The sequence below is a fragment of the Aythya fuligula genome, chromosome 9 (genome assembly GCF_009819795.1).
Source record: "Aythya fuligula isolate bAytFul2 chromosome 9, bAytFul2.pri, whole genome shotgun sequence".
NCBI lineage: Eukaryota > Metazoa > Chordata > Aves > Anseriformes > Anatidae > Aythya > Aythya fuligula.
Window position 1 is genome coordinate 1,113,608 of NC_045567.1, and position 72,089 is coordinate 1,185,696.

General features: G+C 38.9%; 1 protein-coding gene across 2 annotated transcripts; it reads left to right on the forward strand.

The window, feature by feature from the left end:
* Positions 1-7,974: 7,974 nt before the first annotated feature.
* On the forward strand, positions 7,975-58,108 carry PLOD2 (procollagen-lysine,2-oxoglutarate 5-dioxygenase 2). Of its 2 annotated transcripts, XM_032193121.1 has the most exons (20): positions 7,975-8,237; positions 22,175-22,266; positions 23,658-23,794; positions 29,232-29,395; positions 30,525-30,637; positions 32,231-32,294; positions 33,054-33,151; positions 35,495-35,596; positions 39,517-39,642; positions 40,224-40,345; positions 47,567-47,671; positions 48,870-48,995; positions 50,229-50,367; positions 51,532-51,594; positions 52,815-52,928; positions 53,347-53,412; positions 54,379-54,483; positions 55,402-55,548; positions 55,788-55,913; positions 56,961-58,108. In XM_032193121.1, exons 1-20 carry the CDS (start codon positions 8,123-8,125, stop codon positions 57,114-57,116), a joined length of 2,280 nt encoding a protein of 759 aa, XP_032049012.1. In that variant the 5' UTR covers positions 7,975-8,122; the 3' UTR covers positions 57,117-58,108. The 2 variants fall into 2 exon arrangements, with proteins under 2 accessions (XP_032049012.1, XP_032049011.1); XM_032193120.1 differs by lacking the exon at positions 51,532-51,594 and having other exon boundaries at positions 8,039-8,237.
* The last annotated feature ends 13,981 nt before the right edge of the window (positions 58,109-72,089 follow it).

Below are 72,089 nucleotides of genomic sequence, written 5' to 3' on the forward strand. Positions count from 1 at the left end.
GGGTTTTGCGGAGGTTATAATTTGCTAGGTAGCTGCGTGCCAGAGTCAGGTATAGAGGCTATAAGGTTTTCCGTATTTCTTTGTGGCTATATTAAGTACTTTGTTAAAGTGTAAATATCTCAAAGGCAAGACTATTCCTACATTGATACAAGCAAAGGGTTCTTGTATACCACTTTTCTGTGCTATGACAACAGGATTGCTTTTACCTGGCCACTTCCAAGGAGTGTGCTGGGGATGTGTGTTCTGTGCCTACCAACTTTCTCTCCTTCTTTAGGCACCCACAGATGCAGTCTGCCTGCACAGTGTACCTGTGGACACTATTAGCTTGAGTATTGTGAGTTCTACACTTATAAACTCCATGAAAGTGATGTTGGCTGCAGCCTTCTATACTACACATTTAATAGTCCCCTATTAATGGCCTCTTTAATGGCCTAAAGAGTAGTCCTCTTTAATGGCCTAAGGAAGAAGGACCAGCAAGACAATGACCCAGGCTTATTGGCTTGTGATTCTCCGGCTATGTGCAGTTTTGGCTTCATTCTTAATCCTGCTTGTGATTTTATGAACAGCCATTCACAGCACTGGAGCACTGCTGGGCTATTTGTGACTCCTGCTATTGATCACAACCTTCTCCCCATTCTGGAGGAGATTGCTGCCTTTGTCCAGTACATAATAGAAGTTTGTTTGTTTTTCTTTAAATAGGAAGGAATTTCATTCCATCACATTCCCTAATGTAGAATCAATCTGTAGGTTGTCTTGAGCAATACAGGCTCAAGGATTATCTGGAAGCGAAGCTGCCAGATCACCTCTGAAAATACCCTCATACAGCCCAGACTACAGGAGCAAAAATGACAGGTTTTGCCAACCTGACATGTCATCAGAATTATCATTGTCTTCCTGAGCATCCAAACTAAAGCAGCAAAACTGCAGTCTCTGAGAAACTATTTCAAAGACCCAAAGTAGCCATCGTTCTGCTTCTGTTGAGTGGTATGCTAAAAATATATATAAATTAAATTACCAAATCATTCGAAAAGAACCTTCCTGAGGCTCTACTGGAAGTTCTTAATTTATTCCAGTCCATCATTCCCTGAACAGCAGATAGGCAAGCACTAAACTGCATATTATTTGTCTTGAATGCAGAGTGGATTGCATTTACCATAAGCACACTGCTGCTCACAACTTTCCTGGTAATGGTATTTAACTGTTCATTTAAAGATAGAATTCTTATTTTCCACACTTTGTTTTTATTGGCTGCCACCTCTATTTCCCTTTAAAAGGTTTTCTTTTGAAGACCAAAACAGTTAGGCACTGCAAAGCCATATGATTTTTTTGACCAACCAGAGAGGCACTAAATTAAGTAAGATCTGTGACTCTCAGCTTTTCCTCTCCTTTCCTGTGGTCAGCCCGTCACACAATGACTCCTGAAAACTGGAATGCTGAAGGCTTTCTGTAAGGGGACTGTAGCAGGAGCAAAATCATCGCCAGCCTATCTCCTGTCTTTCTTTCTCAAATCCAATGCCAAAAGTCATTCTGAGGCCATCTGTGATTCCTCATTTAGGTCACACCGGAAGTAGGAAATAGGACTACTAAGTCAATTGTAATTTTGTTTAAATCAACTTAATTTACTAAAAAATTACCTACCTGTCAAAATTAGGTTTTGTCAGGCAGCAGTTTCTATTTACCTTAAATAAGTCAGCTGGAGAGAATGAGATCATTGCAAACAGGCGGAACAGTCATAAAACTACCAGAGAAGGGTCAGGAAAAGAAAATTAGACCAAAAACATTCCAGTAACAGAGAATATGAATTGCTATGTCTTCCCTTAGGGGAATACTTGTGGGACAAGCTTCCCTGCTCCTGCAGTTTTCCCAAATTGCTGCTCTAGGAGCCTCGACCATGCTTCTGAAATCACAGAGAAACCAGAGTAGGCTTTAGGGTAACTTTTGTAAAACGCACACTGACTGTCCCTCCTCTATTGGCTGAACACATGGGACACTCTTCAGTCTGTTTAATACCACAGACTTACTCAGAGGAACATTTTTTACAGTATGATGGTTTGTTGACAGAGACACAAACACTCACATAGACTCCCAGTTTTAGATGATTTCATAAATGTATTTTTTTTTCCCACCAGTTTCTATTCATTCCACAGTAAATGTTTTTTTCTCTTTCAGCCAGTTTTCTTGAATGTCAGTTCCTTTCCATTATATTCTTTTCTGCATCTCTAAACTATAACAAAAGCAAGACTAACTTGCTCATTATGATTAATTGTCCATTTCAACACCACTCATTTGAGGCTCTGCAAAGAGTTTTATAGTTTATGGGGTGACGGGAATGAAATTTTTACAAGATCAACCCCGATCAGCAGGGTTTACAAGATACACTCTGCAGGGTTTAATTCTCATCTTTTTGTGCCTATATAAATCATGCACAAATGAATGCAATGAAAGCAAAAAATGGGGATCAGACCTGGCCTTAAACCAGACCTCCCTCACTGGGCATCTGGTTTAAGGTCAGGTCAGCAGGATTTATTCACTTATGATGCATGCTGACTTCAGTAGTGCAGGACTGGAACTCGAGGCTGGAGCAATCATGTCGTAAATGCCAAAGGATGGACCACAGACAAGAACTTAGCACAGCTTTTCATTGGCACTCATGTCTTGCTGCTCAGTCTCAGTAAAGGAATGTAACTCTCCTTGTAATTTCAAAGCCACTCCGTCAATCTTTTGAGTAATTATGGGATGACAGCTGATTATACCCTGGAAATGCTTGCTAACACTATTAATCTTTTGCTCATTTGGGCTGTTTATGGCTATAATTATAAATTAGTGAATGAAACAAAGTAATTTCTGATTGGGTGGTTTGGGAAAGAAACGATGAATTTAGCTCGAGTGATTCACTTCATGCTCAGGAGTGCAAGGTGCTGAGCATCCCCTGAACTCAGCGGCTCTGAGTGCTCCCAAGGAGTGCTGAGCCTCTTGGTCACAGGCTGGATCACACCCATAATAACAAGACTGGGGCAGCAGCTCCCAGGACGGTTCTGATTGAGGTTGAGGATAAATTAAAGGGAAGCAACCAAAGAGAAACTATTTTCATACAGTGACAGTGGAATTTTGGTAACATTAAGTCTGATTCTTTGAAAATAAATTGTCTATGGAAGATTTATTATGGTTTAACTGCTAATGCAGCTGTTATTAAAGAGTAGGTCAGGCAATGTGATGCATATTTTAATGCTATAGTATTGCAAGATGGGCCTTTAAGCTCATTTTGATCTTTTCTTCTTAAAAAAAAAAATCATGTATTGCTGTTTTTTCATTTTTGTTTAGTTCTAGTATTTCACAGACTTATGATCAAGTTAAACAGACAAAAGCATTTAAATGATATATACCTATAGAACATTTTTTTTTTTTCTGTAACTGAAAAGGGTTTTTTAAGCTTTCTATTTCTTTGGAATATTTTTTTTAGTATTATTTTATAATAGAAGCCTGCTATTTTCAGCTACCTCTGACTCATGTAAAATATTGATATGTGTGTTGAATTTATCATTCAAAACCAGTATTTTCAGAAATTACATGAAGTAAATAATTTAACTGGGAAAATAGGTGTGATTTACTAATCTAAGCTCAAAGATAAACTCAGGTTACCGAATGTTTATTACAGGACAATAATAAAATATTATCTTAAATTAGAACAGTGATATAACCACATGAAGCCAAAACCTTCCATTTAATTCTGTCGTTTACATGTACTTGAGCCAGGCAGTGGAGAGATATGGAATTACCTCTGTGACACACGAAGAGGACAAATGTTATAAAACTAGAAAGACATTTGAGGGGACAAGGTGGAACAGAATGGAAGAGGAATGAACTTGTTCTTCATAACAAATAAGTTATGACTACTGCAATTGAAAATATGTGAGGAGTGGCTGGCATTTGCCCAGAAAAATAGACTGGATTATTACTTGTCAAATTTGCTATTTGTTAGAAAACCCTTTATGATCTTTATTGAGGTATAGGACTTAGGGTTCTTGCATTAAATTTCTTTTTTATTCTCAAAGTATTGCTGATAGTGAATTGTTGACAATTCTATTACAGTCTATTGAACAACTTCAGTGTTGCAATATTGCATATGAGCACTGCTGCCTCGCTTCAGCACCTGTGGAAAAGGAATGATAGTGGGGCTCCTGAATGAAGGAAGAGGTTTGAAGGCCTAAACTTGTGGAGTGAGATGAGTCTAAGAACAGGAAAAGCCCAGCAGGAGCACAGTCTGTGATTTTCTGTTTTTCTTACAGAGTGAAATAAAGAGTAGTTGGAAGATATGAAAAAGATCTCTTAGAAAAAGATGCAAGTAATCTCTGCAAGTAATGGCTTGTTCTACATGTTAATTTTTACAGTTTCTCTGCAAAAAGTTTGTAGAAGATGCACCATGTCTGAGTGCAGGGGCGCTGGAGAACTTGCTTTGGAGAGAAAGAGAGCTGCTGTTCCTTTCTAAGTGCGATGTAAAAGCTTTGCCACCTTTGTCTTTGATTTCACAAGCCTTTCACCTTTCCTCTTAACTGCACTATAGGTGCTAGCTGTTTAGCACATCTCAAGCAACCAACAAAGCTCTGACTACCACTGATTTACATGGGCCAAGTAAGATCTTTCCTTCCCTGCTGCAATTTGGTCCTTAGAAAGCACAGCTACAGCTTTCAAAACTCAGAGGGCAGCTTCCTATGATGGGACCTACCTCCATCTGGCTGCGATGATGGGCTTGCATTGTGATGAACGTCTGTTTCCATTCCACGTTGCACCAGTTATGCATATGTTGAAATGTTAAATTGTTGGTGGTTTAGAGAAGAGGGAAGTTGCCAGCCCTATGATTTCATACAGTTAGAAAACAGATGGGGAGAAGGAGATAGGGATATGCAAATACAGTCAGGGAGTCACTGAGACTGTAGAAGAGGTATCTGGACATCTGAGGAAAAAGTCACTGAAGGAATGGAGATTTCTAAAAAAATCAGGAAGCTGTTGTCTCCTGCAAAGGTCCCATTGAATTTTGCCCAAATATCTGCCAGCTGAATCCTAGATGTTATTGCTAATCTGTTGAAAATGCACTGTGCCTGCAAAAAAAAACAAAAAAAAAAACAAAAAAAACCAAAAAAAACAGCTTGGCAACCGACTGTGTGGTTACAGAAAATTACTTGTCACAGTGACTATCTGAAAAGAGGACTGCTTGCAGTTTCTCCCTTTTCTGGTTTTGCTCACTGCTGCTGTAGTTTTGGAACAAGAAAATCCTTTGGGCTCCCATGTTCAGAACTCCACAACTAACAGGAATGAATTAACTCCTCTCCTCCATGCCTGCTTAACCAAATTAATTAATTTCTCATGAAGAAATTGCCTTACTGCAAAGGAAAAAGTTTTTATTTATGAAAAAAAAAGGTTGATAAGGTCAAAAGTCAAAGAAGCAAATGATGACAATGTGAGACTATTTCTTGGGACACTTCTAGAAATTGTTTCTGGAGTTAACTTTTGTAGTACAACATGCATATTTGCACAGCACGTTGCACACTGTGTTATTTTTTAAATAATAAGATAAATTACTACTCAGTTCAGAGATTTAAGTGTCGAGTGAACACTTAATGTGTGAACACTTAACATGTGAACACTTAATGATTGAACATGGTAACAGTACTGGAGCTACTTGCAATAGTATCAGGAGAGTCCCAGACCCTGCTAACCACCATCTGCCAGCTACGCCTTGAAGTTGGTGTTTGTGGACAACAGTGGCATTTCTAACCCGAGTGTCTGCAGAGGCAGGGCGAGACAGAGCTCCTGGACATTCCGTAGCTGCTTGAGCTCAGCACTGGAGTTTCACAGGCATTTTTCCTTCCATCAGGCAGTGTCTGAGTGAAGCCTCTGGGGGTAGGAGATGTCTTGGCCACATCTAGCACTTTTAAAGCACCGCTTTCAACTCTGCATTGTCCTGGGGGAAAAGCTTGAATTTTCTAAGAAGTCTAAAATAGAATTAGCTTATAAGAGACCAGGGACAATAAGAAAATGTAGAAGTTTCTAGTCAAATTCCGGCTTTGAACTTGTACATATGGCTTGTGTTTGTTTCTATCACTGTTCTCTTCTCCCATTTTTGTTATGCATTAGAAATCTGTCCTTGCCAGCTATCTCCTGTTCTTTCAATATTGTATATTTACATCCTTCTTTCACTTTTCATTCTCCCCTTCTACTGTCTACCTGCACTTTTGATAACAAAATACCTCCTAGGCTTTCTCTCGGATGCTGCCTCCTGTTTTGTTCAGTGGTGTCCAGGTAATGGTGTTGTTTTGGGACCTGTGTATCAATCTCTATTGAAACTAGCTGGTGCTACTGCTGCTAGAGGTGAGCTGCTGGGCTGTGGCTCCTCAGAACACTGAGTGTGGACGTGACACTCAGCTGATGATTTTACCCTCAACCCTGAAGGCTGAAGCTTTGCCTGCTTTCTGTCCCATCCCATCCATGGAAGCTGTGACCTCAGCTACATGGTATTCTGAAATGGTGACCAACTGTCCTTTTTCCCCTCAGGCATTATAGAAGTCTGTCATTTCTTTCATGGTTGGTAGTATTAAGTGTTCTACATGTCTCCTTTGATTTAACTTCTTCTCGATGACTTCTTATTTATCAGCTTGATAATGACACACTCTGTATATCTCTCTGTACAAGTGTTACTGTTAAGCTGTTCTGGATCTGAGGTGAGGTTTGATCTGTTGAGGACCTCTTTCTAAAAGTTGCTTACCCATTTTCTACCTTAAGACTGTAGCTGTAGCATACTAACTACTTTTTTGCATCTTCACTTTTCATAGGCCCAATTTCTTACTTGATATTTTGATTTTTTTTCTTTAAACAAACAAACAAACAACAACAACAACAACAACAACAAAACAACCAAGAGAGAAGTGCTTGCAATGCCATCCCAGCCACGGCACTGCTCACCAGCAGCCAGCGCAGCCTGTGTAGTGCTGGGGAGCACTCAGCAGCAGCAGAGCTGTTCCTTGGAAGAGTGAGCAGAGGCTGCACGTGGGTGAGTGCAGAGCTGTGCTCATGCTGTCTGCAGTCAGAAGATGTTTGTTCTCTGGTGAATCTCTGCCTGCCTGACAGAGGTGGCAGGAGAAAGTAGGTCACAAGTAATTGCCCAAGAACGTGAGGGGCTTTGCTGTTTTTCCCAAAGTTACCAACTGCACCTTCACCATTGTGTTACTTGGTTTTCAGCATTTCCCCATCCCCACTGCCATGGGGCCTTCTCTGCACCAGGAGCTGGTGGGACCGAGGACCTGCCCTCTTCCTTCACTCTCCCCCTGAGCTGTGTGTGCTGCTTGGGCCGGACAGAGCGAGTCCTGCCAAAGAACTGTGAAAGCATCTGGGCACGGAGTGCTGGGCTTCGTTTCTGCTCTGGCTTCCAGACAAAAGCATGCTGTTCTTATTGCTGCAGGAGCCAGGGTCAAGCTTTCCCTTCTTTCACCCTTGTTTTTTTCTTTAATTTTTACTCCGTGGGTCCAAAAAAAGCCCATCTGCTAGGCCCATAGAACCATTCAGGATAAAAAATGAGGTGTCTCCCTGACTGTTATACAAGTGGGTCTTAAATACATGAATCCTGCGTTCAGCACTTATTTTTCGTTTGGATTTAGTCCTCAGCGCTTGAACATTTCCCAGGCGCCATCCACGCCCGCCAGCTGCTGCTGCACTCAACGCACCGCCTCACACGCGGGGCACCGCTGCGCGGGGACGGGTACTCCTAGCCAGGGGTCGGGGCCTAGCGACCCCTGAGGAGGCGGGGCTTAGCGCAGAGGGAAGGGCTTGTCGGTAAAGGGGCGTGACTTAGCGGGCAAAGGGGCGTGGTTTATGGGACAGCCCCGCCCCCGGCGGCGGCGGTGGCGGCGGCAGCGTGCGGCCGGGCGCGGCAGCGGCTGGCGTTACGCTCCCGGTCGCCCTATAAAGGCTGGGGCGGACAGCAGCGCCCCGCGCTCCTGCCTGCTGCGGAGGAGGAGCGGCGCTGCGGGGTTCCCAGCACCGTTTCCCCCCCCACCTTTTTAAAATATTTATTCTTACCCCGCCCCAGCTTTGGGGAGCGGCGGCAGCCCGGCGGGTGCGGAGGGGGAAGATGGCGAGGAGCGGAGCACGGCCCCCGCGCCTCCTCCTGTTGCTGCTGCTCACCCTGGTGTTGCCAGCGGCGGCGGAGCGCAGCCCCGGGCCCGGCCCCAGCCCCGGCCCCGCAGGTGAGGCGCGGAGTGGTGCGGGAGGGAGAGCTCTGGGCTGCGCTGCCCAGGCTGGAAGCTGCCTCGGTTATGGGTTAATTGTTTAATTCGTGTCTGTGCTTCATGGGGTCGGCAGCGCCCCAGTTTGCTGTCGGAAGGAGCGCCGGAACCCGCAGAGGGATGCAGGGCTCAGCCTAGGCACGAGGGTAAAAATAGATCCCCTGCTGGGAAGCCAGAGGCTATGCCTTTCTCCCGCCCCCTCGCTTTCTTCCCTTTTCACCGACAAGGTGGTGATGGAAACGGGTTTTTCCGCTGCTAGGGAGAGCACAGCCTGTTTGCCTCTGCCCTAAACTAGAAGCTCCTAGAGAAGTGCACTTTTTCAGGCAAAAAGTAAGCCGACCCTCAGAGTCTTGTTCTCTCATTGCTCCTTGTGCTTTGTAGTCTCTTTAGCTTCGAGGAGCCAGAAGGTAGAAAGCAATTTTATCTTCAGCATGTAAAATAAAAGAATGTATACAGGAAATTCCCTCAAAGAGAGGTGTCCAAACACATGTGCATCAGACTATATGCCAGAACATATGTCTTGTGCCAGTGCTGCTTTAGAGTCTGTATTTCTGTTCTAGAAATAGAAAGGTATTCCATCCTACTAAACTGTTACCACATGAAATCTGAAGTAATTTTATTTCCTGCCTTGTTTACTCAAGAGTGTAATCCAGTTATTTTTATTATCTGGCTTAATTTTCATTTTGGTGTGCTGAAAGAAGCTCTGCTTTCTACGATCTCGTTTTCAGCAAGTTCTGATTTTTGACTGGAAATCTGCTGCCTTGGCTGATAACCAGTGTAAGAAAAAACTTGGTGTGGATGGATATCAAGCACTGCTCATGCCCAGCTTTTTTCTTTTGCTACTTTTGGTCATTCTGTGGGGTTCTCTGAAGGCTGCAGTGTGTGCTGTTGCTCATGCTCTGAGTGCCCTGAGCACTGCTGTCTGGGCCAGGGCAGGCTCGCAGAGCTGCAGCCTCCTAGGGTGTGTTTTGGGCAAAACACTGAGCTCCTGTGTCTGTGGTCAGCGCAGTCTGTGGTCAGGGCAGGCTCCCTTGGCAGTTGGTTGTAGCAATCACAGTTACATTTGTTCTCTGCAATATCTATTCAATGTATTTTTAAGCTAGGTGTTTTAGCTGTGGGATCTCAGGCCGATGTAAGTTAACGGCTGGCCTAGTAACCAGTTCTGGTTTTAAATCCTGTTGGTGTTCAAAGGTGTGAAAATCAGACTGTAGTTCAGAGTGGTGGATGTTACACTGTGATTCAGCAAACTATAAACAAATTGCTACATCTAGATAAATAATAAAAAATGTTACACAAAAACAGTCTGTATTCTACTGTAGCAAACTGCTGAGTAGAAGCTACTCAAGGAGTGGTTTCTTGACCCCAGCTGCTGCCTGCTGCATTGCTCGTTTTCATTCTAGTTTTAACCATTAAATGTTATCCCCAAGTCTGTCGTGTTTGCTTGAAGAGGAACAGCCCTTAGTGTGCTTTCAGTTCTAAGAATCTGACTTTACTTTCTAGTCTAGTCTACTTCTCTTTATTCTTTGTGTGTGAATGTGGACTCTGACTCCTGGGTGGTGAAGACGTAGAAGTTTTAGTGTAGAACAATGGCATCAGTGTATTCCTGTTGCTTACCTTGCAGTGCTGCAGGAGACGTGGAAAGGGAGTGATAAAGACATTTTTCATTCTCACTTCCCACTGAGAATATGGATTTCCCTGCTGTTATTGGGTCTGTTCCCCAGAGGCAGTGGGCTTGGTCACTTGGCTGCGTGGTCCAGTTGCTGCTACAGGTTGTAAAAGCAGTGAACTGGCAAGTGTTGAGCTGACTGGGTGTTGCTGCCATCTGTGTGTGCTTCCCCAAATGCAGGGGTGAGGATTTAGGGTTTGTTGTGGAGAGCAGAGGTGGCTTCCAGTGCTGACGTGGCTAGGCAGTGTGGCTTCTTGTGCTGGCTGCAAGCACTTTGGGCAATAGCAGGTAATGGGTGTAGCTACGGGGGGGTTTGCCCGGAGATGCAGCATGTACTATTGCCATTACTCTTGTTGTATTTTGAGGTCAGCCAAACTGATCATTGTGATTTACGATTATAGCCCTTTCACTGAGGCTCTCTAGTAAAGAAGCAAGGGGATTTGATCACTTCAGCATCTAAACACATACTGAAAAAACTGAAAGACTATTTGGTGGAGGCCATAAGTACAGCACTCCCCATCTTCCTCTTGCAAAGTTTTCTATTTTGTGCTTCTATGCTGATACTGCTTTTGTCCCAGCTTGTCACCACAGTATCTGAAACTGCTGCAAGAGCTTGTGAAGCTATGCTGGTGCTGTCCCTAAGGAGGTCTGTGCCTCTGTACAGGATGTGCCTGTGAGGACAGGAGGAGAGTGCTGCCACCTGCTTCCAACAGGTGAGGGGTAAAGGCATGGCTGTGCCCAGGGCCCTAGCTGTGCTGGTTTACCTGTGTGCCAGACATGTTCATCACAATTTTCTGGGGAGTATTTGGGATCAGGGTACAAAGTCATCCTTCTATCACATGTTTTTCCCCTTGAATATATTGCTGTGTGTGAAGGCAGACTGTGTAGGCAATCTGAGGTCCTTGTAGTACCTGTTTGAGAGGCTGCATAATGGAAGCCTCTGATGAAGAAGAATGAACTTGAGCTTTTTGGTCAGGTTTTTACTTTCCTGTGGTGGATATGATATTGCTCTTGCTGAGATATGCGGTGCAATCAAGTAAGATCACCGGATCTTTAACCAGAAAATGCATTTCTAATTAAAACAGGAAAAAGTAACATAGCTGTAAGTAACAGTGGTGCTGTAAGTTACTGTGTAAAAGTGCAGTGGAATGACCACCATGTTATGCTAGCCAGGAAGGCTTTGCCTGAAATGTTTCTGTCAAGGATCTAAACTAAGATTATTTCTCAAACATTTTTGCACTGGCTGAATATTCTGGAGAGTCATAATTTGTCTGAGTTCTTGTCTTTTTTTCACCATCACTCCTACTTATTTAAGTGACTCAGCCTTTTCATAGGGAGCTGTTTAGTTTGTTGAGCTACTGCTATTACACTGCATGATCAGAAGGAACACCTTTGCATTTCTGTTGAGCTGCTAATCTGTTTAAAACTTAATTCACTGGAGCAGTGTGTCAAGTAATTTCTCTTGGCATGAGGAGCAGGTATGGTCACAATCAGGGCATTTTTATTTTAATTTATAATATTTGTTTTTATAGTTCTTGAGGGACCAGCAAGGAGAGAGATTTTGAAAATGAAGAATATTTTTATTCTCTCTTAATTTAAACACAGCTTAGTTCCCTTCAGCACGGAGCACAACTTGACCAAACAGATCCGTAACAAGAATGTGTCTGTGTGCGTAGGAATGTCGTGAATGTTGTAGAATAAGTGACACTTAATCATCGAGGAATACGTGCTTGCAAGCACAGTCTGACACCACTGTGGTGTATATGCTGTAAGTTCTGTGGTAGAACTGCTTTTTGGTATTTCTTTATGATGAATTCAGTTTTAAAAGTAGAGACTATACTGGCCATGAGGAGACTATGTAAATAAAATCAACAGATTATAACATGAACTCTAGCTTCTCAAAAGAAATAATTTGTAGTGGGGGGGGAGGGGTGCAAACACAAAGAAATAGAATAAATCTTTAATTTGATATCTTGACAGTAATCTGCCTTTTCCACGTTCTCATTGTCTACTTGCATGTCTTTATTTTTAATTAAGAGTTTCATAGTGCTTCAAAACAAGCACTACAGAAATTCAGGTATCTACTAATTGTTGAACTATTTAGATTATTGGCAGATAAATTATGCAGTTAACATATGATCATTTCAATATGTTCCTACTCAAATCAAAATCAAAAATACTGTAGATTACTGTGGATTGCTTAAATTTATTTTCAAACAACTATTTTTGTGATGTAATACAAAGTAATTACATATCAACTTCTTTAATAGTTTAAGGCTAATCAATAGAACTCTGCCATAGTTAAAACATCCTAATTTATAGGAAAACTGTAAAGAAAATCACTTTTAGTGGTTGGCCCACCAGTTCTTTCAGGCTATCCTTTGAAAGTGTTCTAACATTTTTTTTTCCTTGTAATAAGTTGCAACTCAATTGGTCCACTGTGGATTTTCTTAGAAAACAGATGTAGGACATGGGTGTGTGTCCATTTTAATGGTAGTAGTGATCCTTGAAATGTAACTGCGAATGTCTTTTAAAGCTGACATATGCAGTATTTATAAGTAATGCAGACATTTGATTAGGGAAAAACATACAAACAAACTAAGAAAAAAGACAGGAAAGTGCTAAACAAAAATAGATCTGGTGTTTAAGTGCTGTTCCTTTGAGAGTTATTTTTGTACCTGGGGGGGTCTAAGTAGCAGATTAAGTACATTGACCACCAGAGGGTCTCACTGAAATCAACTGTGCAGAAGATAAAATGTATCTTGTTTAGCAACTGAAGTTCTCTGCCATTTAAAAAGAAGTGAAACTGGATTGTGTAGTTTTGAATCTAGCATGAAAGTTTAATACAACAAAGTATTTCTTTAGGCTTTCATAAGCAGTTCACTAATTCTGTTTTATATCACTGTAAAACATGTTTGTGTAAGATCAGGACTGGGTCCATAAACCTAGTAACTGAAGTTGCTAGTCTTGGCTGTTTGTTATGAGTGCCTTGAAATACACATCATTCATACTGTGTCCTGGTGTTTGGTGTCAGAAGCAGGGCAGAAGTCCTGGGTGCTGTTCTGTCGGTGCTGGGGCCGGTCCTCTTTAATATCTTCATCGATGATCTGGACGAGGGCATCGAGTGCACCCTCAGTAAGTTCGCAGATGACACCAAGTTAGGTGCGTGTGTCGATCTGCTTGAGGGTAGGAAAGCTCTGCAGGAGGATCTGGATAGGCTGCACCGATGGGCTGAGGTCAACTGCATGAAGTTTAACAAGGCCAAGTGCCGGGTCCTGCACCTGGGGCGCAATAACCCCAAGCAGAGCTACAGACTGGGAGAGGAATGGTTGGAAAGCTGCCAGGCAGAGAAGGACCTGGGAGTGATGGTGGATAGTCGGCTGAATATGAGCCAGCAGTGTGCTCAGGTGGCCAAGAAGGCCAACGGCATCCTGGCTTGTATTAGGAACAGCGTGACCAGCAGGGCTAGGGAGGTGATCGTCCCCCTGTACTCAGCTCTGGTGAGGCCGCACCTCGAGTACTGTGTTCAGTTTTGGGCCCCTCGCTACAAGAAGGACATCGAGGTGCTTGAGCGGGTGCAGAGAAGGGCGACGAAGCTGGTGAGGGGCCTGGAGAACAAGTCCTATGAGGAGCGGCTGAGGGAGCTGGGCTTGTTCAGCCTGGAGAAGAGGAGGCTCAGGGGTGACCTTATCGCTCTCTATAGGTACCTCAAGGGAGGCTGTAGCGAGGTGGGGGTTGGCCTGTTCTCCCACGTGCCTGGTGACAGGACGAGGGGGAATGGGCTTAAGTTGAGCCAGGGGAGTTTTAGGTTAGATGTTAGGAAGAACTTCTTCACTGAAAGGGTTGTGAGGCACTGGAACAGGCTGCCCAGGGAAGTGGTGGAGTCACCATCCCTGGAAGTCTTCAAAAGATGTTTAGATGTAAAGCTTAGGGATATGGTTTAGTGGAGGGCTGTTAGCGTTAGGTTGGAGGTTGGACTCGATGACCTTGAGGTCTCTTCCAACCTAGGAAATTCTGTGATTCTGTGATTCAAGGAATGGCTTGCTTGGGACAGACGCTACCTTTCTGTTGCAAATGTGGAGTTGTAGTCCCTCTTTCACATAGAAAAGGCCTCCAAAAAGTGTGGTTTTCTCCTCCCAGAGCTGTGGGGCCTGCATTTCTGTTCAGTTACTGAAACAGTCCAAGCTGGGCTGTGGAGATCAGAGGTTGTGTTTTGCATGTCCAGTGTCTGGAAGCAGGCTGGACAGAGTGCAGGCATCCAGGTTGGTTATGCCTCTTCAAGACAGCTCCAGCTCCACTCTGTTAAACAAATACTAGTCAAAGGAAAAATCATTATTGCAAATCTTAATTGCAGAGTTTCACTGATGGCTTGATTAGCTGTCCACAAACAAGATTTAATGATGCCTGGTGTTGTGTGTCACCGCTTGTTTAAACAGCTGGACTTGCTGAATAACAGCTTAGCCTTGCTCTTCTACAGCATGCTCTTCTACAGACACACATTTATGAGAGAGACAAAGGGCAAGGCTATTAAAAGGTGGAAGCTGAGTAACCTTTCTCACTCAAGCAGCTGATGTTAGTTGTCCCCTGGCCCCAGCTGTGCAGCCTGTGGCAGATCACAGTCAGACTGTCCATCAGGCATGAACACACCCAGCCCAGCTGCTGTTGTGGCTCTATCCCTGCCTCTCTCAGAGGGACTTCTGTGTCTAACTGCCATCTGGGCACTCATAAACTGCTGTAACCCCATCACCCAATCTGTTTGCTGCATATCAGGAAGCTGGGCAGCTCTCCTTGGAGGAGTTGCTTCATGCTTTGCAAAGATACCATGTGCAAACATTCATTAATAATTCTTTTCCTTGTCTGGAGACTAAGAAATAGGTCTTGTCTTTGTTCTACTACAGACTGATTCAGTAAACAGGGTCTCACCCAAGTCTCCTGCAGCTGGTGGAAAAACCCTGTAAGTGCTGCAGCTTGTGTCTGGGTTTGTTCAGGAAGTCTCACATTAGGAGTGCGGGCCTGAGCAGTGGCCAGTGCTGGGGTGATTGATGAGCGCACACACAGGTCTTAATGAGCCTGTGTTGACTGCAGTACCACTGAATTGAAAATAATTTTTTAAAAATTAATATATATGTGTAATAGCTGAGGTGGAGCCAACTTGCAAATGTTTTTTAAAAATGGTTGTGTATTAATATTGGGAGTAGTTGCTGATCTTTATCTGAGTGTGTATGTGCCTCACCTGGAGTTGATCACCAGGTGGTGTTTTTTATTATTATTTTTCAAACCAGCTATATTCAACAGTTAGTCACTTCCATATAAACATTTCAGATGCTTTATTAAGGTGACACCAGAAATAATGTGGTAGAAGGCAGGCAGTAAGCGGCAGAACCGCAGGCTTGCTGTGGAGCTGGGATGTATGGAGGAATGAACTGCCTGTCTGCACCTTGTGGGCTGCAACTTAAAGGGAGAGGATTTCTTTGCATGAGGAATCTTTACTATTTTTATAGCAGACTTTAGATGCTGAAATACACTGTTTGCCTCTTATAGATTGATTTAGATTGTGGATGTTTTTAATAATAAGGGGACTCTTGAATGTTAAATCTTTTTATTTTTTTTCTGAGTTTTCTAAGTAGAGAGCATCAATTTCACATAGCATGAAAAATAAACCTACTACCCTGTTCAGGGACTGTGTATTAGTATGTGCCAATCTAGTATAAGTTCTGTATTATGAGAAAATTTCAGAGCAACTTTTGCTTACTGTAAGCACTAATTTCTGCTAGTGCAGCTTCTTTGTTCCTTTAAAAAAACAAACAAAAAAACACATGAGAAGCAGCAGAAGCAGGCAAAGTGTATTGTTACTGAGGAAATTGTAACAGTACCAGCTGTTTGAAACTAACAAACTGGGCAATTATACATTCTATACATTTTATATTTTTTCCCTAGACTGTTTCTGAAGGCTTTCTGCCTTCACTAGTCCTGTAGCCTGGCTAGGGACAGCTTTCTTACGAAAGACCATGCTGGCTATTCAGTACATCCAGTGCTATTCAGAAAATCTGGGGTGAAATAAACAGCTTTATGTGACTCTTCCACCTTGTTTTGCTAGCAGCTTTATTTGACCAGAAACTCTTACCAGAATTGCTTACTGCTTTCTTTGACTGGAAGTCATGTAAAGTACCATGGGATAGATGTATGTGTTAAAGTTCGTGTTTTTTCACATTGTGTACTGAAGATCTTATTTGTTTGCTGCTGGATTACATTAGCCAGGTATATATATGTAGGTATAATTTGTAATTATGGCTACATTACATGTGATGAGTTTATTGTTTCCAACTCATCTTTTTAGAGTATGTGGATTTTCAAAAGTTTATTTGGCTTAAGATTCAAGGTTAAGGCTATAACTTTTAAGGCTATAACTTTTTTTTGTTTAGAGGAAAAAGTTTTCCTTTTGAGAAGTTTAATACTGTCTTCCTGAAAGACAAGTAAAAGCTTTTGTGCTAAAAGTCTGAGTTTTGAAAGTGGTCTTTAGCATTCTGACTTCTTAGTTGGCATAGTAGTTTTGAGTTGTTTGGATCTATGTAAGTTTTGTCTTGTTCAGAAGATATTGGACAGGATTTCACATTTTTCTGGGATAACTTCCAGAAATATCTCTCATCTGTTAGAGAAATTACAGGAGGTTAGTTGTAGTCTATTACTAAGTATCCTTTACTTATTCCAAAACTTACTGTTCTATCATGAAATTATAAGAATCTATAATGATGTGTGGATCATGCTTTCACAGCGTACTAGCTGACCTGCATACAGCTCAGCCTGTACTATTGTCCTTCTTTAACTCCACTTGCTTTTTGGGGCAATGATGTTAAAATGGCTTACTCTACAAACCACCTGGGCTGGTGACATGCTGGGAGGTATTCCCAGGAGCTGCTGGTTTGCAAGTTTCTATGCTGTGTGCATGGCTGCTGATGGTGATTTCTCCTCTAGACACAAATCTTCCCTTTTCAGAAGAGCAGGGAGGATGGAAAGAATGAGTAAACTGCTAATTATCTGTTCATTTGGTTTCTAATTCAGACTACTGAAAGTCTCAGAACATATTTTGTTGATCACTATGTGCTTTATGTGAGGTGCATGAGGAAGGAAAATAGTGTGAGGACAAGTCCTCAGGTTCCACTTGGGCCACTGGCTGCATTCTCATTCCCTTCTGGATGCAGACGTTGGATGGCATTGCTCAGTTTCTGGTGACTGGCTGTGGGGTAGGTTGTCTGCTGTGGGAATAAGCAGGCACATTGAAAGCTGTAATCAAAAACCAAACAAACTTTTCGTTATTTTTTTCTTATTAACAGTTAATCTGTGGAAATAATAAATATTAGCAGAAGTTCAATCAGAAGTCTGTGGTTAGCTGGGACTGTTTAGTGTCATTCTGACAGCTACTTCTCAGTTTACCATGCTTTTAAACATTTCTTATGACTGTTCTCTTGCTGTGTGGCAGAGGAGGAATCCAGACTGAAAACACTTTCAGCTGTGGTACATTTTAGTTCATCTCTCCAGTGATGAAGCATACTCCAGTGTGGTTTAAAGGCAAGCTAAATCCAGTCTTTTTAAATTGTATCCTGTTTATCTCCCCCATTTCTAGAGGTCTGGGAGAAATAACAGATACAACTACATAGCTTCTTTATTGCACTTGAATGTGTCCATGTGCCTTCTCCCCTCCAGGCATCTGCCCAAGCCTATGCCTTGGATTAAGGTCACACAGACAACTGCCAAGGTTACCAGGCTTTCCCTAGAAAACTGTAATATGTGTATTTTACAGTGTGTATATATTTGTCTTTAAAATCCATGGAGGTGTTCCTATTAGATTTCCAGTTCCCAAAGCCTTTCCATAGCCTCTAGCAATTTGTCCATTTGTTTGCTGGAAACCTTTGGTGGATTACTTTGCAATAAGACTGTTTCCTATAGACACTAGGACATGGATCAAACCATTTTTGAAGAACCAGTCATTTATTTACCATTATAAGCCACTAGTTTTACAGATAGGCATAGGATTCAATGGCATAACATGGTGCTGTGTGCAGATATTGTTTGATTTTTCACAGCTTATGCCTACCCCAGAGAAGTCCCTGGCAGTTGAATCCGAGGGCTAAATGTCAGCTCCCTTGTGGCTGTAAGCAACAGCCTCATTCTTGGCTGCTCTAAAGGTACTGTGCTAGTGCCCATAATCCCTGGTAGGAATTATGTAGTAATCTGTCAGTGTTCACTCACAATAAATAAGAACCATGTAGGTGTGTGAGGACTGCAGCACTTGGCCTGTTCCTTTGCCAAGGTATGAGCAGAGAGGTCACCACAACTTAGCGCAGTCCTGCCATGGCAGCACAGGCTGAGACCTCACCATGCAAATCATTGCAAACAAAGGCTCTGTCTTATGGCTCTTATTTCTAAAAATAAATATTTGTGATACAGTCAGATCCATGATAGTAGCAGCACAAAAGGAGTGAAGTGTTTTGATAAACATTCATTGGGTTTCTTAATGTGTTGCCTGAGCTCTACTGTTGTCTTTCACAACTTGAGAACTAAAAGGTTTCCTAGTTCGCATGTAAAAATGAATTCTGCTTGTCACTGGATATACTTCTCTTGGCCGAACGTGTGCTCTCAGGCTTGTTTTCAAAACAGAACAGCTGTTTTGTGAATGTAACTATCTGAAAGCTGTCTGGAATAATTGCACTGTAGTAACTTCAGCACCCTCATATCTGGCATGAAGCTCTGAAGAGATTCTTTTTCTTCCCATGCCTTCCTGTTGAACCTCAGTATAGGGTTTGTGTTCCATTTTCACACAGACTGTCTCCGCTCGCAGGAGCGGGTGCCAGGCATGGTGACCCCTGCAGTGACAGCTGTGGTGGGCTGCAGGCCCTGCTGGGCAGCCTGTGTGGGCAGGGCAGTGGCTGCCTGCTGTGTTTGTGGGTTTGCCTGTATTTTTGTATTTTGGGGATGCTGTTATAGTTGGAGAGAACTGCCATGTGCACATCTGTCCCTCCTTATGGGGGCCAATCAGACAGAAGCTAGATAGCTCAAGTCTCGGGTGTAAGACTGTGCAGCAGAGCTCCTGTGGGAAGGCCTCTGGGTGGAGGGCCGGGTGGGGGGTTGTGTCCAAGCTCAGTGGCAAAGCAGAGCTGTATTGCTTCAGCTGGAGGCTATCACAGTGTTTCTGTGGAGGCTGAGAATTTTGTAGCTCACCTACTGGGGAGTACTTGGCCACAGTGGTTGCTGGGGGGTCTGAGAAACTGGCTAGCAGTGCACAGATATACTCTGCCATGTCTTCTCTGTGCCCACTTTTTACAGGATAAAAGCATGTCTTTTCTGCTCCTTTATTTGAAACAGGCCAGTCTGTGTGCACAAAACCAACCAACCAAGAACCAAAACAAACAACCACTAAGACTAATTAGTCTACTTAGAGTTTGAGATTATTTACAGGCTCTAAATAAAAATTCTAAATACTCTAATGATGTAATTACAATTCTGCTGCACATAAAAAAATATTTAAGTACCACATGCAGGTAAAGGTCTGTGGCAGTACAGCATAGACATTGAAATAATGCATTTTAAATCTCTTCATCTGTTTTTTAAAAAAAAAAAACAAACACACGAACATCAACAAAAAACATTGGCAAGTATAATGAAAAGAAAGCATTTCCAAAGTAAACAGAACCTTTATAAAAATAGCTTCCTGTTTATTTTGTGAATGTTTGTAGAACTGTCACAGGCAGTCTATTTATATGGCTTCATTCACTATGAGCGTCATACTGATTCTTTCATTTTCATGTCAATGTAACTCAAGTAACATACCAGACTGCACAGTGAGTCTTGAAATGCATGAACAGTGTGTAGGTGGAATTACTGTGGGTCTCATTTAAAATAGAGTAACAGTATCACATAGAATGCTAAATTATTTTGTACTTGCCAGACAGTACTTGTATATTTAATACTGTCTCTATTAGACTTAGCTACTGTGGGGGATAAAATAAGATTGATCTGATGCAGTCCACATCTTATCACTTATATCATGTAGTCAAGTTCTGGTTTTGAGATCCTTGCTCTTTGCATTACTCAGGAAGTTCCACTGAAGACTAGGACTAGATGGAAAAATGTCTACCCCTACCAAATTTTGCAGTTACAGTTAGTGCTTTTCTGTTCATCTAGGAAACTGTCAGTAATGGATTCACTTGGCTTGGTGGTGCAGTCTGGTATGATCAGATTTTCCTTTATCTGTTCCACAGTGAAAAATCCTACCTTCAGTAATCATTTCTGTTTTAGCCATAATCTAAGATATCATGTTCTTCCACTATTCTGTGGTGATTCCTGTAGAATTACTTTAGATTGTGACCTTTAAAAGAACGTAATGAACTATTATTGCTGTGCTTATGTCTGCCTGTGAGTCAGTGTGAGTGTATTGTGCTGGAATCCTCTGTGAGGGTTCTGCTGCCCTTCTGAGGTGTACTCATGGGATTTTGTTCTGATTCTTGCTTACAAAAGGCTCCTAGCTCTCATGGAAAAAAGATGGTGTAATACACCTTTTAAAACTGTCTTCTCCAATTTTTTGGGTGTCCAGGTTGAGTTGATTGAAGCATTTTAAGTATTGCCAGTTTCTTTGCTGTGTACTCTGTTACAGGAGTATCAGTCTGGTTGGCAGAGCCAGCACGTAAAATCTTCTCTAGGACCAGTCAGTGAGTGGTGTGTCCCCACAAAAGCTGGGTGGGAAGGATATGAGAGAAGTCCCCAAAATCATGAATGAGGGTAGGGCAGGTAGCGCTGTCTGCAGCTGAACTTGGGCAGTGCCAGTGCAAAGCTGCAAAAGGTCTATTCTGAACAAGCAAAATTGTGTTTTTCATGGAGTAGGTACTGGGCATGTGTGGCTGTCATTGTTTAAAGATTACATCAGTTTGGTGAATGACTAGGTAAGAGCAAGGTGAAGAAATGGATCAAGTGGTTCAGGGTATAGAGAAACCACATCCAGGTCACAAAAACCTACAAACTGAGACTGGTAGAGAAAGCATCATATATACATACCATATATTTACTGAAAGGGTTGTGCAGCATTGGAATAAGTTGACCAGGGAAGTAGTTGACCACCATCACTGGAGGGCTTCAAGAAACGTGCATGTAGAACTTCGTGGCATGGTTTAGTTGTGATGAGCTCTCGTGTATCTGAGGGCTGCAAAGTCTGCAAGAGTGGAAGAGACCGAAGGGTTAATACAAATGTTTTTCACAGCAGCCACCTCTAGCAAGTATTACTGTGCTAGTGAGGATCAACCCAGAGGATGTTTTATAGGAAAGTGAGGCAACAACAGGCACTGTGTCTAGAATACCCATTAGAGGTGATTAATTTCATGTTCTGTATGGACTGATCCCCTGGGCTGTGTTCAGAGGGCATCTGTTACTTGAACTCGGGCCAAATGGGAGAGCTACAATGTGCTCTGGGATTCAGGCAGGTCTGATTAAAAACTTGATGTTGGATAGGGGTCCTGTATCTTTGATAGTTTCCAATTATGCACCTTGATTATGCAGTATATTGCATAAGGTATGGAACATTGTCCAGTCATTTCATTGGGAAAATATCAAACTGTTCTGTGGGAATTCATGGCCTCACTTGAACTATGTCAAAAGCCCTAGGATATGTAAAAGCCCTAGGATATGAAAAGGAAGTTGGTTGCATGGCCACTTGCTTGCATGCAGTTAAGAGGTCAAAATTACACCTGGTATAACCTGCAGACATCAGATTCTGAATAAAACAAATAATAAAAAAAAAAAACAACACACATGCTCTTGTCTCTGATCAAGGACTTAAAAGCACTGCATGCAACCTGCTAGGGGACTGGTTTCCTCTGCTCACTGCTGGGTGAAGTCCTCTGGTACCATTTGGTACCATTTAGTCCTGTGACAGGATTTGCTCAGATGGAGAAGTAATAAACTACTTTTGTTTCAAAGATTCCTTCCTGTCCAGCGGTCATACTAGCTTTGTTTTTATCTCTTGAGCCAGTTGTTTACAGAGCAGATGTTACTTTGCTTCCTCTTCCTGAGGATAATTTTAAATGCAGTGTTCTTGTCTGTCCTGCCTGTAATATGACAGCATGTTTGCCTCATCTCTTTGAATCAGATGCAGGTGAGTTGTAAAGCCCCTTGATCCGGTGCTGTACAGCATCCTTTTGTTATAACTGTGGCCTGAAAACTTATGTTCCTTCCTTTTGTCTTACAGATAAACTCCTAGTTTTTACTGTAGCAACTAAAGAAACTGATGGCTTTCACCGCTTCATGCAAACTGCAAGGCACTTCAACTACACAGTGAAGGTACTGTATGTGCTCATGCCAGTTATTCATACTGCACAGCCTTTAAGATGGCACAGTAGTAGATGAAGGTGTATTGGCTTGGGCATGCTCTGGGATAAGGTAAGACAGTCACAGAGCCCTGCTGGTGGCCCTGCTGCCTGTGCTCTGGGGGGTGCTTCTTCTACTGCCTTAAGAACTTTTTTTGCAGGTTAGTAAATACCATGGCCAGTGTCTACAGTTGCTTGTAGGCTCTGTTGTGATTTATCATGTAGCCTTGCTTTTCAGTGCTCCTTGTTTTGTTTGAGCAGGTGCATGACTGCTTCTGGAAGCTGCAGTGGCAGCACAAAAGGCTTTGGGTGTCCCTGTACTCCTTAACCAAGGCTGGGGCCCTGCTGTGGGGAAGGAGGGAGGGTCACAACTGCAAGACTGCAAGTTTCCTTGTGCTTCCTGAGAACTTGTAGTTCTCAGAGAGCACAAAATGTTTGTCATTCTTCCCAGCCCTTTATGCCTTGTTCTGCATTTCCGTATGTCACATATTGAGGTTGGCCTTGACGTGACCTTGGGGGCAAAAAGGAAAGCACTAACCTCCTTGTAAACTTCTATACAAATTGGTTCTGCAAGAGAAAATTCAGGAATTCAGATCATGTTGTGATAACTTTCCACTTGCTTACCACAGTGTCTAAACTATAATTAAGACGTAATTTGGGTCTCTGAAGTTTAATATCAGATGCTGAACTTGGAAGACTGAGAGAACCTTTCCTAATATGTTAATGCAGTGCTGAAGCAGCTGGGATGCCTGGGCTCTGGGTATGCCGATTAGTTTTGCAGGTCGTCTGAAACACTATGCAGTGCAGTTCTTGCATATACTAGGAGTTCAAAAAAATCTTCTGTTCTTTATGCTGAAAACCCACAAAAGGTTTAAGGTGTAATAGGTTATAAGACCTAGCTAGGGGATAATTTTGTTTACCAGATTTTAGCAGCACTCTGTAAATTGAGAAATCCATACTTTTTATAGAAGTGTTCTGGAGGGATTTTGGGAAGACTGGAGCTTGGGTTTTTATTAATAATATCCTGATCCAACATCTCTTATGCTTCCTGTTTCTAAAACAATTAAATTGTCTTTTAAAGGTCTCATTCAGAATGTTTTTTCTAATACAAATTTTGAAACAGTTATTTTTTTCTGAAGAAGGCATGCTCATTTCTTATTTGGTTAAGAAATGTGTCTCATGTTTTTGCAGTGATGTCATTGTGCTGAATGCTGCTTCAGACATGAAAAACTTATGATGCTGGAAATGCTGGCTTGATGTGCTTTAATGTGTTGCTTCTGCTTTAACATCTGTTTTCAATAAGGATCTACTTTAAAAAGCCTCTTGTTTTTGGTACCAGCAAAAAGCACTTTTTCCTTATTCCAGGTACTTGGAAAAGGTGAAGAGTGGAGAGGTGGTGAGCTGGCTAACTCTATTGGTGGAGGGCAGAAAGTTCGACTGCTGAAAGAAGGCATAGAAAGCTATGCTGATCAAGAGGACTTGATTGTCATGTTTGTCGAATGGTGAGCAAACCTGGTGTGTTGCCTTTACATTTTAGTCTGGGTAGTCACTCAAAAGTATCTGATGTGGCATGCTGAAAGTTGCATGCTGCTTCTCCCTCTCTCTGTTTATTTGAGTTTGCTTCTATTTTTCTCCATTAATAAAAAATAGTAGATTGTGCTTGGAGCAGTCATTGATTTTTTTTTTGGTATTTTTAAAGGATTTACAGATGTAAGAGTTGCTCATAGTTCTGCTGCCTTGAGGCAGTGGAAAATGTTGTTGGAGCTGACAGGCTTTCAGGCAACCATGTATCCTTTCCCTGTTCCCCTGTTGTAATGCAGGATGTGGCTGTGAACTATGAGTGAGGGGTGGCAAAAGCAGCTCCAGAAATCAAGTGCTCAGCAGCAGAGCGTGATCTTGTTCCGTGAAGTATCAATGATGTGGAGGAAAACGGAAAATGGGCTCTTGAGGAAAGCACTTATGGAGACATCTCCTTCAATGCTAGAGAACTGAAACAGGAGACTCCGTGCCAGATAGGTCCCCGGTGCCTGTGCTGCCTGTGTGGTGGAAGCATGGATGGAGAGTGCTGCAGGGCTATGCCTGAACATCCTCACTAGAGGCCTGATAGGTTTCTTTCTGCCTCAGAAAACAGGGAGCACAAACGTGTTCAAAACCAGATTTTTTTTTTTCCATAGCTTCTCTGCCTTTTTTCCCCCATCCTGTTCTCTTGCTTCTGTGACAAGAGCATGATTTGAGGAGCTAAGAACTCAGCTCAGGCCATCACCAAGGTCTTCCATGCCAGAGTGGGCTCGTAGCACTGAAGGAATCCTACAGGAGGCTGCAGGACCAGGCCCTGAATGAGAGGCATGCAACCCTGAGCACAGCCAGCCAGCTCTTTGGGAGCAGCTGAGTGCAAGCCTAGAGCTCTGTGCATGGTTGGTGCTCTGTTACTGACTTGTTTTGGGGTGTCTGCTTCTGGATTTCTCTTCAGCACTTAACTTGCCTCTCCATTTGGTAGCTCAAGAATTTGAGGGACCCTTTTGCAATTCAGAAGCTGGTCAGGATCTGTTCAGCAAACCTCATCACAAGGAAAAAGTGGTCAGACAGTAGTATTTAATGAAAAGTTCACTTGTCGCTTAGCCGAAGTTAAAGTTGGAGTAGCCTATTAAACTGGCAGCAGTTTTAAAGATGCAATTCATTTTTTCTTTTTAAACTTAGCGTCTTGTGATAAGTAGGAGGTAGTTAGAAAGCTTATGTCTAAGTCATCTTAATCACTTTATGAACAAGCTTTATATGGGAAATGGTTTAAATATCTTTATTTTTAAAAGTGACTTTAAAAATAGCATACAGTTTAGAGCTATACATTCATTTTCTTCAATTATTTTCTTTGACTTGATTAGCAGTTTTGCATTCAATACGTGAAAATCAAGTATCTTTCATAAAGTAAATATTACATGTTTATACTGTTCTACTGATCTTCTAAAACTTGACACGCATTTAAGTGTAATCTTGGTGATTTTGTTCTTTACGAGACTCAGATGAATCAAATGTTTCCAGAATGATTGCTATGTACTCTGACTTTTGTTTTGAAATTTTTATCATGATGCCTCAATATTTTCTTGCTATATGGCAAAATATGCAAATTTATCAGTTTCTGTATAGCTGAAATTCTTCTCCAACATAATTTATTCTCTTTGGGGTGGGCTGTTAGATAGGGATGGATGAGAGTGTACAGAGGACTACGTGTGTTGAAGTACAGATGCCATAATCTTTCTTTCCATGAAAATTTGCAATTTCAGGCTTCCACATTCTTGAAGACAATAATCCCAAGCATATATTGACTTAAAGCTAGTGGAACAGCCTCCAAATAAGGGGGAAAGAGTTTTCTTTCTGATTCTAGCCTTATGTTTTAATTGTAATGAGTGTTTTCATTTTTAGGAATCCTGGTTTGTAATTTAAATATTGGGAAACAGCACTAAATTTGGAAATGTCAAATATAATGAACTCCCTTTCTTTTTCAAGTATTTTCATTATATTAATTCTCAGGCATCTGAAATATTAAACTGAGGGGTGGGAAGGAAACATCTGGTTTACTTACTGTAACTAAGCAAGTCCTTTCTAGTGAGCTGTTTATTTAAATGTAGCTTCTTGCCATTTTCTGAGCTTTTTTTTTTTTTACATGGCTTGCAAATCTGAAAATAGTTTGAACTTACTCAGTTCCTTAGTGAATGGTTTATGTCTAGGTGCAGATAGCAAAACACTCTGCCTGCAGATGGAATAATATTTAAATTAGGCTTGTTTTGGCACGAGCTAACTGCTGGTTTACTTTAGAGCATTTCAGATTGAACTGGCTAAAGGCCAGTATAACTGGACTGAAATGGTTGGTGCTGTGGCTGCTCACTCAGAACTCCCACAGCAATTGGCTTGGGTCATGGAAGATTTCTGAAATCTCAATCACTTTTTCAAACATTCCTTAGGAAGTGAAGGGTAACCATTTGGAGATGTGCAGAAAATGCTAGTCAGGTGTGGTTCTGGTGGAGATACTTTGCACACAGCAAGGTGGCTGTGGGGCCTAATAGTCCATGTAAGTAATATAAAATGTGAGACAGGAATTGCCAATGCGCATGGTTATCAGCAAGCCCCCTCTTGCTTGTAGTTTGAGCTCTTACCTTGCAGCTCAAATAGTAACAAATCCTTACTGTTGTAAAAGCTGTAGGTGCAAAAGTCACATGTTCAGTTCTGGTTGTGGCTGCAAAACAGGAAGAAAGGATGAAGGATTCCAGCCCTGAACATCTGCCATCTGGGAGCTTCAGGAAATGGGGCTGGAGTTCTGGAAACTCTTTCCTCTCTGCGTCCCCCTCCCTCGCCTTCTAGTTAATCAGGATTTATGAAGAATAAATAAGAGTATGTGAGCTCTTCCAGCTTGCCAGGACAGCCTGCTTCTTCCTGGATATAACTCTCTCCTTTGGCCAATTCTGATCTGCTCAAAATTAAACCACAAGTCATGTGCACACTCCTCCTTCCCTAGAAAGAGTATCAGCTCTCCTGGGACCCATTTTGCAAAGATCTTAGTGGCCTAAACTTTGCCTTAGTGGCAAAGATCTTAGTGGGTCCTCCCTTATGGTAGGAATTAAGTGCTGGATACACTGAACATAATCTGATGTAGCAGATAAACAAGACAAATGGTTGCTATATCAGTTTTAGCTTGGTTCTAGAAGTTCTCTTGTTGCCTGGAGAGAAAATGCTGTAAAGCAGCTGGTGAGGGATTGGCAGCAAGGGGCAGGAGGTGGAGGCACTGCCTGGGGAGGGAGTGTGGAATAAGCCTGCAGGTTACAGCTTTACTTGCCCTCCTTGCCAAACAGAAGGCCATGATCCTTGTGCGTCCCTTCCAACCTGGGACATTCTATGATTCTATGATCTTAAAATTATTGGAAAACATAAGTACGTGGTGGATTCATGCTCTTGCATAATATCCCTTAGTTTGTAAAGTTTACAATAATGGCTGATATAGTTTATCTGTTCTGAGCTGAACTCTGTGCTGTGCTTTGTATTATAAACTGTGCTGTATTAAGTAGCACATCCCCTTCCCAAGCAGACACTGTGGCTAGCCCAGCGTGTTGCACAGCTTTGGCTCTTTTCCAGAATGACACAACTTGGGAAGCAATGTTCTAGGGATATTTCGTGCCTGCCTGCAGTTCCTCTAACCTGATCAAAGAGGAGAAGCACAGCCTGCCACAAGCTATTAAGTTAAAGCCTCAGACAAATCTGTGTTATTGTCTGTCGTCTTCAAATTGTCTCCTGTTTCTTCCTTGATCTTTGTGCTCATTCTGGTTTTGATTGGGCTACACCAATTGAATGGGAAAGGGAGGGAAGTATTTTTCTATATATTTTGGGCTGAAATAGGCATTTTTGTAAAACTGGGGAAGCTCCAAAATGTACATTATACTTTTTTCATACATTCTTCTGCCAAAGTTACAAAAAAACAAAAGTTTGCAGAAAACCACTTGCTTTATATAGACTACATAATACACTTTCTCTCCAGGGCTCATGCTTTGCTCTGTGGTGGAGATCTGTTGCATTTGTAATCCAGCTGTTCAGTTTTCTTAGTCCAATTGTATAAAATCCCCTTTGAAGAAAGGGCTTTTAAAAATTCAGAACTGTAATAGCCAAGTACTAGAAGGCAGGAAGGGTTGGTCTCTTGGCACTATTGCTGAGTAATACATTGCAATGCAAAAAGTTTTTTGTTTACTGCTGGAGTGGGTACTACTGCCCTTCCTTTCAACCCAGCTCAAATACTTAGAACAAGATCTTGATCAAGGTCAGACCTGTACCTTTCTTCTGCTCTATTCCAGGATTGCTGACTTTTGGTGACTAAGATTGTGGAGTAAGAACATGCCCACATGTTGCTGCTGAGACAGTAACATTAAATCCAAATACTTTTTTCTGCCAGAGATTAGTCTGCTATGATCAGGTTCCAATATTTGTCATTGAATGCTATGTGAAATGAATCTTGAAGCGGTTTGTGCATTCATGCTTTTATATGTACTATCAAGTACAAAGGAGAGTTATACTCTAATCATTTACACTCATCTTGATTTTTTTCAGTGGCATTAATCTAGATTTGATTCAACAACATGTAACTGCTAGGTTTGTGGTACTACATGACCTTTTGCTAAACCTGTGTGTATCTTTTATTTTGGTTTAGTGCTGATCTCTGGATATGGATAACTACTGTTTTTAGGCATGAATTCTCCACCAGTAGATCTCATTGAGAGTTAGGAGTCAAATCTGACTAATGCATAAAAGCAGGTGATGTTTTTTTATAAATAGATACTCTGAAGTTTAGAGTCTTCTGAAGTATTCAGTGCATCAAAACCATTAAAGCAGAAATCTGTATACTGTCAGGATGCAGCACAGTTGAAGTTTGTGGATAACTAGATTGTGTTGAGAAACAAGAGTACATGCTCAAAAAGACTTCCTAGAAGAGAGTCTGTGTCATTGTATTTTGGAACAAAATCATCTTGTATTTCCTGGGAAGTCACCTAAATCATTTTTCAGTCCTACTCTTTCATGTGTAAATATTTTGTTCTTTTAAACATAAGTTTTCTAAGGGGACAATATACTTAAACATTACTCAATACGTGAAATCTAAAAGCCAGTTTCAGGTAGACAAACTCTGAAGGAAGAACATCCAAAATGTAGAAGGCTCAGAAAAATGAGTGTAAATAGAAGAGGAAACTGTTAGATAAATAGTATTGAGGATTATTTTCTTAGAAGTGTATAGGATTTTTACATAATACTTGCTGAGTATCATCATGTAGTTATTTCCTGAGTCACTTTTCAGAATAAAATGGCTGTCTATATGATTTTAAAAAGTTAAATAATCCAATCCTTTTTATTTTAATGTTTCTGTGTTTAAAAAACACATGAATCTAATGGACATCTTTTCTGCATTTTCAGCTACAACGTTATCTTTGCAGGGGGGCCTGAAGAACTGCTAAGGAAATTTCAGGAGACAAATCATAAAGTGGTGTTTGCAGCAGATGGACTAATATGGCCAGATAAAAAGCTAGCTGACAAGTATCCTGTTGTCAGGAGTGGAAAACAATTCCTGAACTCTGGAGGCAAGTGTGATTTTTTTTTGAACACATTGAACTCTTGAACTTGATGTTGATTCTCTTTGGCTGTCTGTTCTATGTATTTTTTTTGTGTAGTTGTTCCTGAACTCCCCAAGAACAACTTGGAGATTGGATTTGCTGTTTACCACTTCCTGCCCCTTGGATGTCTGCTCATCTGTGCTCAGGAAAAGATTTCCTTCAAACTTTTAGGGTGTTTTTGGCAATACTGTTGTGAAAAGCACATAAATCAAGTACAGTCTAGGGTGTAACTCTGCCTTGCAGTGAAATGCTATGCAGGGATCACCCAGTTGCAACCAACTGGATCTACTTCAGAAACAATTTAGGGGTACAAGCCAAAGTAGTACATGCTATCTGCAGGGGCATGTCATGAGCTGTATCACAGAACTCCCTGCTCTTGTTCTGAAGGATCTCCATACCCTGGTGATGGTGCTGCCTGATGGTGCAGCACAGCTTGAGCCATTCATTCAAAGAGAAGTGTGGGTTACTCCCAGTTTATCTCAATGCAGTTTTAATTTTGCAGTCACTTTTTTTTTAAATGCCAGCTTTTTTAATTTTGCAGCTGATTAGCAGATGCATACATTGATGCTGACATTTACCTGCTACAGAGCATAGTAAATCACTCTGGATATGTGGTGCTGGGCACTGTGCAGATCTGGTTGTCCCCACATCTTTCTCCCTTTACCTCACCTATCATCTGTATCTTTCTGTTTTCACTTAAATGTAATGCATTTCATGTTTGAATTGTATTCCACTTGTACTTCTGTCAGGATTAGATTCAGGCTTCTCTGCCAGAAGGAAGTGATAAAAACAAAGCTTTTTTCCTACAGATGGGCTTCTTTCTTGGGAGCAGTAGTAGCCCAGTCTTATGCTGTGGAGCTCACAGGACCATCTAAGGCACATCTCTATTTCCTATTTTTCCCCTTAAAATAGTGTTAGTATAAAAATAACCCTTAATTATGAACTCACAAACATAAAACAAAACTAATGCATGTTGCTGAGCCAAGTTGTGTAAACTTCTTTTCATTTGGTGGCACCAGAAGTCTGAATGAAGTCTCTGCTGGATAACATTGGCAGAGTAGTGCTTTTTATGAAAATAATTTGTGTGATATTGCAGGATTTATTGGTTATGCTCCATATATAAATCGTATTGTGCAGCAATGGAATCTGCAGGATAATGATGACGACCAGTTGTTTTACACCAAAATCTATGTTGACCCATTGACACGGGTAAGTAGTGATTGGCTTTCTCACTTTCTGTTTGAAATAGCATGCTGCTCCTCACAAAACATCAGGAGATAAAAATCAAAGGAGCACTGTCTCCTTTTTTCTGAATGCCATGTTGCCAGTCTTGTTTGTTCACTGGAGGCTCCTACTGTCAGAGTGATGAACAGGCTTCTGAAGGGTCATGACTTGAAATATTTCAGGCTGCCAGCAGATCCAGGCGGGCTGTACTTTGTTGTTAGAGCTAATAGTTCTGAGGTATGTGATCAGGAACATTCATCTGAATGAAGGTACCATGTACTCTGCAGTTTGACAGGTGGAGAATGTGGCATTTTTCCAGAGTGTTACTAAACTACTTGCTGATTTAGTGTTGTTTGAATTTTGGCTTGCTGCCATTTCAGGTTCTGCCTGCAACTGCCTCTGGCTCCTCAGCTTTTTATGCAGATACATTCTATAAGACTGCATTATAAATTGTGGGGTGATACCCCTTTGAGCCATAGCTTAGCAAAGGTCTTTGCCACGTGGCATAGCATTACAGTATGGCAGGTTAGAAACATGGCCCTGATACTGGAAAAAGAGTTAAGTCTCTTTAATGATGTTTGATGCAAAAGGACTTTTACAAGCTGATATTGCAGTATTTTGAGAATGTCTTAAGCACACAATTGCTCAAAATCAGATGTCAAGTCTTCGAAATACATGTGTTAAGTTCTATAAAGTTGTTCCTGCAGTGTAGAGCACGTGTACGTGCAGGTACAGAAGTGTTTGAACTGTCTTTATGCAAGTTAAGTCAGATGCTAGACGTACAATTGAAAAGACGGAGTAGAGACACTAGAGCTGACTCTGCACTGAAGTCAGAAGTAATAACAATTAGTTGTCTGAACAGAGTATTGTAGACAAAGTGTGTTCCTCTGCACAGAGCACCACTACACTGTGCTTCAAAACACCTCTGTAGTTCTGGCTTGGGATGCAATGCCCTGCATTAGCACTGATTCTCTGTATGATTATGTCCAGAGCAGTAGAATATATAAGGAAATCTTGGACGATTCAAAGCGGTCATATCTAAATAAGTGCCTTAAAATCTATTTTAAAGGCTATGTATTTTTATCAACATCTTGAAACTTTAGAACAAGGTACACTAAATAGGAATGCAGGTAGATATAATAACTTGTTACTAGGAGTGTGTTTTAAAGTCAATGGTATTTTCTGTTCTGATATGATACTTATGTTTGATTCTTCTATTTTTTTAAACTGAAATGCAATGATTTTGATAAGAAGTGCCAGTAAGTTTTGTTGCTTGTCCAAGAATTGTAAATATCCTTTAAGATAAGATGCAGATTTTCTTTGGCTTATATTGCCGAATTGTAGGTTCTTTGGAGAGTTATCTTTATTGTTCAAGTCTAGATAAAGCTTTTGTGTATATAAAACTTATTGCTATAGAACTGCAAAACTTAACAGTAGAAAATCAAGAATTAAATCTGAGAGCTAAGTATGCAAAGTAGTTTAACACAATTACTTGCTGTCACTGTAATGTGCCTGTAGTGTGACAGTAAAAGTGTTGACTTCTAGAATACCTCAGCATCTTTGCTACTTTTATTTCAGGAACACATAAACATTACTTTGGACCACAAATGTACCATTTTCCAGACTCTAAATGGGGCTATTGGTAAGTGTATGATATGCATATTGTATTTCATTAAATGTGTTATTAACACTTTCTTTGCTTTACCATGAACATAGTTCCTTTGCTTCTTTGTTTCAAATAAATATTTGTATGGGTAAACCAGATTACCGTATTAATCACAGGTCTTCAGGTCTTCTATTAATTGATTGCTTCAACTGACAAAATAATGACTTAAGATAGGAACACTTTAAATAAATGAAATTAACAATAAATATAAAGTTAGGGAAACTTTCCATCAGCCTTTCACAAACTTAATTACAACAGTAAGGATGGTAATTAAAATTGCATTCTCGATGTTATATCATTCCACATTCATTTCAATATATGCAATTTCCTTTCTTTAACTGTCTTGAATTAAAATTGAAAACTACATTTGTACAAACTTCCTTCCTTATGTTTATACTCCAATTATAGAACAGCTTTATATTCAGATCATATCTAAAATAACCATGCAGTTTCTTTATAAATAGCTCTTGGACAAAATTAGTTTTTTAATCAGGCTTTATTCAAATTTTGAAAGCTGCTGATGGCAAACTGAAGCTTAATGTAGCCTCATTTGGTGTAAAGAACTTAGAGTTGAAGAACTGGTTAAAAACTGAAAAACTTTCAGATTAACTTCCAGATAAGTAACATTAAAAATGATAGCTACAGTAGGACATACTGTATCGGCAAGAACTTAAAGAAATCTGAAGTTTTAGATTTTTATAAACTTTTTACAGTATGTTCCTTATTAATTTGCAGATGAAGTTCTTCTGAAATTTGAAGAAGGAAAAGTAAGAGCAAGGAATTCTGCATATGAGACATTACCGGTCACTGTTCTTGGAAATGGTCCAACTAAAGTGAGTGACAGTTGGGTTTTGGTTTTGTGCAAAGACAGCAATTTTGTTTCAGGCAAAAACAATGGAAGAATCTGAAGCAGTTGTAGCACACCACTACTGCTCACTTCCAATTAATGTTAATAAAATTTGCGGGGATAAACCATTCTACCAGCAGTCTCTGTCATGTCATTCTGTTGTCACTAACTTGACATCACTGCTGGAACAGCTCACTTTGCTCCCAAATTCATTGAGCATGAGATATTAGAAGCAAATAAGCTGATGCTAGTTTTCTCGCTATCACAAAATAATTCTTGAAGATAGTGAGGAATTTTTATCTGTTTATTAAATGGTAATCAGAAAGTTTTGAAGGGAAGAAAAGTCTAAGCAAGAGCTGCAGACTGGAGTACAAAACAGCAATTGTCTGATCCTACCACAGACCTGCTTACGTGAGCGTGTGTATACACACACTAAAAATATACTGCATATAGGTGCATACATACGGTTCACATTTGTTGCATCTTCAGTGACACTGATTACTATCTTCAATGTAACCATGACTCATTAGTTCTGGGACCATGTTTCTGCCATATGAAATATCTGATTTGACGTTCTCCCCACTTACAGGGATTTGGTGGTCCAAAGGACCAGGCATAATTCTTTTGGGAGAAATGGCCACATCTTGGTTGTATAGCAGCTGCATTTTTTGAAGCATGTGGCTATTATCTCTAATAGCCTAAAGAGCCTATTAGAAGGGTTGGGCACCACAACTTTCTAAGTTCTTCTGAATGCACATTCCTTAATGTAGCTCATTACTTTCAGAAAAATACTTCTAAAGAGAATGAAAGGTTCTTGAAACTCATTCATATCCCAACAAATGTTTTTTTTGTGTCCATGGTATTTCATATAATGAACTAGTGAATTTACTAATGTCATTATCTGTTTGGCTTATAATTTATTACTCAGTAGTGATGAAATATATTACCTGATATGGCTTCATATGTAGCTGTATGCTTATAGCTATATTGCTTCAGCTATTTTGCCTCAATTAGAGGCAGTTTGGTTCATCATTGGCTTTGTGGGGGTTTTCATGTTACCAGTGAAAAGAAAGATGCTGTATTTTTCAGTGGGGCAAACAGTTTAGGCCAAAACTCCTTACACTAATCCACAAACTATGCTACATTAAACAAAACTCAGTCTCTGCATGTAACTGTCATTTTTAAAACAAAATAAAATCTTACTAAATACCACTTTATCAGTCTGTGATTAGGTTCTTCTGTTTTAAGCACAGAATAGTATTAAAAAGACTAATAAAATGGGATTGGAAAAAGTTTTCAGTAGTTAGTAAATAAACTAGCACTAAACTAATTCCCAGAATCAACTCCAAAAAGTTTTGTATTTATAAGAACTTTCTTGTAAGTAATCTGATTTGCAGATTAACAAATTGCACTAGTCAGAGATGTTTCTTTTAAATAGAGACCAAATTATGTGACTTATAGCATTTTTTTGCCCAATTTTTTTAGACCTTATTGTATATCTCTGAAACAATTCTATTTATAATCTGTCAATGGCTTTCAATGTACACAAACCTTCTGAAGTGTGATAAAATGCAGGCTGAATATTTGTCTGGACTGTGTCTGTGCAAAATGATAATCTATCCTTCCAGTTTTGATAAAAGCAGACAAGCAGCCTTTCCTCAGGCATACTGGCTGTAGTATGAGATCCATTGCAAATAGTAGTAGAGAAGTGTGAAGCTCTGCCCAAATTTTTGAATCCAGGAGGACAGGGCAGCCCAGGTAGTCCATGAACAGAAAAAGTACAGTTTGTTCTATGCCAATTCAAAATGTGTTAAGAAGGTAGATGCTGCTTTAAAACATTCCATTGGCTGGCTTCTGAATCTTGGTATAGTCTGCCAACATATATCAGGAAATACACCTACATTTTCATGTGCTTTTCATATAGCCAGTCTGTGTGTTTTGTGTTAAGGGTTGATTCCGATATTTGGGAAAAGAACTAGCTATAATAATCTTCTTAGTTTGAAATCATGCACAGCAGCTTTTGAGAGTTAGATGATCTATAGCATGTTTCTTGTACATCATACAAGCACTCTTGAAACAATTTGTTTAATTGAAACCATAAATTTAGGTATTAGGAGAATATCATTTCTGGTTTATAAATAAAAAAGAAAACTCTTACCAGGTATTTTTCGATATTGGTTTGATTTTTAGATTAAAAAAACAGCCTATTGCCATTAGGTATGTGGGATTAAATGATTAAGCCTGAATTCTGTAAAAGGTACAGAATTAATGCATGTAACACTGATTACATGCACATCTCAGTAACCTGAATTGGTCATTTGTTTACCAGATTCACTTGAATTACTTGGGAAACTATATCCCCAATGCTTGGACACGGGAAACTGGATGCAGTATTTGTGACTTAGATTTACTAGATCTATCAACAGTAAAGGTAAGAATACTTTCACTGGAGCAACGCTATTTTGAAAGGTATATAGTCATTTCTAAAGCAAAATGTCTTCAGTATGCAGTATTACATTTTGTAGATACCTGGGGATATTTTGTCTGATATATGAAACTAGAAGGAAGGAATTTTAGTTTACTGGAAATATCAATACTTCTAGAAATATTTTCATGCATGCATTTTAATATAGATTTCCCAAATATTACTGAATCTAGTCCCTTCCCCCAAAAGCTTTCCAGATCCTTACTTCTGTTCATTGGGGATGAATGAATCATTTCTGAATCGCGCAAGATGCAAGTGAATAACTTGAATTTTTGGGAGGTATGGAAACTCCTTAGATCTTTCAGACTTTAAATACCTTCACAAAAACAACAGCAAAACACTAGAATATGCGTCAGTTTAATAATTTGTTACAAATAGTAATTAACAGTTAGCTGCTACATGCTTGCAGTTGCTGTTTTCTGAGAGAGATAGGGAAATAATCAGTTTCTTTGCCTTATGAAGGATGATACAGATATCTGTTTTCATTTTCATCAGATTTATTCCACATATATTGATATACAGATATTAGTGAAGTCTCAGAAATTCTCATAGGACAAACCTACCTAAATACATATGTGCATGTATCTGATATTTGGGAACTTGTTTTAACTCTTTGGCTCCATGTATGACACCTCTAATGTCTTTGCACAGTTTTCAGTTTGTATTAAGTAAACTTTAGGTAAACATTAGGATCTACAGTGTGGAAATATAAGGCTTGTACTTGAAAGAAAGTTCAGATTATTCTTAAAGCGGTTTCATTTTTTTGTCTGCAGTGAAGATGAGAATGAGAACAGTGTTTAGAGTGTTGTGAAGATTGAGGATATCATGAAAGAAGTGGTGGCTGGTTTGGCCCTGAAAGTACAAAGTGAAAATTTCTGGGCAATAAGAAGCTTATGAAATAGAATATGAATTCAAAAATTATTGCTGAAATTGTAATCACTTTCAGGTTCTTTTCACATATATATAATTTTGATTTGAAAATACAGTATTCTACTGATGTTCTGTTCAAATTGTTTGCACTTTCAGCTCTAACTTAAAGTTTTTCTCAGGAAGAGAGATTATCTCAGTTTTATCTGACAGTGCTGGCAGTTCAAACATGGCTGGGAAGTTTACCTTAAAGCCAGTAATGGGGAGTAACTTGCAATGATTTACTGGATAGCTTTGTATAGTTCAAGTACATCTACTTGGAATGTGTCTTCCTTACTGTAACTCATTCTTCGGATACTATACCTCACTTGCTCTGCCAGCAGAAATAGCAAGACTTTTCCCTGGTTTTTGTGGAAGTGTTTACTTCTGGCTTTTCTGACTACAAGCAATATTTCATTTTCAGAACTCCCTTTCTGTTCTGGCCTGGCTGGTTGCTACTTAACAAGAAATCTCAGAAAAGAGCAATAGCAGCTCTGGTTTTGTTTGACTTTCTGCATTGATGCACTCATCTCCTGAGAACTTTCTTGGTTCTCTTCATAAGGAAGTACAGGATCAGATTTGTTGATATGTGATGGGCTTTGAGTTTCTTCAGATGAATTCTGGCATGGGTTCTTGACTTGATGAGCTTAGCTGTTGTTGTTCCATTTTGGGTTGGGCCTTACCTACAGACTTTGACTGAAGTAGTACAAAACAGATGCACTCTGATATAAAACAAGTAGCTGAAACAATACTGGTTTCCATTATGGCCACAAGGATATTCTTCCCTCTGTGAAGGTTGGGGTAATGTATGCAAGGCAGAGGTGGGTGGAAGCATTGTGGTGGGCTCTGCAGGTCAGTCTGCACTAGATGAGCAGAAGAGCCTAAGATGTACCTGGAGGCAGTTGGAGTAGGTGCCTTACTTAGTGGGATATAATTTTAGTAACCTAAATTAAATTGAGTAACAAACTTAATGGCCCTAGAGCTACTTCTTAAATCCTGACACTTGTTATTGATGTGGAGGCTTCCTGGTGTGAGCAGCAAGGATAATGTTGTTGCTACCTCTTGCTTCATTGGCACCTTCTGTCAAAAGGGCTCCTGGACTCTGTCTTCTGACTGTGCAGAACACTGTCCTGCGTTTCTTCCAAAAATCATCACAAGCTCACCTACTGCTAGTGGAAGAAGCGTACTTTAAAAGGTGAACATATGACCTCTATGAAAATGAGAATCTGTCAGAAAATATAGCATCCACCAGTATAGACTGGGTGCTTACTGAGGCTTGTGTGTTTTGCTGGAGCATAACTGGGAAGAACCAAAACTTCAGACTTGATTTGCTGAAAGCTCTGGGTATTAAAATTGTTCATTCTGACCTCAATGTGTAATCTGAATCTTGTAAGCATGGTGACCCAGGGTCTAGATCAATGAACTCTGCTTTGAGGAGATAAAATGGGAAAACACTTTGCAGGGATCTATGGTCTTTTATACATTAGATATATATGTGTAGACATTGGAGCCAAGTAGTTCATGCTTCAGTGTGTTGCAGGAGTATTAGTGACTCCTGCTTGTCCCTATAACCTCTGCATATCTAGCCTGAACCTTCTTCCTTCTCTAAAAAAAAAAAAAAAGAGGGCAATGGTTTAGAATTAGAAAAATACAGAAGAAATTATTGTAGCAGTTCTATTATTGGTAACACATGTGTTTGTTCAGCTCAGTAAGTCTTATGGCAAGGCTGCTCCCCTCATTGCTTGCGATCACTGGTATTGATTACTCTGACCCAGGTTACAGTGGGGTGGTTTCCAGTAAATATTCCAGTCACTTCTTTTGGGCCATGTCAGAGTCCATGTCTTCATCAGCTGTTCGAAAGTTATTAGGTTGCCTGCATGAGTGCATATTGGATGAGTGTGTTGGGTTTGCAAATGAAGTTGTAAATAGGAAGCAGTCAGGATAAGAGCTGGTGCTTTAATGTTTCCTAGCTGGTGCACTTGCTAGTGTGTTCTGGATTTCCAATGTAGACAGTGACACTGAAACCTTAACATGTGCTGATTGTTTACCCAGACACTTCTAAAGTGGGTGTAGACTTGCTCAAGGAAAACTAACTGGCAGTCTTATATGCATATAAAAGCTTTCTCTCTGAGCCTCTGGTAGTTGTTTAGGTGTTAATATTGACTGTCTACTTTAGAGGTGCAAAAAAGCTTTAAATCAGTGCCTTTCTGCACGATTAAAGACCTTTCAAGGTTAAATTTCTGTTTCAAATAATGTAATAGAATTTTAAGACTGTAGTTTTGCTTTAGTGTTCATGATCTCTATACTGAACACATACAAACTAGGAGTTTAAAAGATATGAACATATGAGATGGTGGAGAAAACTTCAGTATCCTTTGTAAGGGGAGTTGTTCTGGATAGTTTATCACAGGTCTTGACAAAATCATCAGGGAAGTAACACAACTCATTTATGATGGCAGTGGGATGGTGGGTATAGTGCATGAAAAAGTGTGTGCAAGTGTTTTGCAGTCTTCGGATGAAGATACAGATAACTAAAATATTGTTGTGGTATTTATTCTTTAACTAGTACTTTAAAAAATAGTTCCATGTTTTCTTGTAAGTTTAATATATATGTTAGCTCTAAAAAAAACATGCTTTACAGTTCTAGGTGTATTTCATTACATACTTATTGCTGTTTTAATATTTTTATAAGTAAATATTTTACAAGTCTTTTTACACTTACTACTTCCATTTTCTATTGTTGGAATTCAAAGTTTTGAAGCAATTTTAAATTCATCATCTTTGTTTTGTCAAATAATGAACATAAACATGGGCAATCGCACCTAGAGTTGGTTTGTTTTTATTGTTGGGAAGATGTGTGGCCTAACTTACTCCAGCATGATGTTAGTTGCTTTTTAATAAAAATAACCTTAGAAAGAAGGCAAGTCTTATTGGTTGTGTCAAAATATAATTTTTTTTAGGAGCATCCAAGAGTAAAAATTGGTGTTTTCATTGAACAACCCACTCCTTTCCTACCTAAATTTTTAGACAGACTGTTGACACTGGACTACCCAAAGGAGGCCCTCAGTATCTTCATTCATAATAATGTAAGTATGTTACTATTCTGCAAAATGCCATTTTTAGATGTTGTGGTATGAATTAAAAGCTTGTGCTCACAATAAGGAAGTTTGGAATATCACTGAGTGTGGCTTCATCCCCAGCCACCTTGGTAACACTGAATGCTTCCTTCCTGCTGGGTGATCTCTCCCTGGGGATGGCAGAGTAGGGATGGTCATGGGCAGGGGCTGGGGCACCAAAGAGCCATTCTCTGCTGACTGGGCACAGGCTCCTTCTCTCTGAAGCCCTTCTGGAGTGCTTTAAAAACTCCTCTGTGCCTATGAGACTGTAGGATGGGGGTTAAAGTACTATGATAAAATACTGCATAAACAGTTTGAGTTGTGTTGTTGGTCTAGATGTACAGCTTTGATTTATATAGCTGATGTGTTGGGTTCTCTTGCCAAAACTTTGGACAAAAGAGCTTGATTTTTAATGATAGCTATATTGGAATATCTTCAAATACTGTTTTCCATCTGTTTGTTTAGGATAGAATACAATTTGTTCTTGGAAACTGTTTATGATTCCACAGCAATTTGTACTTTTCATTACAAAAATGTTAACATGATTACAGGAGGTTTACCATGAAAAGCACATCAAGAAATTCTGGGAAAAAGCCAAGAACATTATCAGAAATATAAAAATTGTTGGACCTGAAGAAAATCTGAGTCAAGCAGAAGCCCGGAACATGGGAATGTAACTTCTAATTTATAAATTCTTTATAGTTATGAGCACACTAACATTTTTCATCTTTCATGTATGTTACTTTATATCTTAAATACTAACAATTTTACATCTTAAAGTGTAGAAATGAGCTTTTGTGGTAGAACAAACCCTAGATATCAAATATGAACTGAGTATTTTATGGTGTCTGATTAATATAAAAGCTGTTGGTCATTTGTGGAAAACATCTTTCTGGTTTGGACTGTTCCACCTCAGTAGTCCTTCATCTTTTGATGAAGGCACAGGCAATAGTAGACTGAAGAAATAACAGATGTCAGTTTATTTTTACATTATACTCAGCACAAACTATATATTTAAATATCTGTCACCAGCTTGAACTCTTAAGGCTTAAATACTTAAAGCTTTCAATTTTTCATTCTCAAATGAAAGAAGTGATGCAATACAATGAACTTCAATAATTTTTTTGTGCAGAAAAGTACATGTAGCAGTAACTATGTAGTAGTTGCAAATGAAGTAGAAATTCTAAGTACCACATTTTCAAAATATGTATGTTTTTATCCAAAACACTTTCAAGCTGAGTTGTCAGTGATTCTACAGAACAGAGTTACACCTTGCACTTGATATGCATTTAATTTCAGATTTGGACTAAGCCAACAAAACAAACAAAACACAACAAAAAGTAAAAATATGGTTAGAGCTGGACCTGGGTATACAGGTGACAATTATATTTCTTCCTATGGATCAAAAAGATGGAGATCTTCTAGAAGTGCTCTAGTACAAGTTTCTGCTTTCAGAAAAAGAAAACTTCCAGCTGACTTTGTCTTATGTCTTCCTACCTCCTGCTAGGGAGTCTGACTTTAGGTTTACACCTGGCACTTGCGGCGCCTGAATCTGACCCTGGGACATGTCCTGTATCAGACCTGTGGGCCACTGGGTTATAATGGTTGCAGCACTGGCCACTGCTGGAGTTGCTCGTGATTCTCCCTGCAGGTCCATTCATCAGGTTATAGTGTCTTACAGACCAGGATCCCAATGAGACCTTGCTGTGGTACTTAGGCAGGCTTTATTCTCATATAATTCTTGCATTCATCTTTCCTCCCAGTCTTCAGTGAATGAAAAGAGCAGAGATAAATTTGAGGCCTCTTTCTGTTATATTCAGATGTGAAGAGCACTGCATAGGCTGTTCACAGTATCGGCTGAAACAATGAAAGGAGTAGTCTTAGATGCTATTGGAAATTCATTTGAATGGGGTTTTGTTGTCCTGAAGCCACGGAGAAATTGATATTTGGCTGAGCTCCTAGTCTCTCCCATAGCCTTTCTAGGAAACATTACAAATGTCCATGGCTGTAGAAGCAGCCATTCATGTGTTTATAAAGCATGAGCATTATTAGTAGGATCTTTCATTTGAATAATGTAGATATAATTTGATGGCTCCTTTCATTTTGGCTGGGATAGGTCAGAATTTCACAGAATTTCTAGGTTGGAAGAGACCTCAAGGTCATCGAGTCCAACCTCCAACCTAACGCTAACAGCCCTCCACTAAACCATATCCCTAAGCTTTACATCTAAACGTCTTTTGGAGACTTCCAGGGATGGTGACTCCACCACTTCCCTGGGCAGCCTGTTCCAGTGCCTCACAACCCTTTCAGTGAAGAAGTTCTTCCTAACATCTAACCTAAAACTCCCCTGGCTCAACTTAAACCCATTCCCCCTCGTCCTGTCACCAGGCACGTGGGAGAACAGGCCAACCCCCACCTCGCTACAGCCTCCCTTGAGGTACCTATAGAGAGCGATAAGGTCACCCCTGAGCCTCCTCTTCTCCAGGCTGAACAAGCCCAGCTCCCTCAGCTGCTCCTCGTAGGACTTGTTCTCCAGGCCCCTCACCAGCTGCTTCGCCCTATTTCAGGTCAATTTCAGGTCATCTGCTTCTTCCATTGCATTCCTGGTTTGCTTGGCTAGCCTTCTTATCAATTTATCTAAAATAACTACACTTTAATTTTCCTCAAATCTAAAATGGAAGTATGGGATTTCTATGGGAAGGGCAGTTGCTTTTTAAAAAAAAAAATCAATTCATTGGCTTTCAACCCTCCAGCTAGCTTCCAATATACTCATTTGTATCTTAATAGTATTGTGGTGGGAATAACTTGATAAGAGATTCTTCAAATTTTAAGGGTTTGATTTACAGACACTAATGTATCTCCTGTATCTATCCACAACTGATATTTTTGTTCCATCTCTTTTTTCCCAATTTAGCCGTTTTAACTTTTCTCTATTAATATATAGCAGATTTAAAATGAGTTTGGCCTCCTTATTTGCACATTTCCCACAAAAACTGTTTTACTCCTTCAGATAAATAGTCTTCAGTTCATATTTGGTGCCTAGAGTTAAAAATAAAAGAAAACTTCAATTGAACACACAGGAGAATACTTTTGAGTATGTATTTCACTTGGTCAACCTTCTAACTTAATTTTTCCACTGTTTGGCTCAGTAAAAACTGGTGATAAATCATGAGATTCTCAGTGAATGAGACTTATGTCAATATAAATGTGAGAAAATAACTTTTTAATTTCTTCCATAACCATGTAGCAAACTTCTACCTACTTTTCTCATTCACATAATAAACTATAAAAAGGCATTTACTTTCTTGCTACCTACTGATATGGAAAAGCCCTCTCCTGAGCTTGGGGTAGTTGGATGGGTGGTGGAAAAGACACAAAATTGTGTAGTCAGCAAGGACTTGTTTGGACAATTCAGCAACATTGGCAGCAACATGAGTGTACAGCTTTCCTTATGCTACAACAGGCAGAAATGGGGAGATAAGGTAAAGTAGAATAAAAAGAAGAAAATGTTAGCTGCACATCTTCTGAGTAGTTTCTCTCTCCATGTATATCCTTTCAAAGTGCATCTTTCTTACCCTTTAAGCTATGTTTACAAGTTCTAACAGCGTTTTTTCCTTCTCTAAAGAAAATTTTCACTTGGGTTCATTGTTGTGGTTTTGCCTTATTTGGAGTTAAGATTCCAACCATCTTTAAAGAATTCATGACAAAATGGAAAATAACAGTATGAGATACTTTCAAGCAATAATAGGAAGTAGAGAGAGATGAATTTCTCATTTGTTTCTCTGAATTTTTATTTGTAAAAAGCTTACTTTCTCTAAACTTTCCTCCCAGTACTTACATTGGGATTCTTTATTTTTTGATTTTTTTTGTGTGAAAATGATTAACAATAGAACTAATTTTTTTCTGAACTCCTTGAAAATGTGATTTACCTCTGCTTTTAGTCGGAATATGAATTTTAATGTAATTTTATACTGAAAGGTTTCAAAAGTCTTTGGAAAGACTGAAATTAGTTGGGCTGTTCAATGACCTCACTGTTAGATTTTGAGCTGTGTTTTCTTGTGTGCTTCTTGAAAGTCAGGATATTACATCAAGGTTTCAGGGCTCCCATTTAGTGTTGGTAAGTGATGGATTGGACACAGGTGAACTTCTTTTAGCCCTGCCCATAAGGCTGATATTTTGGCTGTGATTAAAGGAAGAACGGAGATAAAATGTGTGTGTCTTGGATGTCAAGTGTCAGACTTGGATTTTCCACAGCTGCTGCTTCTGAATGCTTTAGTGATTTTGGATTTCAGGCTCAGCATTTTGAACTTTCAGCCTTGCAAAGGAAAAAAAACCTCCTGCCAATATTTGCTTATTAGTTTCCAGTTGCAGTAACTGTGGTGATGTTACCCAAGTCTGAGTTGCAAAGCCAAATGTTAGTGCTCTATCTATTCTGGGGCTACATTTATTCGTCTTCAGTAAAGGGTGATAGGAGCTTCTTCAGGAAAAGCAATGGCTATGGCTGAGATACTGAAAGTTGCTAAATGGCAGCAACGATGCCAAGTCTGTCAATGAGCATTGCAGGCCCTTTTCCTTACAGGGGTCCATTGAATGGCCTGAGTACTCTTTGGCTCACAGTCCACATTTGGAATCATTCTTCCATACTGTGAGAAATATGAAAATGATGAAATGCTAACTCAAACTATATCTAAACAAAATGTAAATGACTCAGTGCTAATGCAATTGAGTAGATAGTATGTTCCCATATTAACAAGTAACCCATTAGAAGATCCTCAGGGGAAAGCTTCATGAGCAGAAAAGCCATGACCCTGATCCTTCTTGAATGAGGTCAGTTGCTAGATGGGCTCATGGTTTGTCAGTAAAGTCGTAGTTCTGAGTGTAAAATACTGTAAACTAATCTGCTGAGTTTTAGTTTGTACTTCCAATAAAGTATCTTGGTGTTCTACTAAAAGTGCTACATGTACAAAATAGCTACACTGAAATAACTAAGTTTTGTACAAAAAACAAGCTTTCTTTTCAACATTTGGTCTTTGTTTATAAGCAAAGTGTAAAGAAAGTATGTTAAAGGTTTTAGCCATTTAAGTACACTAAAGTTTAGGCCAATTAAGAAGTATATTACTATACATAAGAGTATTGCTAGAAAGCACTTTCCACTTGTTCCTTGCTGTGGCCTGATTGCACATACTAAATAGTTCCAAATGTAATCTGGCATTTCTGTATCTGTGAAGGTTAGCATACATCGTAAGAATGTAATACTTTAAAGCAACACAATATCCAAGATTATTTAAATCCCTTCAGGGGAGCTACTTGCCAACATTGAAATCCTAAAGAAAAGATGCATGAATTTGCTATGAATAAGCTTGTTGTATTCATTTTGACAAATCTTTACAGTTTTCTGTATACCTGAAATTGGAAGCATTTTAATGGAGGCTTTTGTTAGTGACCATAAAATGCAAAGGCAAAACTTTTATTTTACATTTGATTAGTACCTAGAAATGCAAGGATAATCATCACTTAATACATTTGCCATTTGGTGATCCAGTCTTCAGTGTTGTATAGAAGGAAATAAGAGGAAAAAAGTCACAGTAGCAGCATTCATTTTTGGCCTCTTAGTCTGTGTATATGTACATATAAATATATATCATAGATATAAAGATAAAATGTACTTAATATTCTTGTTTATAAAGGTTGAAGTTAGAGCTTTCTTAATATTAGTGACTGAAACTCTTAATTTAGTATTTTGCTTTGGATTAATATGTGAATGATGAACAGAAAGATTTGTCAACATAACACATTGAACCAGATTTAATGGAATTCTGGCTCTTTAAGAAAGGGTAAATGGTAAGGGACCGTAAATTCTGAAATAATATGAAGTTTTCCAGCTGTGTTTGGCTATGACTACGTACAAATCTCTTCTGTTTTTCTTCACATTGTTCATAATTAAAAACATGAATTCCATTCATATCTTTGTTAATGGCAGCAGATTTTTTTTCCTTCTGGGGAGGTATTGGGCAGTGCTGTGGCTGAAAGCCTGGACTGACAGGGTCTGTCACTGTCAGGTTTAGTTTCCTCAGTAGTAGAGTGGGGATAAAGATACTTGAATATTTTTGGAATGAGTTTAGCTAATGTCAAGTGCAATATAAAAAGTTACTACTAACTATTGTAGTTATGGTAATGATAAAAGCTACAGGTGAATTGCATTCAGTAGTTGTAAAGCTTTAGCTTTCAATGGAGTAGGCTAGTAATGGGAAATGTTATAAAGAATTGCTGGGCTGTGTTATGTCAGAAATAAAACCTGCCACTTTAAGTTGGAGCAATTATGTGAGAAAGTGCTGATTAAGGAATTGCAGTCATATAAGAGTGTATTAATAAGACAAACTGTTGGTGAAGGAGAAGTTAAGACAAAAATGGAGAATGACCAAAGACTTAAACAGTGGGTTTGTGTCCAAACACTGACTTCTGCAGTAGTGGGAATGCTATTTCTATCACTTTGGTACTTTAAAAATTTGGTTTGAGTCATTATCACATCTTTAGTGGTTGAAGAGGAAAGATTGCTTAAATTTATGGATGGAAAACACCTCACCTTCTGTGATTTCAGTGAAGTCACACATCTGAAATCCTTTGTATATAGGAAAGTTTGGTAAAAGATCCCAATTTTGTTGACAAATCCTTACAAGAGACATCCTAAATACTGATCCAAGTGTTATGTTACGTAGTGGAAGGGAATGGAGGAGATATAAGTAGGGAGCTGTTCCAGTGATTGCTGTGACTTGTACGTAACCTGTCATGTCTGCTGTTTGTCTTCTCCTGAAGTGACAGATCTCTTCCTTTGCAGAAAACCAGGCAGAAACAATCAAGTCAAATTGAACTTGAACCAAAACCTTGTTTGTAGACAATTCAAAGCATGAAAGTAAAATTATTTTAACACTTCAAACTGTTTGAAATTGATGCAAGTCTGTAAATAATAGTGGGGAGAATAGACAAAATCAATAATACCACTTGCATGATGGAAAGCTGCTGCTCTTGTATGACTTGAGGAATTGTTTCAATTTCTTGGAAACTACCTTTGATTTGCTATAATCTCCTACTACTCTGGTGGAGAGAGGCTCAATTCACTTTAACAAATCTTTGCCTAGTAATTGTATTTCTGCTAAAAACATATGTAGTCTGTGTCTTAGACTTATATTTATGGTAGAATGTTTCATTTTTGTTTGATGGAAGCTTTCTGTTGAATATGTGGAAATCTGTGCAAATAACTTATTCTTATAAAATCAAAATCATAACTGATGGGAATAGTGTATGGGACAAAAAACCACCTCTGTCCAAATTCTGTTCAGCAACCATGTATTTGTCTTATTCTTCACTGTAACAACTGCGGTGGTGTTGTATGTCACAAAACAACCCAGAAAAGGTCTTTACATATTTCTTTTTTACATTTTTGCCTTTCATTCTCTGTGTAAAGATTAAATTACTATTCAAATCAACAGATCACATCTATGCCACCTTTGACAGTGTGACAGCCACATGCAAGTTATTTCCTCGAAGCTTACATTTCATATTTTAGCTATCCACTACTGAGCATCAGCATTGGTATCCAGGTGTCTGTTGTAGTGCCCTGACCTCTGTTTCCTATTAGTACTAAGTGTAGTAGCTCTTACAGGACTTGGTGAAGGCTTGATACCACTTTTATAAAGAGAATTACAAGACATCTGATCCATGCTTTTAGGCTTTTTTAGTTTATTGCAGTACTGTGATCTAAACTTATCTTTTGCTGCATAACATGACGGGATTTTTATGCAATGTACAACTAGGATAGTTGGTTGCAGTATTTTTTCTGGCATTTGGCACCTTTTCTGGACATGAGTAAGCTAACCATTCCTTTTTGTCTTTTTAGGGATCTTTGTCGCCAGGATAAAGCATGTGAATATTACTTCAGCATAGATGCAGATGTTGTATTGACAAACCTGAAGACTTTAAAGTTACTGATAGAACAGAACAGGTGTAGTGTATCTCTTTACAGAATGCCTTCCAACTTGAAAAGATTCTCTGGGGCCCTTACAGTGAAAATAGGATCCTGTCTGTTCTTGTAATGTTAGATCCTCTTTGTTTACCTGTGCTATTTGATTGCCATGGCTCATAACAGGCTTGGAGGCCAACAATTCACAAAGCATTTTGTTCCTGTCAGGCAACAATTCCTGATGTGAATTTCAAATGCTTCAAAATTTGATCTAGAGAGAATGGTATGGTGTAAACAGGCTTTGTGAAATAAATCAATACTTTAAGGAATAACAATTTCAAAGTTGTTCAAGCAGTAGGCTTAAACCAACAATGAAAACAATACCAACAAAATAAGAAACCCACAAACCATAAACCAATAGTTTACTATTGGTGTTGCAGTAATACTATTTTAAAATCATAAATGTGATAAAATAGTAGAAATGTTTTATTGTAGATGAAGCATCTCTAATGACCAGTGTCTCCTTGTTTTAATACGATCTCTTAAGCTGTACTGAGCAGTGACTTAGCCAGTGGCAGCTTTTGGCAGCTTCACCTGGTGGAAGTGCTGTTTGCCATGCAGTGTGTAGCAGTGTGGCCAGCTGATATCCCTGCTGGCAGTCCCAGTGCTGCCTCACTGAGCCCCAGCCCAGTAGGAGACCCTGCTTATCTATATGCTGTCGCCATGGTACCCAGTCTGGGCACTTCTGCCAATTTGAAACTCCCCATGTTAGGTTGGTGGTGTTTGCTTCTTGGTAACAAATTTGGTATTTCTGGTATGTCACATACTTGGACTTGCCTATTTTGATTCAGTGTTAAATTTTGGGTAAGCTAATTTTCAACCTGGAATAACTTTGGTACCTGAAGTTTCACCCTTTTTTATTGTTTTTTTCTTGTCTCTGACATTGTGATGCTTTTTATATCACTGTGCTGTAAGTAGTATTTTTTTTGATTATGGAAATTCAAATCACCTTTGGTTTATAGGAATTGTTGCTTCTGTTATACTGTTTTTTTTTATCTCTGGAATGTGAGAGCCTGAATGCTTTTTTTTTTTATCTGGCTCAAGTTCAGAATAGCTGCTATAAGGTTTTACAGTCACTGGTGTTTTAACTATGTTCTTTTCTGAGGTGAGAAAAGCTGGTATATTTTGACATTGTTTACATATCACAGTTCATGTTTTCTAATTCAATGTCACTTTGCAGAAAGATAATTGCTCCACTTGTAACACGTCATGGGAAGCTTTGGTCCAATTTCTGGGGTGCTTTGAGCCCAGATGGCTACTATGCTCGGTCAGAAGATTATGTTGATATTGTCCAAGGGAAAAGAGTGTAAGTAATTATAAGCTAATTTTTAAAGTCAAGGTACCCATGTATGGTTATTAGGAACATACTTTATATGACTTTTATACAATCTTATTTCTGTGTTATTTCTGAAGGATCTTAAGTTATTTGTATTGTTCAGCTTTTTCTATTTCATAGAAACTTTTATTTCTTTTTTTTCCAAGATCACATCTTGAAATTAAAAAAAGCAAACATGAGCTATTCATCATAGATATAATCATTACCAGTACCTGTCTGGTTATGCTGGTAGTGTATAATACAGAAAATAGCAAAACAAATAGCAAAAAACAACTGGATCCCAGGAATCTTAGTCAAAAATGATCTCTGCATTCATCATATGTCTTCATCTTTTTGAGGCAAATGCTTAATCAACAAGTGACAATGATTGCAACTTCCTTGTTCTGGTGTTTCTTCTTGTATAATGTCAAGTATATCCTACAGACCTCTTGAGAAACATTTTTCTGCTGTAGCCTTTTATGCTTGTCCTTACCCTAAATGAATATTATGTAAGGTCTTCCAAGCCTGACTTTCCCATGTGGTGATGTCTTTTTGCCCTTGGAAGAACAAAAAGGTCTGAAACAGATTGCTTGAACAGAACTGGCTTGTTCTCAATAGCACTGAAAGATGTGCTCATGGTGCTGGGAGGCCTGGCCATGGGAGGGAGGGAATCTGCAAAGCATTCATTATAGCAGCACTGCTTTGTTGATATTGGCCCAACTCACATAAATATATGGCCTGCTGTGGTCAGTGGGTGTTTATGTGAGGGGGTCAGATGAGCTGTGTGAAGCCTTAGTACAGTCTTTCAACTCATTTAAAAATCTGTTTCAGAATTACTTTTTCCATCTGCCATTGTAGAATAATAGTATAATTTAAGAGTTTGCCTTAAATATGGAAACATGAAGTACATTTGTAGTTAAAAACTCTCTTCAGGGAACTTGACCTTATTTTTTATGAAAATAATTTGTAGAAATTGAATTACAGCCTACACTCACATTTGAGAAGTGACTTCTTGATGCACAGCTGTAATTCTTCAGATGTCTTGGGAATGTTTTAGCTTCATTGCCTTGAAACTTGCTTTGTCTTACCAGCAAATACAGAGATGCTGATTTACTAGAATAGACAACAAATCAGTCATAGAATATCCCAAGTTGGTAGGGACCTGTGAGGATCGAGTCCAACTCCTGAATTATTGTGAAACTAGTTATTTGCCTTTTTTTACAGAGGAGTATGGAATATTCCATATATGGCAAATGTATACTTGATTAAGGGACAAACCCTTAGATCAGAGATGAAAGAGAACTACTTCACACGTGATAAGTTGGATCCTGATATGGCTTTCTGCAGGAATGCCAGGGAAATGGTAATGTACATCTATAACGGCTTGCTTTAAATGCACACAGGCTTCTTTGTGTTATGCTATACTTGACCATTTCACTTAATCTTGGTTTTAAAATTTTTACTTCTAATTCAAAGTACTGGCCAATTTTTGTGACACAGAACATTTTAGGTGTATTTTTTTTAATTGTTGAGAAGAACAGATTAAAAGTTTTTCCAGTGGCAGTGCACTGACTATGTGGTAGTTTTGATTTATTTAAACATGCTAAAACTTCCTGTTGAGGTTAAAGACCTTCCTTGGTGGTGGAACCTCAACAGGAGGGAAGAAAGCTCAACTTCTCCGCTGTGCATGACTTCAAATTTATCAATGCGCACACCTTTACTATGCACATTTTGATAGAATGTGAAACTTCTAGAAGACTAAGCTGGAATATTCTGCAATTTTATAAGTTAATACACTTTTAATCTAGTAATGGACAATAATATAAAAAAACAGATGTGGTATGGTAGGAATCTTCTTAGGGGATATGAATTACTCATTAATTTTTCTAGGTTTGATTAAAACTATCAGAAACTTGTTACTTCCAGTAAACTAATGAGAAACTTAACTTGTACTGTAAAAATGAGTATGTAAATCCACACTTCTACTGATATTTACACTAGTTTCAGCACAGAAATGATAAGAGCTAAACAAGACCTATTTCCAGACACTATAGCATTGAAAAATAATTCTGCTGAATTGAACAAGAAAAGTTGGCAAGTATTAATTTGTCCCCCCATAACAAGGCATGATTTCCTTTCTTTGTGCTGACTCCTCAACCTCCCCATCCAATTCTCTTGTATTCAAACCTTCTCAGCATCATTTATTGCAGACTTGTGCTTCCCATGCACTCATTCAACTAATCTGACTGTGGCTCATCAGGAAATTGCTTTTTCTTTCCTGGTCTGTGCTGTAAGATTGTTTGGTACATGCTTGTTTTTGTATTGCAGCAGATAAGAAGGGGCTGGTGGAAACAGCTTTGACTTGTATGTTAAGCTTTGCTTGGAGATGCATGTTGTCTGTAAAGGCATATCAGCTTTTGATCGAAGGCTGCTATTTCCCTATTGTAACTGTAGAAACCTAGTAGTACTTGGACAAAAAAAAGAAACTATATCAGAAAACTGATGTGATGATTCTCCTTCATTTTAGACTTTACAAAGGGAAAAAGACTCCCCTTCTTCGGAAACATTCCATATGCTCAGACCCCCAAAGGTGTTGATTTTTTTTATTTGTTAGTTCTTATTACATGCAGTGCTATTCTACCAAAGGAAGATCCTTTTCCTCTGTCCACTTACTCTTCACAGAATATCACTACAGCTTTCTCTTTAGTCTTGTAAGATTCCAATTTGCAACAGCACAGGTTCTTCACAACCAGCTTCAAATGACTTATGCTTGTTATTTCCCCAGGATTGTTTCTCAGTGCTCCTGGGGTCATGGCATGCTAAAGCAGTTTTCTAGCAGATAAAATTGATTCAGCAGGCCTAGGACGGAATAAAGCTAAAATTCCTGCCAGGTCAGCCAGGGTCCCTCCATGAACATAGGGTAGCTGTGAAATCAGTGTCGTTTTAAGCTGTTTTTCTTGAGCCAGATCTTCCTTATTCTCCCTGCTGCAGCTATTTTATGATTTGATAGGTGCCCAAAATAGGGCACGTATTTAACAATCATTATCGTTCTAACAATTTAACTCTTTTTCAGACAAAAACTTGGAAATAAAAATATCCAAGAAATAATAATATCCAAATGGGGATGTCTTTATTTATTGCAAATTTAGGTCACAAATGCTTCTGAAATGAGATTTAAGTCTGAAAAACAGTAAACTTAATGAATACTCAATTTCTTAAAATATTTTCTGCTACCATTGCTAATCAAGTTTTTAATAGTTTTTAATATCTTCTGTTAGCAGTTTGATAATAAAACTGTATTACCACACTTCATATTTTGTACATATTTTTCCAATGTTTACTAAGGGGATAATACTTGAAAGTGCTTAGTCGCTTTGCACCCTGATCTGAATATTCTTGTGCTGTATTTGCAAATACCTTTTTTTATTTCAGGCCAGTTCACCAGGATGATACAGTGAATACTCTGAAATAATGTTTCTTCTTTTGATTTCCATTAGGACTTTCTGTTAGCTTGTTCTCTTGGCTTTTAGTTAGAAACTAAAACTTAGATGTTGATTTTTTTTCGTGTGAATATCTTCAGTTTGAGAACAGATACTTCTAGTGTGGCTGCTTAGGTTTTCTGGAAAACAATCTCTTGTCTGTTTTCTCCTTTCTGTGTATTTTTGCACTATGAATAATATGTCTTTGTTTAACTGTCTTGAAAGATATATTCAATTCAATGCTTGTAAACAAGAAATCAAGTTTTTGATTAGAGTCAAGTATTTTGCTAAGATGGATGGTTTTGCTAATGATATTTTTTGTTTGGTGTAGGGTGTTTTCATGTACATCACCAACAGACATGAATTTGGAAGACTTATTTCCACAGCCAATTACAATACTTCCCACTATAACAATGACCTCTGGCAGATATTTGAAAATCCTGTGGTATGCATCTAATTATTGATTAAACACTTTTTTCAAATACTTTCAAATACAATGTATTATAAAGTACTTGGAACTTCAAGACTATGCAGAAAACATGTGTGTATTGTGCACTAAATATTGGTTGTATATTTAGTGGTGTTCTCTACCACTCATTTGACAATATCAAAGTCCACTGATGACTGCAGTAAGGAGTTGGAGATATGGCCATGATGTAGGCTGTGGATTCATGATTTAGACATGATGAAATTCATTTCTTTTGTGGTTATAAGGAATTGTTTAATTGTTTCTCGTGCTTTCCATAGAGCGCACGAACAGAGCACAAATGATTCTTTAGTAGATGAATTCTTAATGATTCTACAAATTAACAAATGATTCTTTAGTAGATTAATTCTTAATCTTTTAAAATTATTCTTGCCAGGACTGGAAGGAAACCTACATAAATCCCAACTATTCAAAGATCTTCACGGATAACATAGTAGAACAGGTGAGTATAACTATCATTAGACAAAGACTACTTGTCTTATTTTGGGGATTGACTGATAAGTTAGCATGGAAACAGCTATTATATGCCAATGCTTTGGTGTGCAGCAGAACAGTTTGTTTTGGATCACTACTAAATTTGTCAGTGAAAATTGAGATGCTAGAAGTCCAAAAAAAAAAAAAAATTTGCTAGATTGTTCAGATTAATGTAATTGTAGAAGTAATTGCCGTCTCCAGAATAAAATTGTAGCTTATTTGAGTAAGCTAGTACCACTAGCAAAAGACCTAATAAAATTTTTGTAAGAGATTGTTGTGGTTTTAGTATCTAGTAAAGTCAAGCTCTTACAGATGATTTTCTTGGGGTTTGCATTTCCCTATGGATTCTATAAGATCTGGTAACCATCAACCCAAGATGAAGCCTTTTGCTGGATACTAAGTATTTTTTTTCCTTCCTGTCTGTCTGCTTGCTTTCATGTAACTGGGCTGGACACAGTGCTTTTATGATGATAATTGTTTACTGGTGTTGGATGACTATTTTTGTGACAACTAGGCACAGTGTTTTAATAAACTTGGCTTCATTAAAAGCTGGGATAAATTGCTTTTGTATTTAAAAACGTTAAGTTTGAAACAGTTTTTCTTAATAGTTCTTATGTAAAAGACTCAGGCTATTAAATCAACCAAGACACAATATTTGGGTGCACTAGCACAGCTGTTAAAGCTGAGTCACAACTTCTAAGGTAGCTCATAGCTTTTGCTTCATTCTGTGAAAATACACTTGTGGACCAAGACAAAACTTGATTATTTAAATGGATCTGAATTATGGCTCAGAAGAGAATGGCTGATATTCTTTAGTGACCAAAAAAGTGAAAGTGTTGTTGGCATGAGCTGGTTTTACAGCTGAAAATAAAAAGGTAACTGTTGTAACTTAACTCCACTAAAAGAGATGAATGTAGATTTCATGTTTTCATAGCCATGTCCGGATGTTTTTTGGTTTCCTATATTTTCTGATACTGCCTGTGATGAATTGGTAGAAGAAATGGAACATTTTGGACAATGGTCTGGCGGAAAACACCAAGTAAGTATCAGCCTCTATAAACATTGAGAGTACATTTATAATAAGTCATAGTGTACTGCAATAAACTTTCCAACAAATGCTAATGACCCAAGACATCTGCTGCATGGTATAAAAATGCCTTGTTTTGTCTACTACATAGCTTGTTGTTCAGTAGTTTGAGACATTCCTCAATTAGCCTTAAAGTAGCAAATTCAGACTTTAGGAGTACTGCAGCTACTGTAGTAGTTATCCAAGGCTGATCTTTAACTGTTCAGAGAAGTTTTACTCATTCACCTCAAATCCTGATTTGTCAGACTTGCCCCCCTAAGTGGTTACCTACAGGTGTCATAAGATACTATTTGTATTTGCACCAGGTTCAAAGTATTCATAACTACTGCTTAAAGTAGTATTCATAAGTATTCATAACTACTGCTTAAATCCAAGTTCTAAAAACAAAGGTCTATCAATTTTGCAAATGCTTGGAAAGGAGATATGTTGCAGTCACGATTTTACTGCAGGTTGTAGCCTCTAGAAAGGCTTCTTAAAATGCTTTTATCTTAAAATTTTAGCATATTTAATTATAAGCATACTTAATCTTATTTAATCTTAAAATTATTTTAACATTTTTATCGTGACAGTTGAGGCCTGTGCTCTGATCTGATCTACATCTCAATAATTAAGAGTTTCACTAGGGAACTGATTTTATTTACAGGCAGCACATTTAGATGTGCTGCCTGTAAAGGCAGGTGTCCACTCACCTTCTAAAAACCATCCAGATCTTGATCATTGATACTTCAGCAATTACTCACAGCAGTTAGCTGTGAGATTACTGTATGTTAAACTTACATATGCACTGCTCTGCAGAATCATGAATGCTTGTAGAAGTGCCAGAAGCATTCCATGCCCATATTTCAAGACTATTTATGGTGTTTTCATTAGGACAGCCGTATTTCTGGAGGTTATGAAAATGTCCCAACTGATGATATTCATATGAAGCAAATTGGACTGGATAATGAATGGCTGCATTTCATAAGAGAGTTCATTGCTCCAGTGACACTAAAAGTGTTTGCTGGCTATTATACCAAGGTATGTGTTTAAAAGTATTGCAGATAATCTCTAAATGCAATTACTAATTCTAAGTATTTTAACAACTGTATCATATTTAGGTTGATCGGCACATTTACAAGCCACGTAGCAGTAATTATAGATGAATATTGTGTTGTTAACTCAGCTTTAAATGGAGAAACAAAAACAACAGCAACAAAAAACCTTATGTGTGACTTGGAAGTTTGCATGTTGAAGTCTGACTATATATTTTGTTTCAGGGATATGCTTTATTGAATTTTGTTGTAAAATACAGCCCTGACAGACAGCGGTCACTCAGACCTCATCACGACTCCTCTACGTTCACGATCAATATTGCACTCAACAAAGTAGGAGAGGATTTTCAAGTAAGTTGGCAACAAACTTATTGAATTTAAAAAAAGTCATTCTTGGAGTTGTCTAATATTGTTTTCAAACTAGAGCCCAAATGGATATACTGAAAAGCTGTGTCGAAGGGGAAAAGATATGCAATGCAAGCAGAGAGATTTTATTTCCTGGTGGTTTTGATAAGAATCAATTTTTCTCTATTGCAGGATCTGTGCCTGTTAATGCACTAAAGTTGAGTTGGTCAAAATGGCTTTAGATGATGGAGGAAAGGAGTTGAGGAAAAAGTTTGGAGATATTCACTTTTAACATTTCTGAAACAATTAATGTAGTGAAATACAATTTTTTTTCCATTTTTTAAATACTACCAAGTTCTCTTAAATGGCTTTTCTTTACAGTTTTTTGTTTTTAAAAATTTCTTTAGGCCAGACACAAAACCGAAACTTTCACTAAGGACAAAGTAGTACAGTTGTACTACTTTCTCTTTTTGCCCTAAGATAAATTTTTTGCTGTGATACTTATTCAAATGAAACAGCCCTCAGGAAATGGAGACAAACAGGGTAGTAACAGTAACATCCAGCTTTGACTGGTAGAGAAACTTAACCCTCTTTTTTATAAGGCCATGTCCTGTATTATTTGTACTTGCACTTAACATCCATATGTATGTTTCTCAAATTTATTCCTTTAGAAAATATTGCTTCAGCTTGAAACCAACAACTAGACTAATTTAATTAGCATTGTTTAAATGATGTCATGGATAGAGATGCAGTTCTAGAACAGGGCCTATGAACATTGGTTTGCTATTCTCTGCATCATTTGCAGTAATGTTACTGAAAATCTGTTTCTCGGAGGTGCTGACTGAATGAGTTGTTATCCAGGGAATGCTAAAGTAAGGGGAAGTCTAAATTATTGCTAAAGCTTGCCTGTTATGAATTGCTCAGAAGACAGTAATTTGAACAATAGTATGCATAGTTTAAACAAAACTTACCGTAACAGCCTATTATTATCATTTTAAATTGTGGATAAATATTTATCATAAGTGTGGTGTTTTTTGTTTTTTGTTGCTACAGGGAGGTGGATGTAAATTTCTTAGGTACAACTGCTCCATTGAGTCACCCAGGAAAGGATGGAGCTTCATGCACCCAGGAAGACTTACTCATTTACATGAAGGACTTCCTATCTTGAATGGCACAAGATACATTGCAGTATCGTTTATTGACCCATAATTTTATTTTGCCCTCTTCAACACCAGTGTTTGATTCTTTACCTAAACATTTATTTATAGTTTTCTTCTGGAAGAAGGTGATACAAGAAATTAAGTTACTGTTCCTAGACAGCAGGGTTACTTTGGGCTAAAGAACAAAAGTTTTTAAATTTCTCAGTATCTGCTCTGAGCCTTGAGTCACAAAGTAAACATGTCCTGCTTATCTTTCCATTTTGCTGTCTTAAAGAGTAGGTAAGGAGGAAAAATGGAAAATCATTTTACAATGAATCTTTCTATTTTGGGAAAAATCCTAGATGCAAAATTATCTGAAACTTATTGTGGTTTTTATTCAAGTGACACATTTAAAATCGTGTAGTGTGTATATTTGGTACCAACTAATTAAAAAGCACAGCCTAAAAACAAAGTGAATGTCATGCATTTATTGGGGTTAAGCAATAATTCCGGAGATGGGTATATATATTTAAGGGAAAACATCTCAGTAGCCTGTTTTCTTAATTCACTTAAAGATACACATTTCAGTATTTTAGGGGAAAAAAAGGCAGAGATGGAGTAATGATTAAATAATTCAGCTAAGAAAAATGTTTTTATCATTTGTTTTAAGAACTCAATGTGTTAAAATTACTTCTCTTCACCAAGTGACCTTCACTTAAAATAGTTATTTTTCTAAGTATGTAATTGAACCCAACTGATGCTAGAAATTTGGTGTTTATTTTCAGTGATGGTAAATTTTAATAGCAGGATCTTTTATAAAGACAATTTTCTACTTGTATTTAAAGTTACTTGAATTTTGTATCAGGAAAAAATTGTGGAAGTCCCTTTTAAACCTAAGGGTCTTAACTTGCTGTTTATTTTAAAGAAATACATTTAAAATATTCCTACTGTATCTACTGTTTGTAATTTAAAGAAACTTGAAGCAAACTATCTCAAAGTCTACCGTGCCAAAATGCACATCTTGGAAAATCTTGTGAAAAATAAAGGGTAATTTTAAATTAATGTAACACCTTGTGGTTTTATTCAAGTGGGTGGCTGAGCTCTGCCACACCTGCTCTCACTCCCCCTCCTCAAAGAGGAATAGGGAGAAAATGCAATCAAAAGGGCTCAAAGGTTAAGATAAGGACAAGGAGATCATGCAGTAATTATCATGACAGGCAAAACAGACTCAGTATAGGGAGATAGTAATAAGCAATAAGTCTTACTAACACACTAGAGAAGTGAGAAACAAAGGAAAGAAACCAAAAATGCTTTTGCCTCCATCCACCTTCTTCCACCTCCTCCCCTAGAGGCACAGGGGGAACGGAGGAACAGAGGTTATGGTCAGTCTATAGCTCTCCTTCTCTGATGCTCCTTCTCAGTCACTCTCATCTCCTGTGTTGTGGGGTCCCTCCCATGGGATACAGTCCTTGATGAACTGATCTGGTTTGGGCTTCCCACAGGCAGCAGCTCTTCAAGCACTGCTGCAGATATGGGTCTGTACCACAGGGTCCATCTTTCAGGAGCAAGCTGCTCCAACCTGGATCCCCTATAGGCAGCAGCTCCTGCCAGGTCTCCTGCTCCTGCATGGTCTCCTCTCCACTGGCTACAGGTCCAGCCTGGAATCTGCTCCACAGGCTGCAGTCTCCATTGGTTCAGGTCCACCTGCTCCACTGTGGGTACTCCATGGGCTGCAGGGGGGCAGCCTGCTTCACCATGGTCCTTACCACAGGCTGCAGGGGACTTCTGCTCTGGCACCTGGAGCACCTCTTCCCCCTCCTTCTTCACTGATCTTGGCACCTGCAAGGCTGTTCCTCACTTGTCTCACTCTCCCAGCTGCTGTGTGGTGCAGTGTTTTTTTTTTTTTCCTGTGTTAAATGCGTTCTCACAGAGGTGCAAAACAACATCACTTGCTGTTGACAGCTCTGGTCAGCAGTGGGGCCCTTATCAAACATGGGGCAGCTTCTAGATCCTTCTCACAGAAGCCACTCCTGCTACCCAAGCCTTGCCATGTAAACCCACTACACACCTTTTGCTTGAATGTATTAGGGTTTTTTGCATATTGTCTTTATTCTTACAGAAGTTAAATTTGTTTTTCAATGAGTTCTAGATGCACTTAGATTGCTAGAAGCTTCCCAAGATGGTGCTGGTTTTCAGCTTATTTGCTTTGTTACTGTCGAAGTTATTTCTCTTGTGAGTTGGCACCTATGAACCAAATATTGCGTTACACTTTCAGAACAACCCCAGCAGGATGCATGTTTCTTGTCTCTGCCCAACTTTCCTTCATTTTTAGTAGAGAGGCTTTGGATCTAAATAGTAAATCACTTTTTACCTGCTGAAGAAGCTTCATATCAAGTTCTACTAAATGGAAGTTCTACTTGGAGCTGAGAGGATGGGGAGCGAAGTTCAAAGACTATATTACGCCAAATAAGCATGTTTATTTCCATACCAGGTTGTTTTGAAGAGTAGGTTGTAACCATACCTCGTCCCACTGAAGCAAATGCATCAAAAAGTAATAACTTTGATAATACACAAGTGAGCTGGCTTGAAAAAACCTGTTTTCCCACAGGAAACTTTGCTTTCATTTCCCATACATTTCCCAACCCTTCTCCATTTCAGGATAATAATCAGAGGTTGACAAATATATCCCCCAACTTTGTTTCCAGACGCAAAACACATCTTAGTGAGTGTCTGTGGATATATAGCCTGTGCTTGGGCAAATACTACAGACCACAAAATCTTAACGAGTTTGAAATGAAAGCAGCCTGTGTTAATTGCTTTTTTTTCCTGAGCATTTGCCTGCAGTCTGTTAGACTAACTCAGAACGGAGTAGTGTTATTTAACACTGGATCAGTTAAAGACAGTTTAATTCTAAATGGAGTTTTCTTGAAAAGCTGCAACTACAACAATAAAAAAGACAATCCTTTAACACAAAACATGGAAAGATTTTAAAGTGTTCTTTCATGACTTGTTTTATGTATTTCATACTACTCAGTCACATTAGATTTTTTTTCTGCCTTTTTCCCCCCACAACATAAATATTTGTGCTTACTGTTAAATTTGTTTTCATCTATTAATCTTCTTGCAGATGTAATGCTTTATTTAATGTATTGCACACTCACTGGAAGAGATGTGTATACCCATGCTCACGTTACTAAAAAAAAAAATATTTTTTAAAAAGTTCTTGACAAGGTTGTCCACTTGCTTGAATTGTACAGAATTGTCTAAAATCAATTCTTGAGAACTAACAGATACCAGGAAATAAGGTCTTAATTGTTCACCTGAATTCATTCTGAAAGCTTTGCTACACTATTATGTCAGTGCACTAGCTCCAACTGTCACTGTTCAGAAACTATTTTTAACTTTCATTAACTTTAAAAGCAGTTTTAAAAGGTTTTTCAGTCCCCTAACAGTGTGTGTTTTGAGACATGCATACATGTATGTGCCTCAGAAAGAAAGCAGTAACTTTAATCCCAGAAGTGTATGAGAGACCTTGGGAGTACAGGGACATGAAGGTGCTCTGCAACAGATGAGACATTTGTGAAGTACCTGTTTTGTTTTGCTTTTGCTGGCTTTATTTTTCATTTTCACTGTGAAGTACTTGAATTTAAGATTATGATGTGGGGAAGAGGTGGTAGAAGGGGGTATATGGATAAAGAGGATTTCTTAACTACTTTAACTGAAAGGATATAGATTGCCTTCATATTTGTGAGACTGCTACTTCTAAATAACATTCAGAATACTTAGTAATACTTTCACACTTTTAATCTTTTACATCACTTACAACGAGGAATATTTGTCACTTTTTTTCCCCAAAGTATTGCTGCTCCACTCTTACTGTGAACTGATAAGAATAAGACTGACAAGACCAAAAGAAAGATGGATTTTCAGTAAGGCAATAATAAAAGTCAAATTGATTGTGCCTTTTCCATGTCTTTTCTCCAGTTTACAGTATTCATGGAATAAATGTTGATTCAAAGCAGAGCTTCCACAACAGCTTTCTTTTCAATGTGTAGGAAATAAGGAGATAAAGATACTTGGAGAACTCTAGAAAACCCCCCTTAATGAGTAATTCTGGATCTAATGAAGCAGACTGTCTTGTTCAACAGTAATGGAGAAACTTGTAACACTATCAATTTTCAAAATCCTGAATACAAATCAAACATTATACACAATTGGAAAGAAATGCTTCTCTTGTCTTAATTGAAACCTTTTATTTGTTACCTGTATTCTTTTTTTTTTTTCTTCTGTCTTCTGTAGTTATATTCCCATTTGATATAGGTTTTAACATCTGCGTAAATACATCCCACTTACAGATTGATGTCTATCTTTTAGTGATTCCTGGGAGGGGGAAATGAGGAGGTGATGAGTCAGTGCTCAGGAAACCTCAAAATTCTTCCCAGAGAACTGCAGCATTGGCACAGCTGCACAGCATGATCCTTGACCATAAGCTAGCACAAGGAGACCTGAGAAGCAGTTGATTTCTTGATATGCTTCTAAGGCTGCTATGTGTAGAGAGTTGATTGTTGGTTGCTTTCTCCCTCACTAATTTATTGCTTTTGGAAAGTTGGGGCAGAAAGGGTTAAGTATAAGCTACTAAAAGCTAATTTTAACACTTAGAAGAATTTGGAGTAGTGGTGAATGCAGTGAGTGGGTGCACAACGCAATGCTGAAATTCTGGCACAGCCAACGTAGAGACTAATCTCTGAGACGCTTCTGCAAGCTCAAGGGATCATGAGATATATAAAGCAAGTTGGTCATTCTTTAAAACACGCACCACATAAAGTGGGGCAGGCAGTCAAGGTCCTAATACCTAAAACATTCTGCCTTAAAATTTCCAGATTCATATTGCCTCAGACTTTGCTGTGCCACCATGAATTATAATAGAGATCTTGATAGCATTACTTGCAACAAGAGAAAATTCTTACTTGTACTTGTGCAGCAGTATGCTTTAATGTGTATGAGTGTTTTGGCCACACGAGCTAGGAACTCTTGGTTCTCTTTGCCTGTGCCCTCATCACTCTTTTATTTATTTATTTATTTTTTCAGTTTATAGAGCCAGTGGAATGAGATGGACAGAGTGAGCCACTGTGAATGCCGTTCCCCTGGTGCTGCAGATGAGCCTTCTGTCCTGCCCTGTCATGTGGTTGGTGGAGCAGGTAACCACTGAGCTGCTTCACTGCCGTGGTATGTGTTTAGTGAGGATTTTTAGTCTTCACCTCATGATCTATCAGTCCCCGTGAATGTACACAAATCCATGCTTGATCTCTTCCGAAGCCTGGCTGTATCTCAGTCTTGTTCAACAAAGGGGATGTTTTTCATTGTGCTTCTCAAACTTGGAAAAAGGGATTTCCCACGTTCTGAAAGCTAGGGAGCACAGGGAAGCACGCAGCCAAGACTTGATTTTATGTAAATAAACTGACATAAAGGAACTTTCCAGGAACTTGATCCACATTAAAAGAAATTCTAAAGGAGAAGTAGGAAAACAAGATACAAGCTGAACACAGAGGTGAGAGAAATGCTGTGCATTTTGCATCAATAGGCAGACATAACCTACCTGAAGCTGGAAAACGCAGATGTGGAAGGCTGAATAGAGATACCAGTGTGTTTCCAAAATAGCTCTGCAGGTATTCTTGAAATGTTGCTTAAGCAAATAAATGGTTCTATTCTTGCCAAGTTAGTCCCATTCTTATTTACTTTTAGTCTGAAAGGAACAAAAAGGGCATTATAAAGCTACAGCACCATTCAAATGTTGGGAAACAGAAGCTCTTTTTTGGAAAAAAAAAAAAAAAATAAAATTATATTGCAGAGGAAAGGGAACTTTACAGCCATTAAGATGTCAAAGCTACTCCTGCATGGAGTATTTTATGACCAGAACCCTGAGGAGGCACTTCAGGAATATTGTCCAAATACCACACCCTGAAGGCCTATTTTTATTTTTGTGTGGATTTAGCATTCTTTAAAAATAATTCTTAAAAAAGATCAGGAAGTAGCTACAGACATGCTTCCTGAAGGGTCCTCTCTTCATGGACAACCAAAAATATGAGTTAGCGTAAAGCATAGGTATTTGACCATGTGGCTGGACTTGCAGCCTTGTGATCATTTCTCAGCCAGGAAGCTCCCTGGGCATGCTACTGCATGTGGCACTGCTGCCTAATGGGGCTCGGGCCTGGCATTAAAACTCCATGACAAGTAAGTTATTCTAGGCTAACAGTTTAAAGACAAATAGAGAAATCTGTTTTTGAATAGATTTTAAGCAATAATTTGAATTTGTGAATGCAGGTTGCTGATACAAGTATTAATTTCAGCTGGAGTGAGCGTGTGTACAGCTTCAAAGTATCCTTTACTTGGAATTGTCTGTGAGTTGATAAGTTAGCAAAAAATTCATACCTGAAGTGCTCATCAATTTCTTTCCTGCAAAGCAGGTGATGTTGGTTTGTATTGAGACTCTTGGGTACAGGAGATTTTGGAGAGGTCTGTGAGGCTCAAATGGAGGGGAGGTGGTGAGTGGGGTAGTCCTTTAATTGGAAGAGACATTAAGCAAGGAGGCATGACATGAAAGTAGTGGGTCTGAAGCTTTTTTGCATGACATGTATTTGAGACGTGGATGTTCACAGGTTGTCAGAGCAGACTGCCCAAGGTCATGGGTGAGAGAGCCCCCGAGGGTTTTTAAGAAGACATCCCCAAACTGCAGGTGCTTAAGGGCCCACCTAGGTAAAGACTTGTGTTTTTATTCTGTTGTTACCTCTTGCCCAGGGACCTGCTTCTGACCATTGCTGAAGACAGAGTCCTGTCCCACTGTGGCCAGTGCTTTCATAACTTCAACCTCTGCACAATACCACGAGGAAATGGAGAAGCTGCTCTTCTTCTGCTTGTCTTGGACAGAGAGCCTTGGTCTCACACAGTTTTGTTGCCAGTATTCTTTTTCTTCAGGTCTCAGTCCCCCCACCCCCCCCAAAAAAATCCTTTAATTCATAACTTCTTTGCTGTATTAAAATTGCATAAAGCTTTGTGGATGGCAAAGTCCTCTTTCACAGCACTTGTGAAACTGATTTATGCTTAGTAGGAAGGTGTTTTTAACTGTAGAGCTTCTGTACAATTTGAGTGAACTTTCAGTAGAAATCCTGGAGCTTTTGAGTGGATTTCCTGAAAATATTAAATAAAGACCTCTCTTGGATATTGGCAGTGAAACTTAAGGTAGGAAAGATGGATCTAAAATGCAAGAAAGGTTTGAATATGTAGCAGTGTTTGGAGTTAAGTTTAAAAATTAATTTACAGTTTAAAGAAGGTAGAGCCAGACAGTGTATCCTTACAAAAAGCCTCTTCATTAATAAAAAAAAAAAAAAAAAAAAAAAAAAATTAAAAAAAAAGAAAAAACAAACAATCTGTTTTTTTCACTGCATTGGTGTGGGGTAGTCTACTACACTGTATGTTTTTTATGTATTTTTTTACTTAAGAGAAGAAGTAAGGAAGTTCATGCAGTTCTTAAGCAATACAAGCCCCTAGGTCTATAGAAATTAATGTATTAATGCAAGAAGTGATAAATACATAAAATATATAGCCTGAGTCCGCATATATAAGGAAAGTCCTGTTGACAAAGTATATCCAGTGCCCCTGAGGCTGGAGGTCTGCAGTAAGCAAAGCTTGTGTTTTGTGCTGGAGATTCCATTAGAGAATTATTTGATTTCCTTGCATAATGGGAGCTAAATGCTATATGCAAAGGAGAACTGCAGCTTTTTGTTCATGCAAAAGGAGTTGGTCTCATAATGCTGAAAATATTTCACTTCACAAAAACTTTAGAGAAGGGTATCTTTGTGTGTATTATAACTCATACATAGATACCGGTACAGTGTAATTACTTTTACTTTATAAAGACAAGTTGAGTTTTATCTTTCCTATATACAAAACTACTGCTTCTGCTGTTTTGTTTTTTGATGTTTTTCTTCAAGATGAAGTTTTTATGTGCAGTGTGCTATATTGTAGCTCTACTCATTTACTTTAAAGGCAAGCCAAGGGAGCTCTTCTAGACTGAATGCCTTCCACAGAATATTTGCCTATGAAAAACTTTATAGGAAACGTTACTGGATTTTTCATCTTTTCTCTTAAATGTCCACGAAGAGATAAGAGGAGTGTTTATTGCTAAACATAAGAATGTTTTCCTTTCAATAATGAAGTTTGCAGATCCAAAATATCTACTGCAGAAAACTGGGTTGGTTTTCATTTTTTTTGTGGTGGAAGAAACAAAACTTTTTTTTTTTTTTTTTTTTTGTGGAGCCAAGTGGTTGTATTCAAAGTACAGTTTTAAGCCTTCATGCATAAGAAATGAATATTATTGCAGTTTTTTAAAAAAAAAAGTATAAGGCAGTGGAACTGAGTAAGTGAGTGACCAACGTGGCATATCATGCTCTACTATTAAGTAGAAAAATAGCATTTAGTGTCTTTTTTTTCATTCCAGTTGCTAAGTTCTAAGTAATAGTGAAAAAGATTGGTATTGTCAGAGTTAAGCAGATCCTCTGCTGTCTTTCATTGTCTGCAGTATAAGGCTGATTCCCCAACAAACTTGTCTGCTGTCATTTGCCATGTTTTGTCATCCAAAGCACCAAGAATTATTCATAAGGCCACTAATAGGAACTCCTAGAGTTCCCCTCCCCAACTTGTTTACTTTTCTATTTCCTTGTCATCAGCTTCTAGATGAGTTTGGTATATTATTTTTTAATTTCACTGTACTGACTTCTGCATGTGTTGCCTGGTAGAATGTTTCATGTTACAAGTGGAGCACTAAGACATGGCATTTCTCTGTACTTTTTGCCAATGTCTTTCTTGAATCTAGTATTTTCCTAAATGCCTTGTGGTCCACTGGTAAAGCGATTACAGAGATGCCTGCAGTCCTTCCTGACCACTTTTTTAAACATTTCACTTTTTCAAGAACCTGGAAACTGGTTGTAGATACAGAGCTTCTTTCTGTGTTCCCACCTGGCTTTAGTTCAGCATGTTGGTAGCTTCTGTATAAAGTGAACTTTGATAAAGAGAATATTCATCCTTTTCAGCCAGCTTTCCAACCTCCTAAGTTTTGAATTATGAATATTTTTCTTTGTACTAAAGTGTTGTGGGAAGGGAGAAAACACTCCAACATCCAACCAGTAGCACTGGCAATATAAATGGTACTTAAGTGTGAAGTAAGGTTTCTGCATGGAATGCTTTTCCATACTCCAGTTCCTCTTTGTCTCCATCCCTCCTTCAATTCAGAAAAAAATGTAGTCAAACCAAAAGCCAAAGAAAAACTTTCCTTAGCTTTTAAGACTGAAAATAGCTTCAGGACTGTAGGAAGACTTGTATAGGTACTAGATGAACTGCTTTGCACTGTGTCAAGCCTGTACTTACCTCTCAGGAAATTATTTGAAGAACCATTATAACAGTTTGAACTGAACTGCTGCCCTCTACAAGCTAGAGTGCATTATGCTTTGACTAAACCAGAACACAAGAAACTCAAAGAAAGCATTCTGTAACATTTACTGATACTTAGTGCTCATTTTCTTTAGAGGTTAGGGCTACTAATTAGAGAAGACTATTCATCTCAAATTCACTAAACTTGAACCAAGAATAACAGTAAGGAAGAAAATGCTTCTAATTTGTTAGTAATTTTTGAGAATTCCCACAACATCATGACCTTGATTTAATTAATGACCTTAATTTAATTAACTTGGTGGTTACTTAAGGCTGTCTGCAAGAATAAAAAAAATATTAATTTTAATTTTCACACGATAAAAATATCACTATGTATGAACAATAAAATAAGGACATCTGTTTTGGGCCCACACCTCTAAATTGCTGCTTTTTTGCACATCTGATTTGTGTTGCACATCTGACTTGTTTCTTCTTAAAAATTACCTTTCTCAATTTATTTCCATAGTATGTCTGTTCTATAAATGGTCTTCCATAATTTTCTGGGGAGGTCAAAGTATTTAACCTAGTTAATAAAAGCATGAGCAAACTGGGACAGTGGAACAAAAAAAATGCTTTGCCTTATGTACATGCTTTTTCCCTGGTGAGAAGCCGAAGACATAATAGTGCCTTTATACTGTCTGCCATCCTGTGGCCAACACAGAATTTTACAGATGCTTACTAAAGAAAGGAAGGGATCATGATATTAGAAATTAAGGTAGACATAATAGTTTCAAAAATACTTAAGCTTAACAGTTAAGGTACAATTTTAGAATTCAAGTCTGGTAATACTCACCTATGAACACTGTCCATTTAGATGCATGTGCCTTAAGAAAAGAAAAAGAAAACCATGAAAAATGCCTGCATAACCACGTTTTTAGGTAGTAGTTGCAAAGCATAGTCTGAAAGGGGATGAAGTAGTGTCCGCTCATACAGCAGTACAGCCTTTCAACAGTATAGCCTTTCATCTAAGTGCGTCAAAGTATTTTGCAACTAGATGGGAAAATTGAAGCTCAGGATAAAATGATTTGTTCATACTGTTTGGCACCAACTCTGGGAAGAGGCTGCAGTGTCTCAGCTTGCAGCCTTGGCTCTGACCTCCAGCTGAGTGACTCAGTGGCCAAGCGAGCATCCACAACACATCCGCGCCTTCCCGGCAGCCCCTCTCCAGCCTGGGATGACGGGAGGGGGCTGGTGGGAAGGGACGTGCTTCAAATACCAGACACAGCTCTCAGCCAGCTCAATGCACAAAGCAGAAAGCAAGAGAAACTTTCCCAACATGCTGATGTCTAGTGCGGGATCTCTTCCCCGGTCCAGCTCTGCTTCTTTCTAAAAATGTTTCCTGGTAAGAAACCAAAATCTCTGGACCATTGGAGCCAAGAGCAAGGCCAGCCAACACAATGCTGTGGGAGCATCTCTTCCCTTTCCTCATCTTATATGTGGGGAACACTCCAAATCCATGGCACCAAATCTCTACTGCACCTGGCGTTAATGCATTCGTTTGGCACTCAAATGAACTGTTAGTACTTCTGACTTACACCTTTGTTTGAATAATAATAATATAGGGACTTTGTTAATATACAACAGATAAAATAAATTGTCTATTATTTTCCTAGATGTTGGTTGGATTTACCTTTTCAGATGGCATATGTGGTATGTATGAATTACCTGGGAGGTGGGAACACTTTCTTAAGTCTTTCCTCTAATTATTTGTATGTGAGAAAATAACTTCTCACCAAGGATTAAAAGTAAAGTTTTATCTTGTTTCTTTAAAATGACTTACTGTTCCAGAAGTTGAAGTTGTTGTTTTGTTTTAATTGTTCAACTCCTTATCAAAAAAGTGTCAAATATCTTACATGAGCACTGTTGCATATGTATGTTTTTGTACCTTCCCAAAGCCTGTTCAAAAAAAAAAATAGAACTTAAAAATATATATTAAAATCTTTCTACAGAACACTTTCTTGGAGTCCTTTAACAAGTTTTAGGTGGATAGAGCCACTTTTATCAGCTCTAATCTGATGTTTTTTCCTACTCACTTTAGCCAAAAGAAAAAAAAAGTTAAATGGAAACTTGCTAGATTTCAGTGAGTAAACTAACTGGTTATGTGGTGTGTAGGCTACAGGGGAAAAGACAAAATGGAGAAATTATTTACATCAACCTTAAAACTGTAAGTTGCTCATACTATTAAGTTTTATAAAGATTAATTGTTAATAGTAAATAATTCTATTTCCCTTAGCTGCTTTGGGCTAGATCTTGAGCCACTGTCTGATAGGGCCAAGTTTTCATTTTTCATCTCATAAATTTTCTCTTGGCTAAGTTAAATTCTTTCAATGTAATTTCATTGTCAAAGGAACTCATTATCATGAGAAGAGGCAATTAGTTATTAAAGCCAGTTTGAATTTTTGGATTGGAATTTGAATTTAATGGTGCAGCAGATCAAGGGGTATAACAGTAGAATCACTTTCTTACTGGAGATTAACAACTCCCTCTTCCTTATGACCTGAGAATTTATGGTTTTGGACCACATGGAACCATTTCATGTTGCATGATTTCCTTTTCAGCTGTGGTGAGGGGGAATAGCATTTTAAAAATAATGATTGAAAAATAAGAAATTCATAAACTAACCATAAGGATTTTTTGATGGTTTTAATCTTCATCCTGTTTCGTGGTAACTTAAGGTGGTTACTTCTGTTCCTTCTAAATGCACTAAGGACCATAAAGGTTTAATAACTGTCTTTCCTGTAAGAATGCAAAATATAGCAAGTATCTGTTCAGTTACCCAGGGACTGCTGTGATTACTTGTACTGACTCAGGTTAAGGCAGAAAAAATAAGAGATTCTTTAATTAAAAACAAAACAAAGTGCACACAGACATACGAACAGGTTGCGGTAATATTAATGTCTGCTGAGCAGCTTTTGTGCCACAGGGCAGCACCATTCCACAAATGCCACGGTCTTCTCCAGTGTCCCCCGAGTCCCTGGCCATCATACAGCACTCATCACAGCTGGGCTTTCAGCCAGGTAACTCATGCAGTGTTTATCTGGAGAGCTCATTCTTGGCCAGGATTGAATATAGGTCTGATGATCCAGATAGTTCTAAAAGTATGAAGCAGTTCTTGAGAGACCAGAATTTCATTGCATTGGTGAAGAGGCTGGAAATCACAAGCAGAGGCAGTGAACATCCAGTGCTGCCAGGCAGCTGCTGGGAATGCTGCTGCTTTTCATGGCTCTTCTGTCCCCCAAGAGCCATCTCCACTGCAGGAAGGAAGGAGATGTGGAAGCTCATGACTGCTGCATTGCTGCTACATCATCCTCTATCACCCATTCAGCTTCACTGGACCCATATGACAGGGCTGAGCTGCAATGAAAATGTCCTTGTTACTGTCTTTAGCTCTTGCCAACATTTATAGCATCAGACAAGATGTTCTTCAGCTCAGAGTGAATGAAACCTCTAAATCAAGAGCTGTATGGCTGCTAATAAAGCAGCTGCTTATTCATCAGATCTCACTTCCTTGCAAATTCTTCTCTGTTTGGGTTTCATTTCCTAGGTGTATGGAAAGTATATATCCATCAAGGAAGGTACTTTTAAGGACAAATAAATGTCTGCATGCAATATATTTTATTTGAATTGTCATTTGGATAAAGGCACTTTCTGCAATGGGTTTTTAACTGGAGGACTGGGCTAGAGCTGAAGTGATTCAGGGAGAAAATAAAACCTGAGGAACTCACCTTGAGCAGAGCTGGAAAGAGGCAATAATTTGTTCCCTGCTCTGTTACACAATTTGACAGTAGGTTAAAGTGCTTTCAGCTGTAGAACTAGATCCTCAAAAAGTCTGCAGACAAAAGATTTTCCTGTCTTGACTTTTTGTGAGGGGTGTTGGCTCCTGTACGCTGTGTTCATAGGCTGTGAGGTGAGAGCTCAGCAGGAAGGCATGAACTGAAGCTTGTCCCTGAGTACACACACCATGATCTTTGCCTGAAGGGACAGGGGGAAGGAGCAGACAGGGCTACCACTGTCCTGAGGGAGCCTCAGCCACCCAGAGACGGGCACTGGGAGCTGGGAAATGGGCAACAGGCAACATGACAAAACGCATCTCTTTTTATGAGCCATAACAAGTCTGCATTTTAGTGCCACTTACTCCACAACACAGAGTAAATACCTGTGCTGCATCTCTCTCTATTGTGCTAGGACCTGCCAGGGGACAGGCAGTGATGACTCTGTTAAAGGAGCAGTGGGAGAATGAAACAGAGGTGGTGTTCTTGTTCTTTCTTTCTTGTTTTTTTTTTTTTTTTTTTTTTTTTTCTTCTCCCTTCACACAACAAAATCAGGCTTTTACAAACAAACAGTAGCAAAATAACCTTTTCAGGAAGTACACAGGTTTGTCTTAAAATTTGTCTCTGCTTCAAAATATTTTCTCTGCCATATAGTCTCTGGGAATTAATTTTAATTCATGCTACCAGCATCCACTACTATGTATTAATGTAAAAGTTTGCAGTGCTTTTCACTAATTTGACTCCTTGCATTATTCTGATGCTTAATCAACAGATTGATTGCAGCAATAGAAATTTGAGAAGTTAGACTTTGTTTGCTAGCTCATAGTAATTTCTGATATAAATTTGGTGACTGCTAAGGAAAAATGTGGGCATTTACATGCTTTATTGGACAGAAGTATACGAATACTGATTATGCTATTTATCACACAGATCTTAACTGACTATGTGCTAAACAGCTGCCTTTCCCTTCACTGTGAAGTTGTTCTAGTAGTTTCTTCTTCTTTTCTCATTCCCTAGCCACGTATGTACTTTCTCTCTTAGTCTTTTTTTCTGTACAGATGCTCTGTTGATGTTCTTTGAAAGTAGATGGGGAAAAGCCCCTTGTCATTAATATACTTTAATATACTTTTTTTTTTTTTTTTTTTTTTTCTTCTTTGGCAATGAAGCATTTGGCCACGTCTCTGTGTTCTTTTCCAACCAGTATTGCTTCCAGATGTTTTCTTGTTGCTTCTTTGTTGGTTGTATTTGGATTGTCACTTGATCATTAGCACTCTGTTTTCCAGAGGGAAGCCTTTGACTTGGTAGCAACCAGACACAGAACCAAGCCACAATTTTCTGACCTCAGCTTCCTCAGCTTGGGTTTATGTTTGGATTTGAGATTTTGGTTTGGCCTATAGCACAGAGCCCAGCCACAGAGTTCATTTATGAAGTCAGAGGTGGCATTTACCAATGACCCAAGACTACACAAGCTATTGCTTCATGTTGACTACGTGTAGATTCAAACTCTTCTTAACTTCTTTTTTAGTTTAGGACAGTGCTATTTAACTTCTTTTTTAGTTTAGGACAGTGCTATGGGCAACTTCCATCTTCAGTGAAAATAAACATACCAGAACTCAATGTGATTTTGCTCCAGAGAGACAAAAATACCAGCTTCAGAAGTAGGAGAGTCTGTCTTGGTAGGCTGGACTTGGGACTGTGTCTCCCTGAGGTGGCCCTGGCCAGAGCTGGCCTCTGCTGCCCTGACCACAGGGACTGGAGCTCAGTTTCTGCACATGGCTGCCTCAGGCCCC

What these genes read in the sequence shown, in the direction of transcription:
- PLOD2 (XM_032193121.1), top strand. Translation starts at nt 8,123, where the DNA reads ATGGCGAGGAGCGGAGCACGGCCCCCGCGCCTCCTCCTGTTGCTGCTG. An exon ending in ACTTCAACTACACAGTGAAG is followed by an intron (nt 22,267 to 23,657) that starts GTACTGTATGTG and finishes TCCTTATTCCAG; the next exon opens with GTACTTGGAAAAGGTGAAGA. An exon ending in GACTCTAAATGGGGCTATTG is followed by an intron (nt 32,295 to 33,053) that starts GTAAGTGTATGA and finishes ATTAATTTGCAG; the next exon opens with ATGAAGTTCTTCTGAAATTT.